The sequence below is a fragment of the Vitis vinifera genome, chromosome 18 (assembly GCF_030704535.1).
Source record: "Vitis vinifera cultivar Pinot Noir 40024 chromosome 18, ASM3070453v1".
Taxonomy (NCBI): domain Eukaryota; kingdom Viridiplantae; phylum Streptophyta; class Magnoliopsida; order Vitales; family Vitaceae; genus Vitis; species Vitis vinifera.
Genome location: NC_081822.1, coordinates 31,501,956 through 31,574,044, shown reverse-complemented (window position 1 = coordinate 31,574,044; position 72,089 = coordinate 31,501,956). Strand labels below are relative to the sequence as shown.

At 31.4% G+C, this 72,089-nt stretch overlaps 5 protein-coding genes, 1 long non-coding RNA gene and 2 pseudogenes across 6 annotated transcripts; all 8 read left to right on the top strand.

Moving 5' to 3' along the window:
• Positions 1–17,134: 17,134 nt before the first annotated feature.
• LOC100251701 (disease resistance protein RUN1) lies at positions 17,135–17,803 on the top strand. The gene has a single exon (XM_019216375.2). It carries the CDS (start codon positions 17,135–17,137, stop codon positions 17,801–17,803), a length of 669 nt encoding a protein of 222 aa, XP_019071920.2.
• A 3,306-nt stretch (positions 17,804–21,109) lies between these two features.
• On the top strand, positions 21,110–23,533 carry LOC132253186 (uncharacterized). The gene is made up of 2 exons (XR_009464947.1): positions 21,110–21,235; positions 23,351–23,533. It is a non-coding gene; the product is annotated as an uncharacterized LOC132253186 (long non-coding RNA).
• Positions 23,534–42,170: 18,637 nt separating this feature from the next.
• Positions 42,171–42,693, top strand: LOC132253192 (disease resistance protein RPV1-like). The gene has a single exon (XM_059734699.1). It carries the CDS (start codon positions 42,171–42,173, stop codon positions 42,663–42,665), a length of 495 nt encoding a protein of 164 aa, XP_059590682.1. The 3' UTR covers positions 42,666–42,693.
• Positions 42,694–44,834: 2,141 nt separating this feature from the next.
• LOC132253162 (disease resistance protein RPV1-like) lies at positions 44,835–45,544 on the top strand (annotated as a pseudogene).
• Positions 45,545–46,484: 940 nt separating this feature from the next.
• Positions 46,485–48,418, top strand: LOC100263700 (disease resistance protein RPV1). Its single transcript, XM_019216374.2, has 2 exons — positions 46,485–48,233; positions 48,392–48,418. The coding sequence occupies exons 1-2, from the start codon at positions 46,485–46,487 to the stop codon at positions 48,416–48,418; spliced, it is 1,776 nt and encodes a 591-aa protein (XP_019071919.2).
• A 12,322-nt stretch (positions 48,419–60,740) lies between these two features.
• Positions 60,741–61,331, top strand: LOC100258548 (disease resistance protein RPV1-like). Its single transcript, XM_019216258.2, has one exon. It carries the CDS (start codon positions 60,792–60,794, stop codon positions 61,284–61,286), a length of 495 nt encoding a protein of 164 aa, XP_019071803.1. The 5' UTR covers positions 60,741–60,791; the 3' UTR covers positions 61,287–61,331.
• A 321-nt stretch (positions 61,332–61,652) lies between these two features.
• On the top strand, positions 61,653–62,275 carry LOC132253191 (disease resistance protein RPV1-like; annotated as a pseudogene).
• A 175-nt stretch (positions 62,276–62,450) lies between these two features.
• LOC104877328 (disease resistance protein RPV1-like) lies at positions 62,451–63,304 on the top strand. The gene is made up of 3 exons (XM_059735046.1): positions 62,451–62,706; positions 62,838–63,146; positions 63,236–63,304. The coding sequence occupies exons 1-3, from the start codon at positions 62,584–62,586 to the stop codon at positions 63,302–63,304; spliced, it is 501 nt and encodes a 166-aa protein (XP_059591029.1). The 5' UTR covers positions 62,451–62,583.
• The last annotated feature ends 8,785 nt before the right edge of the window (positions 63,305–72,089 follow it).

Below are 72,089 nucleotides of genomic sequence, written 5' to 3'. Positions count from 1 at the left end.
AAGTCTATGCAAACCCTCCATTTACCTCATTTTTTTGGCACAACTATCACATTAGCTAGCCAGTCTGGGTAGTAGACCTCACGAATGAATCATGCATCGAGCAATAGGGATACTTCAAGCTCAATTATCTACTGCCTCTATGAATTAAGCCTTTTTACTTTTTGTCGAACAGGTTTCGATCCTGGGCGGATCCCAAGTTTATGACTCATCACTTTGGGGGATATTCTTGGCATGTCAGATAATTCCCAAGCAAAGACTCCGACGTTCAGATTCAGTTGGCTTACTAGTTGATGTTTTTCTTGCTCTATGAACATAGCATTAACGTATGTAACCTTCTCTGATCATTCTTTCTGTATTTCTACACAAACCAATAGGTCAATGATTGGGGATTCTCGGTCACCTTTGTCCTTCAATAATTATTATTTCTATTGGGACTCGCTGTCAACATGAGCATTTTCAACTTCCTCTTCCGTAGGCAAGACATTTACCTGGTAACACTACCTAACAGTTAGTTGACTCCCAAATAAGTCTACTTAGCCCGTTTTAGTAAGAAAGTTGAATTTTTGGTGATAAATTGAGAGGGGTAACCTTCATTTTTTGAATCCACACTCGTCCTAATATGGAATTGTACGATAAAGGTTCTGACATGACTTAAAAACGAACATTTAGGGTTGTAGGACGACTTCAACCAACAAAATTATTTCTCCCAAAGTCCAGGTTGTTGATCTATTAAAACCTGTTATTACTCAACTCGGGTTTCCTAAAGTGGAGATGGGGACACCCATTTGCTTATAAGCCGAGATGTGGAACGAGTTAATTGAACTACCTCGGTCAACAAGTACTTGGCAGACTTGGAACCCAACAATTTTTAGTGATAGAACAAGGGCATCTTCATGCGGAACTGTTATTCATGCAAGATCTCGAGTGTTAAATGTGATAGCCCCATTTACAGGTTCCATTGTCCCTAATACAAAGGAGTAGTGCTCCGTACCGATCTTCTCCACGTCACTAGATTCTTGAATCATTGCTCGATGACGACACTTTGATTCCCAATGTTGATCAATAGGTCCTCCTTGAATGACATGAATAACTAGCGGTGCTCCCCTTGACAGGATCATGTTGGTCGCAACTTGCTCAATACTCCCAGTAGCCGACTGTTCGCTCTTCTTGACATACTGAGAGAGCAAACTAGCTCTTACCATGTCTTTCACTAGATAATGGAGGTGTCGACACTCATCAATGGTGTTCCCATACTCTTTATGGTATTCGCAATGCTGCGTTTGGTCTTGTTATGTCGGTTCATCCCTAAAAGCGAAGGGCCACCTAAAGCCGAGTAAGTCGGTCATAATTAGAAGTAACTATCTATAGGTAAGATTGAGTGAGGTTCATTGTCGGGGTGGTCTTTGTCCCTCATTGTCGGGGTGGTCTTTGGCCCTCATCACCCCTACGCGGCTTTTTGCCCTATGAAGGGTTCCCCGAGCCCTGGCGTTTATTCCCTGTATCTTTTTTGCCTGTGCCACTTGCGTTGATACTAAGACGGGACTTGTTGCAGCCTACAAGTCCTCTTCCAACATAGCATACTTGTTAACTCTTCTAAACAATTCATCAATCATCTTTGATGGCTTCTTGGAGAGAGATTCAAAAAATGGGGTCCTTGACCCAATGCTAGGCTTGAAGGCTTATAGCAAAGCATCCATACTGCATGTTTCTACTTGGAGCATTGCTTGGTCAAACATGTGCATGAATTGGCGTAAAGTCTCACTTTCTATCTTCTTCGGATTTTGAAGGCTGTTGATATTGAACTTCTACCTTGTTGAGCACAAATATGAGCTACAAAGACTTCTGACATCTCCCTAAAGGAGTGAACGGAATTAGGGAGATATCGGTGGAACCAGGCTAGGGTAGTTCCTTAGAGACTAGCCGAGAAGACTTTGCATAGAAACTCATCATTATCGATATCAAGCATCATCATTTGTCGATAACGCATCAGATGATCGAAGAGGTCATATGTTCCGTCATACATAAAGAGCTTAGGAATGGTATATCCTCTTAGGGGTTCATACATCAAAACATGTTGGGCGAATGGTGTTATCATCATATCATTCAGGTGGCGAGTTGTGGCTCCTAGAGACAACTCATTTGATCACCCATGTGGGAGCCAAGCTACCGAAGATAGGGGCTGAGTCAGCCTTCCTACAGCCTCCACATGGGGCAACCTCATTTGTTGTTGGCTACAAGGATTTGAATACACTAGGGGCTTGGGTCCCTACCGGGAGTGTTGTTCGCCTCATCTATGCCTTCAATGACTAGACTTCTTGGAATCTTGAGGTCAAATGGGCGACATCCTCCATGAAAACTTAAAATGATGTGGGGAACTTGACCAAAATGAACTACATGATCTAAAGGTTCCACCATGTCATTATTGTCCTGATGGCATAAGTGATCAAGATTACTTGTTGACTAATACAATGTTTGAATGCGAGCACGCTGATCTTTGAGTTGTGTCTGCGACAAGGCATTCTCTTGCCTTAGAAACTTTGTCTAGGCAATGATGGATTCAATTCTTCTCTCCTGCTCTACTTGGCGCATTTCGAAACCCTCAAGAATAAACTCTAGTGTCACGGCCCTTCGAGGAGCAATTGTACTAATTGAATCCCGCAGTTGACTATCTCCCATTGTGAAGCTTCCAACTCCAAACAAAAATGGTATACTTTTCAGCTCCAAGTAAAAATGTTACATTAATGTAGAATTTTCCCATAGACAGCGCCACTTGTTGGAGCTGAGAATTTCTTGAGCAATAGTCATCTCCTTGTCGTGCGCTTCCTTATACCTACCACATAAGGCTCACTAAGTTTTACCCTAGGATCACCTCATCTGATGATTAAGTTAGTTGGGGTTTTCTAGAAAATGTAATGTTTCTCATGCTACAATTTTTATTTTTATTTTTGGACTTTCCAATTGTATTCATATACCTTTCAGCTACCAATAAGCATGGAGATCGTGGGGCCACTTTTTAGCCACTTCAAGCGGTTACCGCCCCAAGCATTAACTACCTCCACTACTCCTTGTGGACTGTTCTCCCACGTTCTATTTCCCACTTTACCTATTGGGCTATTTAAGTCAACTAGGCCATTAGGCTAGATGGGCTTTTAATCATGGCCCAAACTGGCCCAACTCAACGAATAGTTCTTTGGGTAGGCCCGTTATCCCCATTTACGGGGATGCCCACAATGCTGACAATGATTTCTGCATAATACAAAAGTAAATATATATAGATATATATGTAAAGAGTGGTTGTACATTCGTATATTTTATTTTTCTTTTAAAATAATTACTTTCATTCACTTTTTTTTCCTTTTAAAATAATTACTTTCATATTATTGAATGACGCACTATTTGAAATCTTTTTCTCTTACACTCTTGACTTCCATTTCACCTTTTGTTGTAATATTTGGTATAAATTATTAGACAAATTTTATATATTTGCAAAGAGTAGTTGTACAAGAAGTCATTCATTTTTTTTTATTTTTCTTTTAAAATAATTGCTTTCATATTATTAAGTGAAACACTATTTGAAATCCTTTTCTTTGACGTTCTTAATTAACGTGCGTTTCGCTTTTTGTTGTAGTCTTTGATCTGAACTATTGGACAAATTCTTAAGTATTAGACACTCATTCGCCACTCTGTTTTTAACTATTCCCACCACCTGTGACTTGGACGATATTAAAGTAGAAAGTTGTGAATTTTAAAATATTCATAAAATTCTTTTTCAATCCAATTTTGATTAAAAAAAATATAATTTAACTTGCAACATTTTGCAAGTTTATTTTGTGGATAAATTTAGTGGTTCATTATATAATTATTTTGCAAATTCAAAGATATTTATACTATATATTCTTTCACCAAAGTAAAATGCTTTGACTTAAACATTATTATTTAGCATTATTTTTTGTAGTTTTAGATTGGAGGAAGAGAAAGATATATATGAGTTAATATAAGTATTAGAACATAGAGAAACAAAAGCATTGAAATAAATGTTTACACAAAACCCGTATGATTGAATGAAAATGATAATGAAAAAAATAAAGAAATAGTGTTAAAAGGAGAATGTGATTGAGACCACTTTTATCATGGGTAGCTACTAACTCCTCATGTATAGATATATAAAACTTTTTTCTACCAAAATATTATTTTTTATATACAATAAAAATGAGTATGAATTAATTTTACTATACTATCTTTTTCTAGTTATTATAGATGTTTTTCTTGCATATTTAATTGAAAAAATATTAGAAAAAACTTTTTTTAAAAAATAATATCATAACTTCAATAATACATATTGAAGTAATTATATTAAAGAAAACTATTTATGTATGATAAAACTTTGTCAGATTCTTAAATAAATTCATTAACCACATTTATTATGAAAATAATATTCTTTGTAGTTTGGATGTATTTTAGGATATAAAATAACTAATGATATATGTATAATTATTTTTTAATTTATTTTTAAATTTTATGTTATATATTTAATATCTAAATACCATACTAAAAACATAAAGTGATCATTTTGAAAATATCATTATGATGGTTTTTACATTTTTCACAATAAGTAAAATGAAATTTAATGATAAGATAATTAAAATTAATTTATTTATTAAAATTTTATTTTATTTAGTCATCAAACATATGTTTGAAATGATGATCTTTATTTAAGATGTAAAAGAAATAATGATATATGTATATATTTCTATGTTTAAAAATGTTAACAATTTTATATCCCGGTTTATTTTTTATTTTTAATAAAGAAAGACTCATTGATGAAATTATTATGATATTTTTATATTTTTAATAATATATTAAACAGAATATGAAAAAAAAAATTAATTAAATTTAAGTTAAAATTTAGGAGGAAGGAATAAACTATATATTAAATTGCCCAATAGGTCAAGAAGTTTGCCTTCATATGGGATATTGGGTTGGATTCCTCAAAGGGGAAAGGAGCCATGGCAACTATATTGAAACCGGTGAAAGGAATAGCAAAAAATGGAAATTTTAATTTAAGGTTTTGATCGAACAAATGGGAAAATAGATCAAAAAGTTAAATTAAATATGACTTTGAGAGACTTCAAACTACCAATATTTATTGGAGAGTTTTGAATTTGACAATAGTAGTGAATGAGGCATAATTACAATTCCTCTTTAATGTTATTATCCTAATGGTGGTAGAAAGACAAATATTAAGGAAAAAAACTTCTTTTTTTAATAATTATCAATTTCATTTAATATTTGTAGGTCCTAATTCATAAATTTCATTTGTGGTATTTATTTTTAAATAATTCAAGAATGAAGAAGAAACTTTATAGATGGTTGTGGATCCCGCATTTTTCACGTGCGTTCCCACTCAACGACGTGACTCGCTTTTAATTTATTTGTGAAAAAATGATTTTTTTTTTTTTAGAAAAAGACTTGGAGTCACCACTTATTTTTATTTTATTTTTAAAGGGAAAACAAAATAAGAAAGAAAACCCTAAGTGTGACTCCTTATTTGGAAAAGACAGTATGTGGAAAACCAAAATCGAGTCCGAGGGTCAGGTTACCTATTGGAAAGGTACGGTGGTGAGTCATAGCATCCCTCTAAGCCCTATAATAAGGTCTCTACTAAATAAGGTGAGACAAGTGTGACAATTGATAAGGAAATCAATGGATACCAATGAAATAATCAAATAATAAAGCAAATCATGCATAAGAATAAGCAAAGTGGAAGTGAGATCGTACCTTAGCAGCAAGTAATAGTGCGCTATTACGGAAACAAGGTTAGCTCAAGTATAAAATTATCACATGCATATCAAAGATCAGGACAAAGATCAAACAATCCTCATTAAGCATGACAATTGATAATCAAAAGAGAAAACTCATATGTAGGACCCCCACCAAAGCCCAATTGATCTTGCATGAATTAGTCTCACAAATTCCATTATTTTGGAATTATGAAAAAAATCATTATTGCTCATTTAAAATCAAGAGAAACATAAAATTATTTGAGAATCGAAGAAAATTTGTACAAGTGCATACCAAAATGAGAAAGGCAGCAGGATTATTAAAATCAAGATTTTTGGCGGTCTAAAAGCTCTAATAAAGGATGAAAAGTGGTAGAATTAAGAAATATCTGAAAACTGGAGTGGAATTAAAACTGTTCGAAAGAAAACTGAATTTTTAAAATTTATTCGAAAATTGAAGTCTCGAAAATTATTTGAAAATTGGAATTTTGAAAAGTCGAATTTAATAAATTGGAGCTTTGAAAATCATTTGAAAATTGAAGTTTTGAAAATTAGATTTAAGAATTGGGATTTCGAAAATTAAATTTAAGGATCGGAACTTTGGAAAATTATTTGAGAATTGGAACTATGAAAATTAAATTATGAAAATTGGAACCTTGGAAATTGTTTGAAGATGGAATTTTTAAAAATAAATAAATAAAATAATAATAATAATAATAATAATGATAATGATAATAATAATAAATAAATGTGAAGATTGGAATTTTGGAAATTAAATTCGAAAATTGGAAAATTGGAATTTCAGAAATTGGGGATTAAATTTAGAAATTGGAATTTTGAAGAATTATTTAAAGATGAAATTTTAAAAATAAATAAATAAATAAAATAATAATGATTAAATAAATAAATGTGAAAGTTGGAATTTTGGAAATTGGAAATTAAATTTGGAAATAGGAATTTTGAATATTTATTTAAAGATGAATTTTTTAAAAATAAATAAATAGAATAATAATTATAAAGAAAATAATAATGATTAAATAAATAAAGGTGAAAATTGGAATTTTGAAAAATTATTTAAAGATGAAATTTTAAAAATAAATAAATAAATAAATAGAATAATAATAATAACAAAAATAACAATGATTAAATAGATAAATGTGAAAATTGGAATTTTAGAAATTGGGGATTAAATTTGGAAATTGGAATTTTGAAGAGTTATTTAAAGATGGAATTTTTGAAAATAAATAAATAGAATAATAATAAAAACGAAAATAATAATGATTAAATAAATAAATGTTAAAATTGGAATTTTGGAAATTGGAAATTAAATTTGGAAATCAGAATTTTGAAGAATTATTTAAAGATGAAATTTTAAAAATAAATAAAAATAATAATAATAATAACGAAAATAATAATGATTAAATAAATAAATGTAAAAATTGGAATTTTGGAAATTGGAAATTAAATTTAGAAATAGGAATTTTGATTTTTTATTTAAAGATGGAATTTTTTTAAATAAATAAATGGAATAATAATTATAATGAAAATAATAATGATTAAATAAATAAAGGTGAAAATTGGAATTTTGAAAAACTATGATGAAATTTTAAAAATAAATAAATAGAGTAATAATAATAACAAAAATAACAATGATTAAATAAATAAATGTGAAAATTGGAATTTTAGAAATTGGGGATTAAATTTGGAAATCGGAATTTTGAAGAGTTATTTAAAGATGAAAATTTTGAAAATAAATAAATAGAATAATAATAATAACAAAAATAATAATGATTAAATAAATAAATGTTAAAATTGGAATTTTGGAAATTGGAAATTAAATTTGGAAAATTTGAAGAATTATTTAAAGATGAAAATTTTAAAAAATATATAAATACAATAATAATAACGAAAATAATAATGATTAAATAAACAAATATGAAAATTAGAATTTTGGAAATTAGAAATTAAATTTGGAAATCGGAATTTTGAAGATTTATTTAAAGATGAATTTTTTTTAAATAAATAAATAGAATAATAATTATAGCGAAAATAATAATGATTAAATAAATAAATGTGAAAATTGAAATTTTGAAAAGATTAAACTTGGATATCAGAACACAAAGAAATAATAAAAGAAAATGAATAAATAAATGAGGTGTGACAGTTGGGATTGCAGACCAAAGGTGGCCAAGCAAAATGAGGCCCGGGATGCTGGTTGTAGGTAGTGGAAAGCAATGGGCTGGACACTGGTGGTGCTGAGGCCCATATAGCTGACCATCATGTCCAATGGTTGAAAATGGAGGGACGGGCTGGTGGACATGGGCCATAAGATACATGTCCCTATCCAAGGTGATGCATGAGTGATCCACTAAGTCATTCTATTGGACATGCAGCTGGCTGGTGGATACAAGTCATATCTTGCCATCTTCCAACAATTTCTTATGGGTATGGACTGTGGAACCACCATGACCGCCCATCGATTTCTGGACTGCACTATCTGGCTCTGATCTGCGTTGTTTCCCGAATGAATCCACCGACCGCCCTCTATTCTTTCGGTTCCCGTTCAGTTGCTTCGGTGTTCGCCTTCTTTCGATCAGGTTCCAGTTTTGGTTCCGGTTCTCATCTAAGATCTTCGGTGGACTGGAGGAAGGTCTCGACGACCTAGCGGACGAAGCGCTTGTAGTTAGTCCGGCACGAAGAGGTTGATTCCGAGTTTTTTTTTGGGAAACTATTTTTCGAATCTATGAACTCGGTCATCTCGTCCATGTCCGCGCTTAATTTTGAGGATCTCTAGCACTATTTTCTTGATTCTACCGTCTGGTTTCTGGTTCCATTTTCTCGCAACGGAAATTTTTATTTTTTGGAAGCAAAAGAAAACAATGAAACTTTGTGTGTTTTCTGATGCCAGTCGAGGAAAGAAAAAGAGAACAGAGAACTTAATTGTCAAGTGCACTCAATAAGGTGAATCTATGAATCTATGATGTTATTCTCCCTACAAAACTGAACACCTAAACTATTTATAAACAAAGCATCTGATGTAACAATTCTGTCCTGATTCAGTTGCGAACATTCATTCTTTCATGTCAGAAACAAAACCCTATCTTGGTACACTAAATCAATTATCCATATTAAAGAGCAAACATATAACAAAGAAACAAACAATACATAAATACCTCAATTGTCTATTGGTCGATGGGGAAGATAATGGGGTCGGTCCTGCCGTCCCACAGTCATCCTCCTGCAAGGATTGCTTGGTTTCAAGCACTCAATCCCATAGTTTCTTCCAAAATCTGCCAACATCCCTCCCTCCAGTTCCGGTCTTCACCACTCCAGCTCGTTCATCCTTTCTGAATCCCCTCTCCAGCTTTTTCGCCAACAACCGCCCCCTCCGTCCTTCTCTCCAACTAGTTTTGTTCTCCACCAAGCCTCCACCAGCTCTACTGGGAATGATTCAGCAAATATGTCACTGTAGACCCCCATTTGGGCCTCACTTTCATGCAGCTTGTTTTGCCAAGTGTCGCGACCCTAGGAGACCACATGGTGTCTTTTAGTTGGCTGCTATGGAATCAGATAGTGCTTTTTGAGGAGCTATCAAGGAGCGACACCTAGGACGAATCTTCAGGAGAGGAGCACGTTTCTGTTCTGGAGGAGCGTATGAGAGAGGGAGAGGATTCTGGCAAAAAGGCGTGGTGCTTTTGGCTACGGAGGGGTGGAGGAAAAAGTAAGGGACAAAGACGAGGAGGTGCGTAGGGTGAGGTTTTTTTATTCGTTACTGGCAGGGTGACATTTTTTTGGAGGGGGGATTTTCTTTCTTGAGAGAGGGGGGTCTAGACAGAGGAGAATGAGAAAGATAGAGAGAGTTAAAGCTGTGGAAAGAAAATGGAGGTATTCTTTGAGAGAGAGAGGAGCAGACGGTGATGAAAGGAGCGTAGGTTGCTTGAGACATAAAAGAAGTTTACAGGTTCCTGGGGTTCCAAAGAGAGTGAGAAAGGAGAAAGAGGCGTTTCTAGCTGAGCAGAGGAGGAGCTTGTGGTTTTGGTCCAAGTATGATTTCAGCACGCTTTACATTTCCCGTTTCAGACTGTTCTATCCTGTTTCTTGCTGATTTTGGGTTCATTTGGATGCTTGAATGTGGACATCAGATACTATTTATGTTTGTGGAATCTAAGACCATTTTTATGCATTTTTTTTGCCTGATTCTAGTCTGGCTCTTTTGGATATGTCTATGAACAACTTGAGCATTCCTCTGTTTTATGAATGATTTGAATATGTACTCATCACTGAATTTGATTTTAAAAAAACACTCTTGCTTCCTTTGGATTCCACCTGCATTGGCCCATGGATGTCACTTGAAATGAGGCTCTATACGTTCATGATTTACTTGATTTTCCTTGGGCTATTTCTTCAGTCCTTGCCTTGCTTCCATCTTCTTTTGTTCATTTCCCTGTTTCTGGTAAGTCCGGGGTGTGAGGATCTCATTTGGGTTGGCCATCCTATTTGGGGGTGATTCTGAGAAAGTTTCATGAGGGTCACTCTTCATACGGTTGAGAATTCTAGGTCTGAGTAACAACTCTTCTGGTAGTTCCACACTTGCACCGACAGTCCCAAGGACTCGGGATGGTGAAGATGTCGACAGCAACAAACTTTTCTGAATGCTAAGCCGGGTTTCTCTTCCCTCCTCTGTAAACCTGAGGATCCCATTTTTGTTAAGCCTCTGGGAAGATGCTTAGAATATGTGTGAAAGTGACAGCTTGTTAGTCATGCCAAATAAGGTTCAGATACACCTTTGGGTCAGCCTTCTGAAGGAAAGCTTGTGGAATTTAATATATCTTTAGCTCCTAAGAGGTCATCCTGTACCCGTGCTAGAGGAGTTGAAACTTCCAATGCAAAAGCAGAGAATGCAACAAATAAAGCATCTCCATTGTTACCATCCGTGCATGTTCCAGGTGGTAAATGTCATTCTGATGCCGAACCAATGAATTCTGATAGAGGAAGGGTTCCCCCAATTATTCCACTTAAACTGGACAGCAATGTCTGAAAATATGCATGATGCTGATATGGGAAGGAATCTAATGATAGGGCAGCCTTCTGGTAGTGAGGTTGGTGATCGTGCAACGTCATGTGAACCATGGGGCCCAAGTCCTTGTAAGTGGAGTTAGGAAATAGGTGCCAGCTCAGATGATAGGCCACACTTAAGGATACGGTAAGCTGATAGCATTGAAGAAACTGTCATTGATCGTGACGGTGATGAAGTCATAGATGGTAGACAATACTCAGCTGGACCTTCAAAACGTGCTCATGACTGATATATTTGACACATACTGTTAACCATATAATAGAGACTCATCCAGTGTAGACCAGCCAACAAGCCTTGTGCATTCACCAACTACCAAGTTACGCCATTTTGGGACAAAAGGCCTCGGGACTTGTGATGATGATAATCTTCTATATGACTCCTGTGACAATGATTCAGTTTCTTCTACAGCTGAGCATTCTCGTATGAGTCTCCAGAAGGCACCTTCCAGGTTTGATCAATATGGCACCTTTAAAAATGGGCAGATTTTATTGTTGGTAAGTCTTCTGATAGTTTGCACGCACAGAATTCAATGGAATGAGTAAATGGTGCTTTTGGTACCAGTCATGTCACTAATGTCCAACATAGTTCTTCCCTCCATTTCAATGGCAAGTGATCCTCTCTTTGCTCCTCTTTCATTGTCTCTGAATGGCACTGATAAAAGTTTGAGAGTGTTATGTTCAACTTAGAAGATGTGGGTCAGTTATTGCGATTAAACGCATTGCCAAGACAAGCTGCATGTCTGATGATGTTGAGTTTTTGAGGGGACTAAAGACACTTTCCTTAGTCGATATGCATCTGGAGCAGATATTGTAAGGTTTCCAGCAGATTGGATGCTCTAAACAGTGACTGGGATTCTGTTCATGACTTTGTACCAGAACTTTATAACGGCCCAACAGATTTTCATTTCCGAAGACACAAAACTGATGTTGTTGATGCAGATCTTGAATGCAGCAGCTATATTATTGCACCATATGGTGCTGTTGGCAGTGGCTACATGGGGGGCGCGCCTCCTAAGTTCCTAATCATTGATGATGATTGACAGCAGATTGGTAATGAGAACAAGAATAACTTGATAAACATGTCTCCCCTTCAGATTAATGCATGTTCTGCACAGGAAAGGAGCACTAGTCTGCATAGACAGTACATTTGCAACACCTCTCAACCAGAAGATCCTTTCTCTTGGGGCTGTTCTCGTGCCGCATTCTGCAATAAAATATATTGCAGGACACAATGATGTAATTGCAGGTTGCATTAGTAGTTCTGAAAAGTTGGTCTCAACAATTAGGAATTTGCCTCATGTTCTGGGTGGTATTCTCAACCCGAATGCCGCATATCTGATCATCCATGGCATGAAGACACTGTATCTTCATGTACAATAACAAAATTCAACAGCAACTGATTCGGCCAATATTTCAAAATGAGATTCATGTGGAAGGAAAACCCTACCTTCCTATTCAGCATGGAACACATGAGGCTGTTGCTGAACAAGCCCCTGCCTCGGTGAAGATCTCCCACCTAGTTGCGGGGAGCAAACCTGATTCTGCTGCAAAAATCAAGTTACATGTCTGCTGATGGGATATCCGTACCTATCGTTTTGTTGAGAACCAAATGGTGCTGCGGTTAGAGTTGGCGCCCAGCACTCCCTGAGTTATACAGCCTGGTCTGACTCTTGCTCTGGGTCGAAAATGCTGTCCCCATATTCACCGAAGAGGGAAAGCCAAGACTGAGAGAGAAAGAAGGAATGTGACTATCACAGTCTTCTCAAAAGAATGGGAGGCCTCGCACTCAAGGCTGCTGATATTCTTGCAAAGGACAGAGTCGGTGCTGAGATTATAAATCTGCATTCAATTAAACCCCCAGTACTCACTTCCAGCACTTGTCCATCCAATTCCCACGTGTCTTTCTTCATAGGTCCTGCATGGCCACCTCAAAAGCACATGCATCTCATTCCTTACTCTTCCTCATTGCCTTCAAAAACTGATTTTCAAAAATCATGTTTTCAAATAATTTTAATCCCACAACTCCTCATTCTTTCTTAAAGCTTTAGTTCACCAAAGATCTTCATTTTCATTAAAATTTTGCTGCCACTTTCTTCCCGGCAAGCAATTTTCACACCTTCCTTAATTTTTAAATGTTTTTTTAAATAAGCATAAATAAATTTCATAATTTCAAATAATGGAATTCATGAAATCAATTTGTGCTAAAATAAATCGGGCTTTGGTAGGGCTCGACATATGTGATTTTCTAATTCCTTGATTGGTTGATTGGTTGATAGCTATGCATGATTGATTTATTCCACACTATGGCATGCATGCTATTATTTTGTGTTTGATTGCTAACATTTGTTTTCCCTTGAACTAAACTGGTTCATCACTTCAGGGACATTCTTTGCCTCTTCTGTTCATTTAGTTATTTTGTTTTGAGTTATATTCATTTGGTATCCATGCTCGATTAATCAATTGTCATGATTGCTTCATTTTATTAGTAGAGACCCATTTTTAGGGACTTAGAGGGGTGCTACGGTCTTTACCGTACCTTCCCGATAAGTAACCTGACCCCCGAACCCGATTCGGTTTTTCGTAGACCACCTTTTCCAAAATAAGGAGTCACACTTAGGGTTTTCTTTCTTATTTTGTTTACCCTTTAAAAATAAAAATAAAAATAAGTGGCGACTCCAAGTCATTTTTCAAACAGTAAAAATCAATTTTTTAAAATAAAAAGCGAGTTTCGCCATCGAGTGGGAACGCATTGAGCGAAATGCGGGGTCCATAGTCACCATCTTCAACCACCACCATGGCGAGATGGTGATGTTTGCCACATGTCCATGCATGGAGCTTCATGGAAGATGTCCCCCACTTCAAATGAAATGCCCTTCAACTCCTTCCGGGTGGTAAAAAATAAAAAAAGAAGAAGAAAAAAAACTTTGGTTTTAAAAAAAAAAAAGGGTCTACAATTGTAAATATGAATAAGAGATATTTCTTTTCATTTGTTTTATTACATATGTACTTATTTTCAGTTTAATTTATTGATAGGTAGAGATGTGGAAACAACAAGGTTGGACCATTCTCATTTTTCAGATTTTATTTTTTCAACATTTTTTATGATGAGAATTGTGGTATTATTATCTTTATCTTACAACCTAAGAAATTGATTAAGCTACCATCTTATTTATATTTATATTCAAAATAATTTATGATAAAATAATATTAATAATATGATCAAGAACTTGTAACACCAACAAACAAATACCATGAAAAACTTGCTTACTAAAAACTAGTGCAACCTATCAAATGGTAACTCAATATAATATAACTCAAAATAAATAATAATTTTTCACCAAGTCACATAAAAAATGCACAAAGGAAAAAAGCCAAGGAAAAAATGCACAAAGGAATTTTTTTTATTTATTTATTTATTTTTTTTATTTTTTTATGAAGTCTTGTTTTCTACCCACTAAGGATCTCGGAATTTTCCAAGATGAGAAAAATCCAACTCAATTCTCTCTCTTTTTTTTTTTTCAAGTGAAGAAATGACTCAAGCATTACCTTCAACCTTCCCTATAACAATGGTAGATTACCAATTGTTCATCATGATGGGTTCAGATGAACCAATCTACCATTGGACAGTGAAAAGGAATGAAGAGAAAAAGATAAAATTGTTTGGTATGTAAATGATAGGAAACGAAGGTGCTTTTGAATTTTTGTGGTGGATGGGTCCTTATATTCTTTTAAATAAAACCACTTCTCACCCATTACTTTTTCACCATTGTGAACCAAATGCAAATGCTAGGAAACAATGGTGGTTTTGAATTTTGTGGTGAGTGAATTCTTTCTTATATTCTTTTGGAGGCCACTCAACTTCCCACTCATTTCTCTTTTACTATTGTAAATAAAATGCAAATGCTAGAAAACAAAAATGATTTTGAATTTTGTGGTGGGTGGGTCATTCCTCATATTCTTTTGAAAGCCACACACCTCCCTTTTATTGTTGTGAATAAATGACTCTTGGTACATCTCATAAAAGGATGAATATTTAATTTTAAATAAATATTAGTTATATAAGTAAATAATAAATATTGTTTTAGTTAAAATTTTTTTTCTGCCGATGTACCTTGAGCCACTTCAATGACCAAACCAAAGTGGTTTTGTTTCACATAAGCACCCAAAGAATCAAAGATGGATGCTCTTTAGGCATATCAAGTATTGACCTGCAAAAGTTTATCATTTATAATTAAATAATAAAATTTTGAGAATGTACTATTTTATATTAAATTGAATAACGAATTGAATAGTTATTTCTATCAATCTTGAATTTTATCTTAAAAAATAATTTCAATTAAATAATTTTAAAATAATAAATTAATTTATTCATTTTTATATTTTTGTTCTTTTTACCAAGAAATGGTTTTAAAATTTTGAATGAAACCAATATATTTTAAAATAAAAAATAGACAATTTTTAATTTTAATGTTTCTCTAATAAATTAATTAAGAACTTCAAACAAAACAGACTTTTTCATTTTAAAATGTATTTAAAAAGTGATTTAATATACTCAAATAAAATAAAACCTATAACGATTTTATTTTTAAAACTTGAATAAAATAAAATTTATAATGGCTTTAATATTTTTAAAGTTCCTGAAAGATTTCTAAGTCCATACAATATAATTTAATTTTGGAAAATTTAATATGATGTGCTTTCAAATTTATGAAATTTGCATAAGATGGAAATTTCAAATTTAAATAAAATTTAATAATAAGACAATTAAATTAATTAATTTATTAAAATTTTATTTTTTAAGTAATCAAGCATATGATTTTTATTTAAAATATAAAAGAAATAATGATATATGTATATATTTTTATGTTTAAAAATGTTAACAATTTTATATCCAAGTTTATTTATTTTTAATAAAGACTCATTGATAAGATTATTATGATATTTTTAATAATATATTAAATAGAATATGAAAAATAAATTAATTGAATTTAAATTAAAATTTAGGAGGGAGGAATAAACTATATATTAAATTGCCCATGGAAGTTTTGCTTTCATATGGTCAAAGGAAAGTGCCAATGGCCATAATACCGAAAAATGAAATTTTAATTTAAGGCTTTGACGGGTTTTGTGGTGGGTGGTCCTTTATATTTTTTTTAAAAGCCACCGATCACCTGCTTGCATGTATTGCAGAATCGATGTTTGCTTTTTTACAATCCAACCCCCATCCCACCCCCACCACCCCAAATAAAAAATAAAAATAAAGTTTTGTTTCATACAATGGCTTCATATGTGGGCATTTCAAGTATTGACTAAGCACGAGTTAATCCTCAACTCTCTCTAAACTTTCATCCAGAAACTGTCCAACAATGGCTTCCTCTACCCAAAAACCCTCCTCTTCTTCTACCTCAGTCCGTAAATATGAGTTCGAAGTGTTCTTGAGTTTTAGAGGTGAAGACACCTGCAACAATTTTACGGATCATTTATTCGTAAATTTGCATGGGATGGGGATTAAGACTTTCAGAGACGACTAACTTGAAAGAGGAGAGGAGATCAAATCAGAACTTTTGAAAACTATTGAAGAATCAAGAATTTCCATAGTTGTGTTCTCAAAAAACTATGCTCAATCGAAGTGGTGTTTGGATGAGTTAGCGAAGATCATGGAGTGCAGGGAAGAAATGGAACAAATAGTCTTTCCGGTGTTCTCCCACGTGGATCCTTCTGATGTGCGAAAGCAAACAGGGAGCTTCGGAGAGGCATTTTTCATTCATGAAAGAAACGTAGATGCGAAAAAAGTGCAAAGGTGGAGGGATTCCTTGAATGAAGCAAGCAATCTAAGTGGTTTCCATGTGAATGATGGGTAACTTCAACTTCCTTAATTTGTGCTTTTGATTTAATTAAGTTGTAAGGATTTAGTTGTCTTAAATCATGACTTAACAAGTTAATAATTTTGAATAGTAAAGCTTACTTTGTGATCTTATTAATACTTGGCTCAAAACTTGTTGCCTTCTTATTATCCGTAAAATGCTCAATATATTGGGTTCTTAGCTTCTAATACTTTTTACATCCTATTACTTTGGTTATATTGACAAAATCAAGTAAATATCACTAAATTTACTTAATATTTGTTATCTCTTGCAATTCATTATGACTCATGAAGTGTTAAATTGTACTTTATAATTGGCAGGTATGAGTCAAAGCATATTAAGGAAATTGTTCACCAGATTTTTAAAAGATCAATGAATTCTAAGCTTTTGCACAGTAATGATTATGTAGTTGAGATGGATTTTCGCCTAAAAGAACTAAAATCATTGTTAAGTAGTGACTTGAATGACATTCGTGTGGTTGGGATCTATGGACCTGGTGGAATTGGTAAAACTACCATTGCCAAGATTGTTTATAATGAGATCCAATATCAATTCATTGGTGCTAGCTTTCTTCAAGATGTTAGAGAGACATTCAACAAGGGTTGTCAACTTCAACTACAACAACAACTTCTTCATGATACAGTGGGGAATGATGTAGAGTTTAGCAATATCAATAAAGGAATCAACATAATAAAGGCCAGACTTAGCTCAAAAAAGATTCTTATTGTAATTGATGATGTGGATCAGTTGCAGCAATTAGAGTCAGTGGCTGGAAGTCCTAAATGGTTTGGTCCAAGAAGTACAATTATCATTACAACTAGAGACCAACATCTATTGGTTGAGTATAGAGTGAATATATCATATAAGGTTATAGAATTACATTATGAGGAAGCTCTTCAACTCTTCAGCCAACATGCCTTTAAACAAAATGGTCCTAAAGAAGATTATGTGGACCTCTCAAATCGCATGGGACATTATGCTCAAGGTCTCCCTTTGGCCCTTAAAGTTCTAGGTTCTTCTCTTCAAGGCATGACAATAGAAGAATGGAAAAGCGCATTGGTTAAATTGAAAAAAAAACCCTAAGAAGGAAATTAATGATGTGCTTAGAATAAGTTATGATGGGCTTGATCACTCTCAAAAGGAGGTTTTCTTGGACATTGCGTGTTTTTTCAAAGGTGACTGCAAAGATTTCTTATCAAGAACATTAGATGGTTGCGAGTTATATCCAGAAATCAACATAAAAGATCTCTGTGATAGATGTCTAGTAACTATCCTAGACAACGTCATACAAATGCATGACTTGATACAAGAAATGGGTTGGCCAATTGTTCGTGAAGAATGTCCTGGAAAACCCTGCAAATGGAGTAGATTGTGGGATGTAGATGATATTTATGAAGCATTTTCTAGACAAGAGGTATGAATTAAATGCCTAAGTATAGTTATTTAAATATTTATAATAATTTTTTAGTAGTTAATTGTCTGTATAATTGTAGTTAGGATTTTTATCTTGTGTTGTTCCCTTATTTTTCATTATTTTTTTCTAGGTGATGAATAATATTCAAACCATATCTTTAGACTTGTCTAAATTAAAAGAAATACAGTTAAGTACAAAAGTGTTTGCCAAGATGAAAAAACTTAGGTTGCTTAAAATCTATTGCAATGATCATGATGGTTTGACTAGAGAGGAGTATAAAGTGCTTCTTCCTAAAGACTTCGAATTTCCTCATAATTTGAGATATCTTCATTGGCAAAGATGCACTTTGAGGTCTTTACCTTCTAACTTTTATGGAGAGTGCCTTATTGATATCAACTTGAAGTCTAGTAACATAAAACAACTTTGGAAAGGGAATAAGGTATGATCATTATTTAATGTTTTTTCTCTTTATAATAATTTTCAAGTTGAAGAATTTTTTTTATTAAAAGAATATCTTCTGTTACAGTGTCTTGGAGAATTAAAAGGCATTGATCTAAGTAACTCAAAATAGCTTGTCAAAATGCCAAAATTCTCAAGCATGCCAAATTTGGAGAGATTGAATCTTGAAGGTTGTACAAGTTTGAGTAAACTTCATTCATCTATTGGCAATCTGAAAAGATTGACTTACTTGAATTTGGGAAGATGTGAACAGCTCCAAAGTTTCCCAACTAGCAAGAAGTTTGAATCTCTTTAAGTTCTTTATCTTAATCAATGTCAAAACTTGAAGAAGTTTTCGGTAATCCATGGAAACATGGAACTTTTGAAGGAGCTTTATTTAAACAAGATTGGGATTAAAGAACTACCAAGTAGCATTGTGTATTTAGCATCTCTTGAAGTCCTTAATCTCTCAAATTGTTCAAACTTGGAGAAATTTCCTGAGATCCATGAGAATATGAAATTTTTGAGGGAGCTTCATTTAAAAGGATGTTCAAAGATTGAGAAATTTCCAGATATATTTACCTATATGGAACATTTAAGGGAGCTTTATTTATGTGTGAGTGTTATTAAAGAACTCCCAAGTAGCATTGGGTATTTGGAATGTCTTGAAATTCTTGATCTCTCATATTGCTCAAAATTTGAGAAATTTCCAGAGATAAGAGGGAATATGAAATGTTTGAAGAAGCTTTCTTTAGATTGGACTGCTATTAAGGAACTCCCAAATAGCATTGGGTCCTTGACTTCTCTCGAAATTCTTTCTCTTAGAGAATGTTCAAAGTTTGAGAAATTTTCAGATGTATTTACCAATATGAGACTTTTAAGGGAGCTTCATTTATATAGGAGTGGTATTAAAGAACTCCCAGACAGTGTTGGTTATTTGGAATCTCTTAAAACTCTTGGACTCTCAGATTGCTCAAACTTTCAGAAATTCCCAGAGATTCAATGGAAAAAGAAATACTTGAAGAGACTTTCTTTAGACAATATAGCTATTAAGGAACTCCCTAACAGCATTTGGGTGCTTAGAGGCCCTTAATACTCTTTCTCTCAGTGGTTGCTTAAATTTTGAAAGTTTCCTGAGATCCAAAACAGTATGGGGAGTCTACGCTATCTCTTTCTAGACGGTGTTGCTATTAAAGGATTACCTTGCTCAATAAGTCATCTCACCCAACTTGATTACTTATGTTTGAAAAACTGTAGAAACTTGAGGAGTCTTCCAAACACAATAGGTCATCTCACCAGGCTTAGTACCTTAAATTTGGAAGAGTGCAGAAACTTGAGGAGTCTTCCAAACACAATTTGTGGGTTGAAATCCCTCAAAACCCTTGGTCTCGATAGTTGTTCAAGTGTAGAGGCTTTTCCGGAGATTATGGAGGATATGGAACATTTGGAAGAACTTAATTTATGTGGAACAGATATATCAGAGCTTCCATCTTCAATTGAACATTTAAGAGGACTTTGGCATTTGCAATTGAACAAATGTGAGAAGCTTGTGAGTCTTCCCAACAGCATTGGTAATTTGACATGTCTTGTTCGTCTTTGTGTTTCTAACTGTTCCAAGCTCCGCAATTTTCCCAACAATTTGAGAAGCCTGCATTGTTGCTTAAGAGATCTAGATCTAGGTGGCTGCAATCTGATGGAAGGAGAAATCCCCAGTGATTTATGGTGCCTATCCTCACTGAAATTTTTAAACCTAAGCGGAAACCATATTCGTTGCGTACCTGTTGGCATCATTCAACTTTCTCGGCTCTTTACCCTTTTCGTGAATCACTGTCCGATGCTTGAAGAAATTGGAGAGCTTCCATCAAGTCTAGGATGGATACGTGCACATGGTTGTCCATGCCTGGAAACTGAAACTTTCTCAAGTCTACTTTGGTCTTCTCTGCTCAAATGCTTCAAATCACCAATTCAGTTAGCAGTTTCATGGCATAATTATTTTTTCTTTTTTCTTTTTTCTTTTTTAAAAAAACATGAGATTTACATGACAAATTTTTGTGCGGCCGAAATTTCTTCAGGATTGGAGATTTGTCGTTCCAGGAAGGAATGGAATACCAGAGTGGGTACGCCATCAAAGAATGGGATGTGAAGTAGGAATAGAGCTCCCAATGAATTGGTATGAAGATAACAACTTCTTGGGATTTGCTCTATTCTTCCATCATGTTCCCCTTGATGATGATGAATGTGAGATAGCAGAAGGTAGTCTTCCACATTATGAATGGACGATATCCCATGGGGATCACTCTCAACAACTGGAGAAGATAAGCTTTTATTCTAAATGCTGCTACGACAGTGGTAGCACATCAGATCCAGCAATTTGGGTCACGTATTTCCCTCAGATTAACATTCCATGTGAGTATCGATCCAGAAGGTGGAACAACTTTAAGGCTCACTTCCACACTCCAATCGGTGTTGGCTCTTTTAAGTGTGGCGATAACGCATGCTTTAAAGTGAAAAGGTTGTGGGATGCATTTCTGGTACGCCCAAGATCAGATCCATTGGCCTCAGCCATCAAGAGGAAGCCTTGGTGATAGCGAAGATCACCCAGCCAAGAAATTAAAGATTCTCTAGTTTCCTAAAGATCAAAGCTTTATTTAAACCCTAGCAAGGTATGTCTTCTCTCTTTTTTATTCACCGGTGGTTAATATATTTATTAGATGGAATTAGTGAAAAAAGAAATATCTAGATAACTTTTAAAATCATATCTTAGTGACAGGTATATATATATATATTTTGTTATTTTCTTTTCATGATTTTATTTTAATCATGTGTCCTTAATTATCCCAAAATTTTAGGAAGTTTTGAGATCCCTTGGGTCGGTCTTAACGTTAAAACTCTTTTTTTTTTTTCTTTTCTTTTTTTCTCTAAAAAAATATTTTGGAACTTATTTAGGTACTATATTTGGAAGATTATTGAATTTAAAAGGAAGTCATGCAATTTAGAGGGCAAAATGGAAGGTGAATATTCTCACGTAAAATTATATATTTTTTGGTTTAGAAAAACTTCGTGAAACGCCTATAATTTAGTAATTATTTTGCTATCCCTTTGGTCTACTTAATGTGAGAAAGTGTAGGATCCATCTATAAACGACCTAAAAGGTAAGAGCATGACATAGGGCTAGTGACGGAGCACGGTGGGCTTGGGGCAAAATATCCTTTTATTTATTTAGGAATTTTAAAAAATCAAAATCAAAAGTACAAGCTTTGATCAGCTCCTAAGAGAATGATTTTATATGAGAATAAAAAAATCATTTTGTATGAGAGAAAAAAAAAATACTAGATAGATTATTTAGATTATATGCTACTTAATCGTTGATAAAATTTTATTTTATTTAAATAATTTATATTTTGTTAAATAATTTTCTTAGTGGTTGGTTGTTTTGGTTGACTCTAAGATTTTTAAAATGCCTAAGTTTGTAGGTTTATTCATGCCGTAACTAATTTCCTATTGATAATGATGGTGCTACATTATTGTTAGAAACAAATTTTAAATAAAATTTTATCAATTTAATTATTTAAAAAAGATCTTAAAATTTATTAGTAAAATTATTCAATTTTTAAAGTTTTGTTAAAAAAGGTGAAATTCTTAAAAATTTATGATCACAATTCTAGCTATTTTTAAAAAAAATTCCTTTGAAAATATTGTTTGAAATTTTGTTAATTTTTAAATAAAATTTAAAAAGTTATCATTTTTTTTTTCATTTCATAGTTTATAGTTTTTTTCTTTCATAACTAATATTAATATTCAAAACTTTTCTCTATCTATTTTTTTTTTGTTCCATTCGTTTATTTTATATTTTTTGTTTCATAACTAATATCAATAATAACTTTTTTTAAAAAATGATTATGAAATACAAAATTTTTTGTATGTTTATTATAATTCATGATTTTTATTTTTTATTTTTTGCTTTGCCCCCTACACATCTGACTCCATCACTCCTTTGAGGTCATATCTTTTGGTTTTCTCATAAAAGAGTGTTTAAAATATGTAACTTATATACTTCGTAATTTATATTTATATTTTTTTATTTTATTTAGTCATTACAATATACTAAAAATTGTGAGATTCTATATTTTTTATTTAGTCATTACAATAAAATAAAAAGGTTCTTATGCTGAGAAATCAAATCAGAAAAAAATGAAGACATCTCTAGTTTTGAACTCTACTTAACAAGGTATGTGTCTTCTTTCGTCTTTGGTTTTATTGAATGTTAAAATATTTACCAGAATTAGTGAAAAAAATGTCTTGACAATTTTTAATATGATTACATGTTTGGAAGAATATGAAGTTTGATATGCTCAAGTCATTCAAATAGGTGTTTTTTTTTTTTTTTTTTTTTTTTTTGCTTTTATTTTAATTTATTTGTTTTTAATTATCCAAAAAATTTGTGAAATTTGGAGATCCCATATTTTTAGGTCAATCTAAGGTTAAAACTCCTTTATTTTCTATAATAAATATCTTAGGACCCCATCAAAACTTTATCTTTGGAATGAATTATTGAATTTAAAAAGAAAGATCATATTACAATAGCTATTTTGGTAGGCCAAAATTTTTGTTTGAATTAATTAAAATTTTGTTGAATTGGTAGGCCAAACAATTATCACACGTCTTTCAAATTGTATTAATTATATTATAAGCATGAATTAATATTTATTTTACTCTTACTTACCTTTATTTTTAAAGATGACATTATGATATACGAACCATGACTAATCATTGGTCAGGATGCTGATGGAAACATGACTAACTATTGGTCGAATTGAAAGTGGTGGCAAAGATGCAATATTGAACCAGAATGAGAATACCATAAAGGACTCTTTGTTTGGATTGTGGAATTTAATTTGTATGTTTTTAAACATGGATAATTTGAATTGTTGATTTTAATTTGTATGTTTTTAAGCATGGATAATTTTATTTATTTGAAATTATTCACAAGTACTTTCAAGAATGACTTTGGCTCATTGATAAATTATCCTCATTTATCTATTAAGATCATATGCATGGTAACCAAAGTAGCTTAAATTTTTTTATTGTGTTTTAATTATGTTTCAAATTATTTCATAGTCTCTTATGAAAAGAGATATATTCAATTTTTAATTACAAATGTAGTCGATCATAATCCAAGTACTATTAAAAAATATTACCATAATCTCAACTAGTATCATTAAATCCTATCTTTGACAACTCTAGTTTAAAATCTCTTAAACCTAAACCGTAAAAATTATTTTGTTAAATCCAAACATTATTTTGTTTGATGGACATTTTTATACACTTGTTTTAAAGTATTTATAGGGTCATCTTTATCTTCTTCTTATTATTTTTGTCTCACCTATTTCATATCACTAAAAGAAGGGAAAATTTGTCAAAAAATAAAAGGAATTTAAATAAAATATACTAATATGACTACATTTTAATACTTGACTTGCAAGGAATGTTTATAGGGCTTAGTCATATTCAAGTTTTGTTACTCAACCTATTTAACCAATTTTTTTTAATATATTTCTTTTCTTATAATAAGTGCAAATACATCATAATTTTATTTATCCAATTCAACTTAATGGTGTTTGATAAAATTGAAAATTAAGCACTAAAAAAACCATTATTCTAAATTATAAGTAATGAAGTTATAAATGTTGAATTAGTTTAAGTGAAAAATGTTTGGTATTATTTTAGGTTATGCTTATCATACAACATCCTTTAAAAATTTATGGTAAACAATACCTCATCAAGATAAAAGTATATTATTTAGGTAAAGTGATTAAATCTTCATTAAATAATACAATTTCCCATGCTATGGTTAAAACTATTAACAAAAATTAGTGTCATATTTTATTCTTAAAAAAAAAAAAAGCAATAGGGAGAGTGGTTGTGTACATAGATGTCATGGCTCCTAATTTCTTTAATTTTTCATGAAAAATGTGGATATCATGTTTCCCTCTATTTTAATGTATATGTTTAAAAAGGAAAATAATAGTAATATCTATATGAAATATCATAACTTGCATGGAATATAAATTTTATATTCTTAAAAATTACTTTATGAGATAGTAAAAAAAAATTTAAAATACTTGATTCTGTACAAAAACTTAATTTTTGAAAATTATTATTTTTTGAAGATAAATTTATAAGAGCTCCTACATTTTATATAGGAATTACTATAATTTTCACACTTGCTTTTGTTTTATGATTAAATTATTCATATTTCTATAATAAAAAGTCAAAGAGTATTATAAACTCTATTAGAGGGAGACACTTACTTCTCTTATTAAATAAGGAACTCACCTTTAAAAATTGGGAGAATTGTGTTTTGGCCCAGTTGGGCCCAAAAATTAAGTTCTGATCCATGTAACTTACCTAATTAATGATAAGGATATCAGATGTTAACAGACGAAAATGCCCTTTACATTTCCAACTCAAATGGTTGTAAATTAATGGGTGTAAACTTGAAATGCCATGTCACCAAACTGAAAATTCTGAAATAAAGCTGTAAGGGTGACCACCTTCCTACCCCTTTCTCTCCCCCCGCAAACAGCATACGCACAAATGATGCTGACTGTGACTGTCCCCCAATCGCTTTCTTCAGCAGCCAAGGATTGTGAGTATTTCAGAAAAGCCTTCCTACCCTTTTCTCTCCCTCCGTAAATAGCATATGCACAAACGACGCCAACTGTGACTGTCCCCCAATCGCTTTTTTCAGCAGCCGAGGATTGTGAGCATTTCAAAAAAGCGTTTGTAGGTATTTTATTATCATCATTCCCAAATCCAATGTTTGTTTTATGATGTGGGTCTGAATTAATTTCTGACATTTTGATTTGATCAAGTTGGTTCCTTTGATGATGTGTTCGATGTTTGTTTCATGGGTCAGTACAAGTTCTTAGGAAAGGCAGTTGTTTTGATCTCGTGTTGGGGTGTTTAAAAAAATTTTGAACTTAATAACAGAGCGTTTTTAAATGTAGGGTGGGGGATAAATGAGGTTTTGATCATATCCATCTTGGCTCATAGGAATGTAGCACAACATAAGTAAATTCAAGAAACTTACAGTGAATCTTATGGAAAATATCTCCTCAAAAATGGGTTTATCGTCCAGAGAGAATAAATGGGTATCGTCCAGACGGTGAGCTTTAAGGAAAAAGATTGTCCAATGATGATGCAATTCATCCAGAATAGATATCCTTTAGATCAAACATATTTCGAAAGTAGAGAAGTTGGTCCACCCGACGAAACGGAGAAAATGAAGAACTCCGATGAAGATATAAAGCGGCCACAACTGTAGTCGTGATGATGGCAGTGGCCCAACAACCTCCTGTGAAGATGGAAATATGCTAAATAGGGTATATGCCCTATTGTGGGGTAAGTATATTTTCTAGAATTCGAAGCTAGGTTGATGGAGGATTCAGTGTGTTTTTATTATGTTTAGGGATGAATTGTGACATTCATATTTGTGAAAATTATTTTGCTATGATCCAAAGCACAACCCTAGTAATTATATGATTGAAACTCCTTTATGTTTGAGTAGAAGATTATTAATATGATGAGTAGTAGTTAGGGAACAATTTGATACTTAAGTTTTTCCTTATTTTGTGAACCAAAAGATTGCAAACATGATTAACCTATGCATGAGCAGACATTCAGTAGTGGTTGTATGGAATTTTTGTCTATGTACAAGACATTTACACTAAGTGTACAGGGTACATGTGCTTAATGTACAAGGGTGTACAAAGGTTCCTATGTTGAAGTATTTGCAATCGTTTTAAAATCATTTCCATTTTGAAAGGATGAGGAACATTCCCTCACACACATTCTTTGATCACACACTCATCCCATTCAATTTTATTACTTCATACATGTTCATTGGATGACCAATCACAGTAATGATGAATAGGAACCTATATTGGGTTTCACTTCCCGGCCCCTTTTCCCTTAGGCATCACATTGGAACATGGTAGCTCACCCATATGCACGCTTTTAGTTGTAGGTATGTCAAATTTTTGCCATTGTATAAGACATTTACACTAAGTGTACAATGCAAATGTGCTAACTATACAACTGTGTACAATGCTACTTATCTGGAAGGATTTCAAATGGTTTTGAATAAATTGCTTGCTCATTTATTTTTTCTAAGGGGGACATTCCTCATAGTCATTCCTCATTTCCCTTCGTACACATTCATTGGATGAGATAGCGCACTTATGATGAATATGAACCTAAATTGGGTTTCATTTTCCCCCTTTTAACTGAGCCATGACACTAGAATGTGGTTAACCCGCCCATATGCACTAGTTCTGTTCTAACTAGGTCGAATTTCTGCAACTGTACAAGGCATTTACACCAAGTGTACAAGGCCAATGTACTAAATGTACAAGGGTGTCTATCTTATGAGATTTCAAGTGATTTTGAAGAACTTTCTATCTTACTATTTCCAATCGTGGGGGACATTCCTCGCACATATTGCTTGACAACACACTCATTGCATGCATTTTATTTGATGTCTACCATGTTAATTCATTCTATTAGCTTCCCTAATAATGATGAATATGAACCGAAATTAGGGTAAATTTTTTGTTCATTTTCCCTAATCCATGAGAATGGAAACATTTACCCACCCATATGCACTTGTTCGGTTGTACCTATGTGGGATTTCGTGACTGTACAAGGAATTTACACTAAGTGTACAATGCAAATGTGCTAACTATACAACTGTGTACAATGCTACCTATGTTGAAGGATTTCAAATGCTTTTGAAAAAATTGCTTGCTCATTTATTTTTTCTAAGGGGGACATTCCTCATAGACATTCCTCATTTCTCTTTGTACACATTTATTGGATGAGATAACGCACTTATGATGAATAGGAACCTAAATTGGGTGTCATTTTCCCCTTTTTCAGTGAGCCATGACATTGGAACGTGGTTAACTCGCCCATATGCACTAGTTCTATTGTATCTAGGTCGAATTTCTGCAACTGTACAAGGCATTTACACTAAGTGTACAAGGCCAATGTACTAAATGTACAAGGGTGTCTATCTTACTTTTTCAATCGTGGGGAACATTCCTCAAACATATTGTTTGATAACACACTCATTGCATGCATTTTATTTGAAGTCTACCATGTTAATTCATTCTATTAGCTTCCCTAGTAATGATGAATATGAACCAAAATTCGGGTAAACTTTTTTCTCATTTTCCCTAATCCATGATAATGGAAACATTGGTTACCCACCCATATTCACTTGAAAATATGTACCTATGTGGGATTTGGTGATTGTACAAGGCATTTACATTAAGTGTACAATGCAAATGTGCTAACTGTACAAGTGTGTACAAGGCTACTTATCTTGAAGGATTTCAAATGCTTTTGAAAAAATTGCCTACTCATTCCTCAAATCAAATGATAATAACCTTCCTGTAGACCCTCAATTTTGTCCTCCTATCACATGTCCTATTAGATACTTGTTCGATACTGTACAGTAGTTCCTTGGTAGCCCATAGCTACTCATACTACTTACCTTTTTTGAGCCACCTCGGAGACTTTGGTTGAGGGATTTATCTAACCCCGTTGTGACTTTTGGCAGCCCTAATTTAAACTTAGGCCCACTTAGACACCCTAGACCCATTTAGATACACTTGGCCCATTAGGCATCACCTTAGGCCCATTTAGATGCACTTGACACCTTCTAGCTTGCACACATTCACCCTAGGTTACTTAGACAATATTTCAGAATAGGTCACTTGGACACTTCTTTTGGCATAGCCCACTTAGGCGTGTTCTTGATTTTGGTTACTTTCTTTTCTGAGATAGGATGAGTATTGGCTTGACTATTTATTGCATGAAATGAATTTTATTTTTTATTTTTGAGGGTTTGAGTTTGACATTAAATTATTATAATCCGTTGCATTACTTTAATTTCCTGATTTTTTCTAATTGCATACGTCTGATATTTATTTTTATACCCTTATCAATTTATTTGTTTATTTACTCACTTATTCATTTATTCTTTAATTCCATGAATTGACATTTTGGATTTTTGTGGTTATATGCTTTAATTTTCTATTTTATTTTATTCCATTTCCAATTACATGATTTCTTATTTCAACTTTATTTTTACTTTGCATGAGACTTGAAGCCATCAAGGAGAGGAGATCACGACCAAATAGGGAAACTTGGAAGGAATCCGGGTTGCATATAGAAAATGGGCAGATCACGACTTTAAGAAGGAATCTGGGCTGCATATGATTTGTTTGAAGAAAGAATTCAGGCTGCATATAGAAAGTGGGCAGATCACGGTTGAGGCACATCCGAGAGCATATGGAAAGAAGATTAAAGGGGATCTGATCACTTACCAAACAAGATACGACTGCATCCTTGGGGAAATCTCCAAGTGAGCCACACATAATGGGCTTCTCATATCCACGCGCACATAGGAAAAAATGGAAATAAGATATTCCATAAGGAGTGGGTTGCCTTATAAATAAAGGAGAGAATCCGAGCATATGGGAACCTTTTTCGGAGGGGAATAGGCGGAAATAATTTTCATGCGGAACTTTGGAGGAGAGCAAGGGACTTCAGGCAGAAAGAACACAAGAGCAATTCTTTTGAGAGGACGCGCAAAGAACTTTGAGGAGCTGACACATAACCATAAAAAAGAGAGGAACAGCCCACAAAATCTCCATAAATAACGATTTATAGGTAAGTGTACGCTTTCAAATTTATTTGGATTTCATTTTGATTCATCCTTTTTAGTCTTGAGTGTTTTAATGACTTTAGTTCTTTGATTTAATTAATCCTATATAATAAATTTCTTGTTTTAATTTCGAATGAGTTTTAATTTTTTTTTTTTTTAGTTTGGATATGTTTGTGGTTTTAATTCTTTAGTTTAATTTATCCCATTAGATAAAGTTCCTTTTTTTTTTATTCCAATTCAATTTAGTTTTAATTTATCTTTTATGTTTAGATGTGTTTGTAGTTTTCTTTAATTTAACTGTTTCTATTATAAAAGTCCTTATTTTTAATTTTGATTTAGTTCACTGTTAATCTACCTTTTATGTTTAGTGTTTGTCGTTTTAATTCGTTAGTTTAATTGTTCATATTAGAAAAGTTCTTATTTTTAATTTCAATTTAGTTCAATTTTAATATATCCCATATGCTCATGATTTTAATTTGTTAGTTTAATTGTTCATATTAGAAAAGTTCTTGTTTTTAATTTCAATTTAGTTCAATTTTAATCTATCTCATATGTTTGTGATTTTAATTTAATTATTCATATTAGAAAAGTTCTTATTTTTAATTTCAATTTAGTTCAATTTTAATCTATCCTATATGTTTAGATGTGTTTCAGATGTTAATTCATTAGTTTAAGTATTCCTGATAGGTAAAGTTCATATTTTTAAAATCCCAAATTAGTTTAAATTTTAATTTAGCTATTAATTTAAATATGTTAGTGATTTTAATTCCTTAGTTTAAACAATTTAAGAGATAAAGTTTATTTTTTTTCGGATTAATTTAGTTTTAGTTTATAATTTAATTTGAATGCGTTACTGATTTCAATTCCTTAGTTTAAATAAGTTGTGAGATAAAGTTTACTTTTTTTAATTTCAGATTAACTTAGTTTTCGTTTATGATTTAATTTGAATGTGTTAGTGATCCTAATTAGTTTGATTTTAATTCATTTTTTAGTTTAAATAATCACATTAAATAAAGTTTGTGTTTTTAATTCCAATTACTTTAATTTTAATTCATTTTTAACTTAAAGGCATTCGTGGATCTTAATTCTTTAGTTTAAATGATTGTATCAAATAAAGTTTGAGTTTTTAATATTCCAATAATTTTATTAAGTAGAATTTAATTTCAATTTAGTTTGATTTTAATTTATTTTATAATCTAAATGCATTCATGATTTTAATTCAATTGTCTGATTGACCCTCTTAGACAAATTCCATATTTTTAATTTCAATCTTAGTTTAATTTTATTTTGTTAATTTATTTATTTGCTTTAGTTTAAATATATTTGTGATTTCAATTTGATAGTTTAGGCAATCTTATTAGATGATGATGATGTCCTTAATTTAATCTAGTATTAATTATTTTTAGTATTGAATGTGTTTGTGTGTTTTTTATTTCATTAACTTTGAATTTAATCCATTTATATCCAATTTTGCAGTTGATTATAATTTTGTTTAATTAATTTAGTCAATCACGTGTAATTATTTTCATGTTTTAAGTATGGTAATTTTGGCTTTGATCTATTGAAACTTAGTATGAGCTTTAGGAATTTTAGATAATCACTCTAGTTAATTGCATGTCATTGTTTTCATACCTTCAAGATTGTTGAACTTTGGTTTTTGGTCTTTGATTTATCATATTTTGTTAAAATGCTAATTTACCTTAATTGATTCCATATTATTATCTCCATATGCTAAGTTTGTTGGCTTTAATCTTTGATTGGTTATTTTTATTTTAATTCATGTGTCTCTTGAAATCTAAATGTTAGTCTTGGGTAATATTTTGTTAGTTTGTTTGATTAGGAAGTCATAAATTTGGTGCCTTAGTGATTGTTAGTTAAATTCTTATTTTTTGAAGGCCACACTGGAAACTCATGAAGGTTGGTCTTACCCTCACCACTTTAATTGACATGATTTTCTAAATCTTTATTTTGTGTTTTTCGCTTCTATTTTGATTGGTATTTTGTTTTCTACGTTTTATTATTTTAAAAATTAATTCCTTTTATTTTAAAATTAAAACCTTTTTCTCCGAAGACCCCTTTAAGAAATTCTATTTTTTTTAAAAAAAATCATTTAGAGTTCTTAGAATCAGAATCTCATTTTCTTAAAATAATATGCAACCATTTTTTTTTATCGGTTTGCATCTTTCTCAGTTTTTAACCAAAATTTTGGTTTTAAATCAAACACGAATCCAAGCTTGTGGTCCCACATAAATGGGATAATTCCAGGTTTGATTTGTGTGTATCAATTGGGGAATTGGCGAAACCCCTACATAAAAAATTTAAAAAAATCTTTTTAAAACTTATTTTTGCTACCACATTTGTTGGTTGTTACAATCATATCTATTTTTTTAGAATTGTACATAAGATGTGTGTAATAATTGATGATTTTGTATTCTTTGTTCATGCGGAAGCACGCTATGAGTTATATATGCTATCCAGGTACGTTCCCTAATACCCACTTTCTAAACCCCGTGAACATGATTGTCATTGCGTACTATGCCCATGCTTGCTATCCTATTTGATTGCCTTGATATATATATTTGATGCTTGTTTGATTATCTTTGACAAAAACACATGTTGTGATATATTTCTATACTAACTTTTATGTTTCATGATAGCACTTGTGAAGCCGTTCAGGTACGCACTTTGGTTCTCTCTTAAGATCAGACTTTCTTATTTGGCATGCTATTTTTTGAAATCACCTAGCCTACCTAGGTATCCGTGATCAACCATTTAATTGCCACGTTTCCCTTAACTTAGTCAGTAGAGACCTCTTTAGGGCTTAGAAGGGTGCTACCTCCTAGAGGTACCTTCCCAGTAAGTAACCTGATCCCCGGACCTAGACTCAGGTTTTTCAAAGACATGCTTTTTCCAAAAATTATGGAGTCACATTTTAGGGTTTTTCTTTCTTGTTTTATTTTCCCTTTAAAATAAAAATAAAATAAGTGGCGACTCTGACTTTTTCCAAAATTAATTTTTCACAAATAGAAAAGCGAGTCTCGTCGATTGAGTGGGGACACACGTGAAAAATGCGGGTCCACACTTTCATTGATTGATATCCACGTGGGCCCTCCTCATGATTGTCTTCAACCTGATAAAGGGTATGTGTTTTTTTTCCCCTAGTGAGAAAGCAAATAAAGGCATAATATAGAGACGAGTATGTTGGCTGCCAAGCAGGTACTGGTTGGTGTTTGATGATGTTAAAAGCCTTTGTAAAGTAGCCTCCAATAAGCACTAATTTTGAGATTTAAGTCTTTTTGAATTTGATCATTTTTTCCTTTCTTTTCCAAGCTTTTTCTTTCCACCTTGGTTTTCTGAAGAAAGCTTGCATTATTGGAATGATTGTTATTTAATGTTGTTGCAGTTGTAAAGGACACAACTATTCACCAAAGCCCAACCTCTGTTCTGAATCTGATCCAAGGTTAACACTTTGTACAGTTCAAGTCCTTGAAGGCCTTCTAGAGAGTGAGCGTGCAGCACGTGCATAAGCAAACAACAGGATAGAAGCTCTTTCTATTCAACTACAATCCACACAAGGAAAACTTGATTTACTTCAGCAACAATTAACATCAGTTTGTTTGAATAAAATAGCAATGGACAGTAAGCTCAACACTATTTCCCATGGGAAACGTTTGAGAGTAGATGACTTTGACTTGGCTATTGAATCTGTTCAAGATATGGATGTTAATGAAAGAATAACAAGAGAAAATAAGATGTCAAGGATCACAACTGGTCCTCTGAAGTTCACGCAGTCAAAAAATGGTGTTTAAATATTCAAGGCCAACAAAGACAACAACAGCCAACATACGAACCCAAAGGACTATACAAAATTCATTGTGCTAAAACTTATGGAAGAACTCACAAAACATAATTATGGGGTTGAGCTGCTTCAGTTCAGGAATCCCAACAAGAGAGACATCATTGCTTTGTATGAGAAACATGTGCTTCAAAAATTGTAACAATTGTAAGTCAGGAATTATAGAGGTAGTCTGTCTGTAATCTAATGAGAATTGACTTGATAGATTAGTTTCTTAACCAAGTACTTAGTGCTTAAGAAGGTGTTTTGTGCCTGAACGGTGTCATTCCCATTAGTACAAAGCTTGGAATATCTTTTACTGCAAATTGTCATGTTGTTTGCCACTGACATCATTACCAACCCTTTAAGTGAGGTATATCATTTGTCTATTTTTACATTTGTGTTTTAATGTATTTCCTACTTGTGTGAGAATGTTTCTTGGTAGACCTTCCAGAGGCTATATATATTTAATGGTGTGATCACTGTACTTAGGAGTTTCTAGAACACCATTTGCATTTATGCCTACTGTATCTTCTGCTCAATTGGGTGGCAATAGGAAAACACTAGGTGAATTTTAGAAAGTAATGTATTGAGTTTAGAGTTTTATTTTATTATCATCTGTTTTCTCTTGTATGTATAGGAACTAAGTGGATGTGCAAGCAAACTTAGTACTTAATGTTGAATTATGCTTTTAAAGTTATGAACTTCTAAAACTTACTATTTAATTCTTTTAAGTATTAAGATTATTTATAAAAAATGAACTTGTTCTTTTTAATACTATTAAATTGACACGTCTGTTTCATTAATGAAATAATTAGATATATAAAAAGAAAAAAAAAAGAGGAAAACCTACATGGATTATTAAGGTCAATGATATTTGGGATTTAAAAAGAGTTAATTATTTGAACTTATCACTTATTTTATTTCTAAAGTTGTTATATTATGTTGTTTTGCCAAATATCTTAATGATTTAAGATATGTTATTGAGTTTTCTATCTTAAGTGCTCGAGTGAAAAAAGAAAAACAAATGTTGAATTTTTTTATCAGTATTATACTTGTTTGGGCCATATATGTATGTTGGATATGAGTTGTAATAATTTTTTGGAATTCGCAAATGTGAAAATTGATGTATTCTTAATTTTGTATTCCTACAGTCTAGTATGGGTAGAGAAACTCCAAGCTTAAAATGTAACTAAAGTTTCTGAGCTCCCAGTTGTGAGGACTAAAGTTTTTCTATTGTCTTAAGAATGTCAAGCAAACACTAATTTCCAAGGCTACAATCATCACATGAAAATTCCCATACTCAAAGGCTTCAAGGTTATCCATAAAATTGATGTTTAAAAATCAATTTAAAAAACTCAATTACGAAGTTGCTGTCTAAATTGTTTATTGTTGGTCTTTGTATAAAATTGCTTCTCTACATTCCAAATTATCCTACAAATACAAGCATCATGCACCCTCTAAGAGTGACAAAGAGTAGGGTCTTTCATTCTGTTGTATAATTCCAATTACATTAGGTTCATGTAACAATGAACATACATTTACAATCACAAATGAAGGCTTTAATTCTCCCTGTTCACTTATAATGCAATGACAATCAACTTAAGTCAAAATACAATCAAACTCCTACTAATCCCATACTCCCAGTGTTCATTTCTACATGTGGCACCATAAAAAAACATTTAAAGAACTACGTTTGTCCACCATAAATTACATGCAAATGTGCTAACTTTATACAGTCCATCACAAATTACAATCCCCATTAATCCCTCCGGACACGTTGTCGGTGTGCATTCTATGGTGAAAATAACAAACTCCCCATAATCTTCAACCTATAATGTTTCAATTTCCCTTACATTCATTCAAGTTTATAGCAACAAATCAACAAATTAATTAATTAGGCTTTTCTAACTATTTTAAGATTAATGAGAGGATAATACATAATTCCTCCTACGTAACACATAGATTGATTTGGAGAACCCACCCATTGATCGCAACTCCATGAATTTCATTACAAACACTCTGCAATCGTGCCTACATCAATATCATGACCAAAACGTTATTCAGTGTGGAATTATAAATAATAGAGGAACTTAAAATAAGTTGCAATCCATTTTAACATCATCCCGGACTGCAAGGTCAACACTCACTCATTAGGTTGGAGGGGTACATCAGGTGTTAGGAAATTGAATGTCCTTAATTCATAAGGTGATACCTCTTTCTTGTGTGCAGCCAACCATAGGACAACCATAGCCTGAAACATTTATTCATGCAACAGTTGAGATTTTTATAGGAAGACATACCTAACAAATTGTTAGTTGTTACTTGTTACTTTACCAAATTTTGTTGTATTCCACTCAAAGTTGTCTTCTTCCTACTAGGACGAGAATTTAGTAGTTGGATTCTCTTGTTTGATAGGTCATATACGTAGAGTGTCCAACGGTTCTTTATAAGAACCGGTAAGAATACCTGCACCAATAGACCGTCGTTAAACATAAATCTAAATATTGAACCTTCATGCAATAAAAAAAATTCCAAGCATAAAACACTGCACTCCACCTCGTTAACATTCACATATGGAGATGTTGACTTGATATTTTTAGATACTCGACCCACTCTCTCTGCTATCACCACCCAACCTACCTTCTTTGCTTACACCATTCTCTCCTACTGCCAACCACTCACCACCCGCTTCCATTAAGAAATATATATATATTTCAAAATTTCAAATCTTAAATTTTAAATTAAAAATTTTCATCACAAGGATTAATTTTTTTATATTTTCAACTATTTAATTTTTTAATAAAAAATTTAAATATATGACATCAATACTCGAAAAAACTAATCCCAACCCTGAATTTAAATTAACAAAATTTATAATTAAATATATTCCTAAGCTACTAAAAACTAATGAGCCGAAAATATCAAATACCCATTATTTGCCCTTAAATTGAGGGACAAATGGGAATAAATAAAACTTATTTTTATAATTTAAAATTGATTGAAAAGAGATTGTGAACCTATGGTTAGGGCAATTGACATATGGGCAGTTGATTGATTAGGTCACCATATGAGGACACCAGGGTTGCACCAACAAGCTATTAATAGCTGGTCTTCTTTTAATCCATTTCCATTTGAAAATGAACAATTTTTAAATCTATTCAAAGGGGTAATGATTTTCTTTTTCCCAAATATTATATCTATGCAGAGTAAAGTAAATTTTAGCATTATCAATTTTTAAATTCATGTTTTGACAAATCCAAATTCAAGATTTCTTTAATAAGTGCCTTAAAATTATTTTCAAAATGAATTTTATGGCCATGGTCTAAGCAATTTTAGTGGAGACATTTTCTATAGAATTATTTTACGACATGTTTCTTTTCAAACTATTCTTAATGGAAATAGAACTACTTTTGGGAGAAAAACACTATAAATAAAATCTTACTTTTTTAAAAATGTTTTTCAAATTTTATCAAATACTTAATTTAAAAAATAGAAAAAAAGGAAAAAAACTTGTTAGGATAAAATTACTTTTTAAAAACATTACCAATCAAAATCTAAAAATATAAATAACAAAGGGAAGAATTCAAAAAAAAGGGTTAGGATTGGTTGTGCTTGTTCTTTTTCTCTTATAAATTCCAGTAACAGATGACCCTTGGTCAATATGATCCAGATCAAACCAACAACTTGTTTGGCTTATTTGAAAATTTGATAACAGTTTTTTAATTAGTTTTAGAGATAAAATCTTTTCTATAAAGTATTTTTCTTAGCTTATTTTCTATGAAGATATTATAAACTATACTAACCCAAAAATTCAAAAATAGTTTTTATATTTTCAATTATTATTAAGAATATTTCATAAAAACTTGATAATAACCCATTTTCAAAAGAAATTCTAAATAAAGGAAAAAACATTGTGCAAATGGGCTTTAACTATTACCAACTATTTAAATTTTATTTGATCCTCAAGGTGATCTACAAAGCAAGTAAACAGAATTCAAAACTAGAAGGTCAAGTGTTCAGCAAAGTCACACATTTTATTAATCCTCCATGTTTTATTAAGCTCTGACCTGTACTTACACTAGGTAGAAAACAAATTCTCATTCTCACTCAAACCCTTAGACAATTTCTATTGGTACTACTATATCAGACATGCCTACAAACTTATTCAAAGAGAATGGAGATATTTAAATATTAATTATAAAGCGTTGCTTTGCAAAATAATATGAAGAGATAATAGCCTAAAAAATGCAACAAATGCAAAATTCTCTTCTAAACTATCATGTCTTACTTTAGATGATTCATACAAAACCATAAACAATAGTTTAACACATTTAAGGTTTAAGGGTCAAAAAAACTAATAAATAAAAAGAGATAAATCTGTTACTTGTGCCTACATCTCAAGCCAAGGCACCATAAGAAAAATTTAGGTTGAATCAGATTCCTTGACCATGCAGTATAAAGTGACTTGGCTGATTTCAAAAGTTTCAACTTTATAACTCTTTCTCTTGATAGCTCTAGCATAAGCTACAAACAAAGGCATACTTCCTCCTACTGGTATACAACTTGTAGATGGACTAGCACAACTTAGAATAACTCAAACTGTCTGACTACCAACTTTGGGCATTTGAGATGAGATCTATCAAAATCAAAGAGTTAATTCCAATTTTGTGCTGCTATTCCACCAAGATTTTGAAGTCTTTCCAACCAAAATATTTTTCAAAATAACAATGCTCCAAAAGCAAAAATTTTCTCTTTTAAAACATTACCACAAATCTACAATGTCTTATTTAGAATTACGGAGTATGGAAATCCCTTTCCAAGATATTTCTGCAGCAAGGAATTCCAAGTCACCTACTTTGCCTCAACTGTTCATTTAATGTCCTTAAAATAACACTCAACATTCACTTCGTAAATTAAAGGTTAGCAGAAAACAAGAATCCCTCTCCTCATACCAATGAGGATTAAACAAAATATAGGACTAAGAAAATCTAGGCTGAGATTTAGGCAATCTACTAACCTCAAATATGCAACAAGAGTCTGCACCGAGACGAACACGCCGAACTGCAATCGAGAGAGAGATTACATCAATGTATTTTGGGATGAAATCAAATTCTTGGCAAAGACGAAATTGAGAGAAAACAAATTTGAAGAACCTACTAACCTCAAATAGCCAACGACGCTCGGCACGAACAGCAACACCGATGCGGATTGATGATGGAACAAGAGACACCCAATTGAAATCGAGAGCTTGATTAAAATAATATATTTCGCCTTAATTCAAATTTTCGAGAGAGACGAATGCGAGCAAAAATGAAAGAGGCACAAAGATGAGATGCAAGCGATGGAGGAAATCTGGAGGAAGAGAAGAAAACGATTGTCTAGGGTTGAAATGCTGAAGAGAGAGCAAAATTAGGGCAAAATTCGAACCTAGATATTTTGGTTTATTATTATTATTTTTTTCACAATCAGCAAAGGTTATTTTAGGAATTAATAAGTGCATATCCTTCTACTCAATTTTGACACTTTCTATAGGTTTTCAACTTAAATGGTTTAGTTACATGGACCAAAACTTAATTTTTGAGCCCAGTTTGGCCCAAAAATTAACATTTGGTTCATATATCATACATATTTAAGCCCAAGACCCAAACAAAGTATGAAAATTAAGATGAAAGATATTGTCCTTCATTAATCCCTAAAATACCCTTAACCCTTACACAAGGACAAGTGAGTATGAATTTAAATTTTTTTTGTGTTTTTTTCCCTTTTCTATTCCCTATTAAGTATTACTCATTTCTAACCTTTTTTTTTTCTTCCAATCTATATTTCTATTTTATGTCAAATAAAAAGCAATAATGTTTTTTTGTTTTTCATTTTTAAAGATATTGAGTCTTTTTGCTCTTATTATAAGCAATGATAAAAATTTTGGGATTTTTCATCCAAATATTTTTTATCTTTTAGTTTAATTTTCATTTTTTATTTTAAATTTATATTACCCTTTCATTTATATTTTTCTCTTATTTTTAATTATTTTTTATATTTTCTACATTAACCATATTTTAAAAAATTTTAAAATTGACTATCACTTCACTTTATTTTATATATATATCCTTTTAGTTTTTTAATTTTTAATGTTTTTATTTTAAAATTTTTAAAAAGATAAATTTATTGAAAAAAATAACTAAGATATGAAGTTTTAATATTATATTAATAATTTTTCTTATCTAGATAGACTAATGCAAAGTATTTTGATTCACAACAAGAAAATTGTCAATACAATTTTTTAGTGAAACTTTAGAAATTTAATTTCAAATAAAATTTATTATATAAAATTTTATCTAAAAATTATTGAAAGTGATATTTAATTTTTTTTATTGACTTTCAAACTTATCTAATTTTTTACTTGAAATGTAATAGAATATGTTTACAAAAAAAAAAAAGCATTGCTAAAACTACAAAAATAAAATCTGCAATTACAAAATTTTGATGATGAAATTTAAAAATAAAATTCATAACAATTCTTGAGTGAGAGAATTTGAGTGGGGAAAAAAACTCTTTGAGTGGAAATAAATGGGAAAGTTTTTCAAAATCACTTGAAATCCTTAACAAAAAGTAGTCTTGTACACTCTTGTACAATTAGTAAATTTGTCTTGTACAATTAGTGTAATACCCTTGTACAATAACTCAAATTTCATACATCATCTCATGAATATCTAACAATAGGTCGATTAACCATGTTTACATTGGTTTGGTTTTAAAAAATAAGAAAAATTGTTGTATAATTTTGTTTTACAATCATCATAAGTGAGATACCTATTCAAATAACCATATACAAGTTAGATAAAGTGCATGAGATGAATGTATGCTTAACCAATGTGTGTAAGGAATGTCATTTATCCTCGATTAGAGGAAATAAACAAACAAGTTTTTCAGAATCACTTAAAATTCTTCATAATTAATAGTCTTATATACCCTTATACAATTAGTGTATTTGTCATGTACACTTAGTGTAAATACCTTGTACAATGACTCAAATAAAACGTTATTTTATTTTATTTTCAATGTAAAATGTAATTAAAACCAAGAAATTATTTAAAAACTATTATTTAAGCCAAGTTTATTTATTTATTTCCTTTTATTTTTTGAAATAAAGAAAAAAGAATAAAAAAAATTTTATTTAACCATAAGAAATATGAATATAAGACCAGTTAGAAAATACCAAATTTATTTATTTATTTATTTCATTTTATTTTTGGAATTAAAGAAATAAAAAATAAAAAAATTATTTAACCATAAAAAATATTGATATAAGATATGTTAAAAAATAGAAATAACCTCAAATTTATTTACTTATTTCATTTTATTTATTTAAATTAGAAAGTAATTTATTTTAATAGATTAAAATGTGCATAATTGATTTATTACTTTGTTAATTATGGATATATTAAAATTTTCTATAAGACAAAAAATAAATAAAGAAAATACAATTAAAAAGAGTAATAAATATATTTAATTTAGTTATTTAATTATTTTTCATGTAAAAGACAGTCCCACAAAAAACGTAATTGATCAATTTATTTGTTTAATTGTAAATATACTATTTTTTTTATTATTAAAATAACGAATGGAAAAAAATAAAAATGGATAATCAATATATGAAATTTAATTATTTTTATTATTTTCATATAAAAAATATTGCTAAACAAGGTTTTCAAATTTTATTTTTAAAAATAGTTTTCATTTTTTAATTAAATGTTTTTTCAAAAAAAATATAAAAAATATAAATCATATTACCATTTTTTAGAAAGTATTTTTTTAAACTAGTTTTTGAACATAATTTTTCTTTATTTATAATTTAAAATAGAAAATAATGTTGATTTTCAGTTATTTATAAAAAAAAATTAAAAACAATGAAAAATCCAAATTGTTAAAATAGAATTATTATGGTTGCATGAATAGTGGTGTAATAAAGACAAAAAAACTTATGTGAAAGGTCATTGAGTATTTTAATCCATTAGTATTTTATCTTTAAAAGCTAATATATATATAAATTTGAAGGATATATTGATCTTTTAATATCTTATATTATTTCCATCAATTATGAAAGTGAAAGTTATATAGATCAAATGTTAATTTTAGGTTCGTACCAAAACACAATTCTCCCATTTTAATTTAAGGCTTTTTACGTGTCGCACGGGACAGGACACATGGCGATAATATCAATCACCTATCGTGATAATCTTAATATCGAAAAGCTTTGACTGGTCAAAGTAATACCGAAAAATCAAAATTTTAATTTAAGGCTTTGACGTGTCACAGGAGAAAGGACACATGGCGATAATAACAATGACCCCTCGTATCATATCGAAAGGCTTTGACTGGTCAAAGGAATATAGAAAAATCAAAATTTTAATTTAAGGCTTGGACGTGCGACAATATCAATGACCCATCGTGATAATACCGAAAAATCAAAATTTTAATTCAACGCTTTGACGTGTCACAGGGGAAAGGACACATGGCGATAACATCAATGACCCATCGTGATAATATCGAAAGGCTTTGATTGGTCAAAGGAAAAAGGCCCATGGCGATAGTATCGGAAAATCGGAAAAAGAATGTCAGATGAGAAAAAAAGCCCTGAAAATAGACCAAGGGAAATCTCTCCACGTTATGTCCTGTTCAAGCCCACCAAAGCTACATATAGCGTGGAAATATTGCCCAATATTCCTGAACACTTGAGAAGCTCGATATATCATGGAAATGTTGTTATACTTGAACGACATTTTCGATATCCAAATGCTAGGAAACAAAGTTGCTTTTGAATTTTGTGGAGGGTGGGTCCTTCATTATATTTTTTCAAAAGCCACCCACCTTTCCACTCATTCGCACAATTGTGAATAAAACTCCCAAAGAATGGAAAAAGAATCACATGCTTGCATGCATTGGCAGAACCGATGTTTGCTTTTTACATGTGAGCACAAGTTAATCCTCAACTCTCTTTAAGCTTTCATCCAGAAACTGTCCAACCATGGCTTCCTCCACCCAAGAACCCTCTTCTTCTTCGACCTCAATCCATAGATATAACTTCGAAGTGTTCTTGAGTTTTAGAGGTGAAGACACCCGCACCATTTTTACGGATCATCTATTCGTAAATTTGGGTGGGAGGGGGATTAATACTTTTAGGGATGATCAACTTGAAAGAGGAGAGGAGATCAAATCAGAACTTTTGAAAACTATTGAAGAATCAAGAATTTCCGTAGTTGTGTTCTCAAGAAACTATGCGCATTCCAAGTGGTGTTTGGATGAGTTAGCGAAGATCATGGAGTGCAGGGAAGAAATGGAACAAATAGTCTTGCCGGTGTTCTACCACGTGGATCCTTCTGATGTGCGAAAGCAAACAGGGAGCTTCGGAGAGGCATTTTCCATTCATGAAAGAAATGTGGATGAGAAAAAGGTGCAGAGGTGGAGGGTTTTCTTAACTGAAGCAAGCAATCTAAGTGGTTTCCATGTGAATGATGGGTAACTTCAACTTCCTTAATTTGTGCTTTTGATTTAATTGAGTTATAAGGATTTAGTTGTCTTAAATCATGAATTAACAAGTTATTAATTTAGATCCGTCTTAAATCAACAACTTATAGTAGCTTCTAATTTTGTTTTATAATCATTTTTTCACCAAAGGTGACATTTGGTTTTTATATGAATTTCTTAAGTCTGAATATATCTGAATATCATTAAGTATTAGTTATTTATTTTTATATATGTTTGAATGCTAAATATTGGTTTTATACATATTTAAAACATCTATGAAATTAATTATTAATTTTTTCTTATTTTAATTTCAAAAATAGTAATTGTACATATTTCCAAATATCTCAACACATTATAATTTATTACCTTACTAAAAACATTAAAATAATTTATTATGTAACATGTTTAAATTTTGATAAGTGGATAAATTATTGTCCAATTAGAAAATTTTCTAAGTTAATACTTTTCATATGGATTTATAATTAAAATATGTGTTTCATTATTGAGATTAATTGATTAGTTTTTAAGTTTTTAATTTAGGAAAGAGTATCAAATTCTAATTTTTTATTTTTTTAAAATCAATTGAAATTATTGATTTTTATGAAAATTTAGATGAGTGTAAATTATCTTTTGAGGTTCTAAAATTTTCATTGGAATTGATGCAACTTATTTTGGATTTGTTATAAGATATAAGAGGTTGAATTCTAAAAACTTATATTAAATTAATTTCTAATCAAATTTTATGATTTTAGTGTTATCATTTTCATTCCTAAATGAAGGATCTATAGAAATTTATGAAAATTAATTTTACAAAGAATTGGATAAATTATGAGGTAAAAATATTGGCCAATATGGTAGAATTTCAGTTTGGATTTTGGAATTTTGGATATTGTGTACTTGTTTTTTATTAATTTTATATCCAAATTAAGTGATTTTTATGTTGGCATGTCAGTTTGATTTTGGAATTTTGTGTATTTATTTGCTATTAATTTCTTATCTAGATTAAGTGATTTTTTATATTAGTTTCATTTTTACACAACAATTTATAAGATAATTTTAGATCTAATTTTCTTGAGAACACAGAAAGAATAGATAAACGTAAAATTTATTTCAATCATGTTGATTTTTTCTTGATGACAGCTTTACTAATTTATTACCCATTAAAGTTCAATAAAGTTACAATAGCTTAATTTGTTTCTAAAACATAGAGCTATCCAAAATTTTAAAAAATAAATTTGGCATTATTTATATAAGAAATTAGATGTGAGCATAGTTTAAAAAAAATAAAGATTTAAGTATTATAACAAAATTATTTTTTTGAAAAAAAAAAAATAAAAGAAGGGAGGAAAAACAACTTTTTATTGTAAAGACAAAAGTTAAAAAAATTAATTTTTTCATTAAGACCAAATTGTCTTAAAAAATAAGTAACTAAAAAAATATCATAAGTCTTAAAGCAACTTACTTTAAAACTTAATTGAAAAAACAAACAACCTATTATTAGCAATCTTTGTCAACAAAGAATTAGAACTCTAAAATTTTTCTACTAATATTATCTCTTTTGGCAAAAAGGGGACACAACCATTTTAACTTACCCAGTGATTGAAAGTGGATAGAATCTCTAGATCAATAGAACTGTGATTGGATCAAGAGCAACTTATTTTTTAAAATAAAAAAGCTATTTCTTCCTCTCTCTTTTTTTCTTTTCTTTTTTTTTTAAAAAAAACTTTATTAGATTGGTAAGCTTGATGACAAAATGGCAGCTTGACACGGTGGAAAATAGTAGTTGTCCCCACTAATGCCCCAACACTAGAATTTCTTACAAACAAGGGTTAAATATAATAATATCCTAGATAGATTAACTTCCTAATAAACCTTCCAAGCCATTGAGTAGCGTAAGCCAATACAAGTAGTATCTCATATTTTTCCTCTACTTTATTCTCTGGCACGTACACTTGTTATAACATTAGTGGAATTGTACTTAGATATATAATTTAACAAATATGTTTTGGTCCATTACAGTACTTTACATCCTACATGCCCTTACTTTTGTTGTAGACAAAATCAAGTAAACATCACTACATTTACTTCATATTTGTTATCTTTTGCAATTCATTAAAGCTCATGAGGTGTTAAATTGTACTTTTTAATGGGCAGGTATGAGTCAATGCATATTGAGGAAATTACTAACGAGATTTTGAAAAGATTGAATCCTAAGCTTTTGCACATTGATGATGATATAGTTGGGATTGATTTTCGCCTAAAAAAACTTAAATTATTGTTAAGTGGTCACTTGAATGATGTTCGTGTGGTTGGGATCTATGGAACTGGTGGAATTGGTAAAACTACCATTGCGAAGATTGTTTATAATGAGATCCAATGTCAATTTTCTGGTGCTAGCTTTCTTCAAGATGTCAAAGAGAGATCTAAAAATGGTTGTCAACTTGAACTACAAAAACAACTTCTTCGTGGTATACTAGGGAAAGATATAGCATTTAGTGATATCAATGAAGGAATCAATATAATACAAGGCAGACTTGGCTCAAAAAAAATTCTTATTGTAATTGATGATGTGGATCATTTGAAGCAATTAGAGTCATTGGCAAAAAGTCCTAAATGGTTTGGTCCAGGAAGTAGAATTATCATAACAACCAGAGACCAACATTTGTTGGGTGAGTATGGAGTGAATATACCATATAGGGTTACAGAGTTACATTATAAGGAAGCTCTTCAACTCTTCAGCCGATATGCCTTTAAACAAAATGTTCCTAAAGAAGATTATGTAGACTTCTCAAATTGCATGGTAGATTATGCTCAAGGTCTTCCTTTAGCCCTCAAAGTTCTAGGTTCTTCTCTTCATGGCATGACAATAGATGAATGGAGAAGTGCATTAGATAGATTGAAAAAAAACCCTGTGAAGGAAATTAATGATGTGCTTAGAATAAGTTTTGATGGGCTTGATAATTTGGAAAAGGATGTTTTCTTGGACATTGCGTGGTTTTTCAAAAAGGAATGCAAAGATTTTGTGTCAAGAATATTAGATGGTTGCAATTTATTTGCAACACATGGTATAACAATTCTCCATGATAAATGTCTAATAACTATTTCAGACAACATCATACAAATGCATGACTTGATACGACAAATGGGTTGGGCAATTGTTCGTGATGAATATCCTGGAGATCCAAGCAAATGGAGTAGATTGTGGGATGTAGATGATATTTATGATGCGTTTTCTAGACAAGAGGTACGAATTAAATGCCTAAACATAGTTATTTAAATTTAATGGTTAATTGTCTATATAATTAATAGTTAGGATTTTTATCTTGTGTTGTTCCCTTATTTTTTTATTATTGATTTCTAGGGGATGGAAAATATTCAAACCATATCTCTAGACATGTCTACATCAAAAGAAATGCAGTTCACTACAGAAGTGTTTGCCAAGATGAATAAACTTAGGTTGCTTAAAGTCTATTGCAATGATCATGATGGTTTGACAAGAGAGGAGTATAAAGTGTTTCTTCCTAAAGACATTGAATTTCCTCATAAATTGAGATATCTTCATTGGCAAGGCTGCACTTTGAGGTCTTTGCCTTCAAAGTTTTATGGAGAGAACCTTGTTGAAATCAACTTAAAGTCTAGCAACATAAAACAACTTTGGAAAGGGGATAAGGTATGATCATTATTTAATGCTTTTTTTCTTTATATTAATTTTTAAGTTGAAGCAAAAAAAATTTATTAAAAAGAATGTCTTCTGTTACAGTTTCTTGGAAAATTAAAGGTCATTGATCTAAGTGACTCAAAACAACTTGTCAAAATGCCAAAATTCTCAAGCATGCCAAATTTGGAGAGACTAAATCTTGAAGGTTGTATAAGTTTGCGTGAACTTCATTTATCTATTGGCGATCTCAAAAGGTTGACTTACTTGAATTTGGGAGGATGTGAACAGCTCCAAAGTTTCCCACCTGGCATGAAGTTTGAATCTCTTGAAGTTCTTTATCTTGATCGATGTCAAAACTTGAAGAAATTTCCTAAGATCCATGGGAATATGGGACATTTGAAGGAGCTTTATTTAAACAAGAGTGAGATTAAAGAACTACCGAGTAGCATTGTGTACTTAGCATCTCTTGAAGTCCTTAATCTCTCAAATTGTTCAAATTTGGAGAAATTTCCTGAGATCCATGGGAATATGAAATTTTTGAGGGAGCTTCATTTAGAAGGATGTTCAAAGTTTGAGAAATTTTCGGATACATTTACATATATGGAACATTTAAGGGGGCTTCATTTAGGTGAGAGTGGTATTAAAGAACTCCCAAGCAGCATTGGGTATTTGGAATCTCTTGAAATTCTTGACCTCTCATATTGCTCAAAATTTGAGAAATTTCCAGAGATTAAAGGGAATATGAAATGTTTAAAGGAGCTTTATTTAGATAACACTGCTATTAAGGAACTCCCAAATAGCATGGGGTCTTTGACATCTCTCGAAATTCTCTCTCTTAAAGAATGTTTGAAGTTTGAGAAATTTTCGGATATATTTACCAATATGGGACTTTTAAGGGAGCTATATTTACGTGAGAGTGGTATTAAGGAACTCCCAAACAGCATTGGGTATTTGGAATCTCTTGAAATTCTTAATCTCTCATATTGCTCAAACTTTCAGAAATTCCCAGAGATCCAAGGGAATCTGAAATGCTTGAAGGAGCTTTGTTTAGAGAATACTGCTATTAAGGAACTCCCAAATGGCATTGGGTGCTTGCAGGCCCTTGAAAGTCTTGCTCTCAGTGGTTGCTCAAATTTTGAGAGGTTTCCTGAGATCCAGATGGGGAAGCTATGGGCTCTTTTTCTAGATGAGACTCCTATTAAAGAATTACCTTGCTCTATAGGTCATCTCACTAGACTTAAATGGTTAGATTTGGAAAATTGTAGAAACTTGAGAAGTCTTCCAAATAGTATATGTGGGTTGAAATCCCTCGAACGCCTCTCTCTCAATGGTTGTTCAAATCTAGAGGCTTTTTCAGAGATCACAGAGGATATGGAACGATTAGAACACCTTTTTTTACGTGAAACGGGTATAACAGAGCTGCCATCATTAATTGGACACCTGAGAGGTCTTGAATCTTTGGAATTAATCAATTGTGAGAACCTTGTGGCTCTTCCCAATAGCATTGGTAGTTTGACATGTCTTACTACTCTTCGTGTTCGTAACTGTACAAAGCTCCGCAACTTGCCTGACAATTTGAGAAGCCTGCAATGTTGCTTACTGTGGCTAGATCTAGGTGGTTGCAATCTGATGGAAGGAGAAATCCCCAGTGATTTGTGGTGCTTATCCTTACTGGTATCTTTAGATGTAAGTGAAAACCATATTCGTTGCATACCTGCTGGCATCACTCAACTTTCTAAGCTCAAAGCCCTTTTCATGAATCACTGCCCGATGCTTGAAGAAATTGGAGAGGTTCCATCAAGTTTAACAGTGATGGAGGCACATGGTTGTCCATCCCTGGAAACTGAAACTTTCTCAAGTCTACTCTGGTCTTCTTTGCTCAAACGCTTCAAATCACCAATTCAGGTATCAGTTTCATGGCATAATTATTTTTTCTTTTTTCTTTTTTCTTTTTTTTAAAACAAAAACTTACATGACATTTTTTCTGCAGCCAGAATTTTTTGAGCCGAATTTTTTTCTGGACCTGGATTTTTATCCGCAAAGATTTAGTATTCTACTTCCAGGAAGTAATGGAATACCAGAGTGGGTAAGCCATCAGAGAATGGGATGTGAAGTAAGTATAGAGCTCCCAATGAATTGGTATGAAGATGACAACTTCTTGGGATTTGTTCTATTCTTCCATCATGTTCCCCTTGATGATGATGAATGTGAGACAACAGAAGGTAGTATTCCACATTGTGAATTGACAATATCCCATGGTGATCAATCTGAACGACTGGAGGAGATATCATTTTATTTTAAATGTAAAACCTACTTGGCTAGTCATTTATTATCTGGCAAACACTGCTACGACAGTGATAGCACACCAGATCCAGCAATTTGGGTGACGTATTTCCCTCAGATTGACATTCCAAGTGAGTATCGATCCAGAAGGAGGAACAACTTTAAGGATCACTTCCACACTCCAATCGGTGTTGGCTCTTTTAAGTGTGGCGATAACGCATGCTTTAAAGTGAAAAGTTGTGGGATACATCTCTTGTACGCCCAAGATCAGATCCATTGGCCTCAGCCGTCAAGAGGAAGCCTTGGTGATAGAGAAGATCACCCACCCAAGAAAGGATTCTCTAGTTTCCAAAGGATCAAAGCTTTATTTAAACCCTAGCAAGGTATGTCTTCTCTCTTTTTTATTCACGAGTGGTTAATATATTTATTAGATGGAATTACTGAAAAAAGAAATATCTAAATAAATTTTAAAATCGTATACTAGCGACTCACACACACACACATATATATATATATATCCCGCAACTTGGGACTGTCTTAAAGGTAAAACTTTTTTTTTTCTTTTTTTTCTAAAAAAAATATTTTAGGACTTATTTAGGTATTATATTTGGAAGATTATTGATTTTAAAAGAAAGTCATGCACTTTAAAAGGCAAAATGGAAGGTGAGTATTCTCATGTAAAATTATATATTTAGATCTTAACAATTATGATACTTTTCTTAAATGATTGATTTATGGTTTAGAATCTTGGGAGAATTGTGTTTTGAGGTGAGATGACCTCAAAATTGACCAAAGATCTATATATCATGCACATTTAAGGTCAAAACCTAAATAAAGTATAAAAATTAAGTTGAAGGATATTATCCTTCATTAATCCCTAAAATACCCTTTACCCCTACATAGGCATATAGTGAGCGTATATTTCAATTTTATTTTTATTTTTTTGTGTTTTTTTTCCCTTTTCTATTTCCTATTAAGTATTACTCATTTCTAACTTTTTTTTTTAAAGATATTAAATCTTTTTACTCTTATTATAAATCAGGATAAAATTTTTTCATATAAAATTTAATGGATAATCAATGAATGAAATTTAATTCTTTTTATTATTTTCATATAAAAAAATAGTACAAGGTTTTCAATTTTTATTTTTAATTTCATTTTTTAATTAAATGTTTTTTCAAAAAGAAAATATAAAAAATATAAATTATATTACCATTTTTTTAGAAAGTATTTTTTAAAATAGTTTTTCAACTTAATTTTTCTTTATTTATTATTTAAAATAGAAAATAATGTTGATTTTTAATTATTTATAAAAAAATTTTTAAAAACAATGAAAAATTCATATGGTTAAAATAGAATTATTATAACTGCATGAATAGTGGTGCAATAAAGACCAAAAAAACTTATGTGAAAGGTCAATGGGTATTTTGGTCTTTTCATACCTTATATTATTTCTATCAATTATGTAAGTCATATGAACCAAACCTTAATTTTTATCTCAAATGAGCCCAAAACACAATTTTCCCAACTTTGTTTACATGAAACGGCTATAATTTAGTAATTATTTTGTCCTCCCTTTGGTCTACTTCTTCATGTGAGAAAGTGTAGGATCCATCAATAAACAACCTAAAAGGTGAGAGCATGACTTAAGGCTAGTGGCGGAGCACGGTGGGCTTGGAGCAAAATATTCTTTCATTTGTTTAGGAATTTTAAAAAATAAAAATCAAAAGTACAAACTTTGATCAACTCCTAAGAAAATCATTTTGTATGTGAGAAAAAAAAATACTAGATGGATTATTTAGATTATATTCTACTTAATTGTTGATAAAATTTAATTTATTTAAATAATTTATATTTTATTAAATAAATTTCTTAGTGGTAGGTTGTTTTGCTTGACCCTATGATTTTCAAAATACCTAAGTTTTTAGGTCTATTCATGCATGATGGTACTACATTTATATTATATTGTTAGAAACAAATTTTAAATAAAATTTTATCAATTTAATTATTTACAAAAGATCTTAAAATTTATTAGTGAAATTATTGAATTTTTAAAGTTTTGCTAAAAAATGTAAAATTCTTAAAAATTCATATTCACATTTCTAGCTTCTTTTTTTAAAAAAAAATTCCTTTGAAAATATTGTTTGCATTTTAGTTAATTTTTAAATAAAATTGAAACAATTATCTTTTTTTTTTTTTCATTTCATAGTTCAGAGTTTTTTCCTTTCATAACTAATATTAATAATCAAAGCTTTTCTCTATCTAATTTTTTTTTGTTCCATTTTTTATTTTATATTTTTTGTTTCATAACTAATATCAATAATCACTTATTTCGTTAAATGATCATGAAATATAAATTTTTTTGCATGTTTATTATAATTCATGATTTTTTTTTCTTTTCTTTTTTACTTTGCCCCCTTGAGGCCATATCAAGATAGTTTGACTTCTCATTTTAAATTTACATTTTTTTAATTTTATTTAGTCATTAAAATATATTAAAAATTATGAGATTCTATTTTTCTTAATTAGTCATTACAATAAAATAAAAAGGTTGTTATGCAAAGAAATCAAATCAAAAAAACTGAAGACATCTCTAGTTTCCAACTCTTCTCAGCAAGGTATGTCTTCTTTGTCTTTGGTTTTATTATTGAAGGTTAAAATATTTACCAAAATTAGTGGAAAAAATGTCTAGACAATTTTTAATAAGATTACATGCTTGGAAGAATATTAAGTTTGATACGAGATTAGATATGCTCAAGTCATTCAAATAGGTTTTTTTCTTCTTCTTTTTTTTCTTTCAACTTTTATTTTAATTTATTTGTTTTTTATTACCCCAAAATCTTATCAAATTTGGAGATCCCGTATTCTTAGGTCTATCTAAGGTTAAAACTCCTTTATTTTTTGTAATAAATATCTTAGAACCTTATCAAAGCTTTATCTTTGGAATGAACTATTGAATTTAAAAAGAAAGATCATATTACAATAGCTATTTTGGCATGGCAAAATTTTTGTTTCAATTAACTAGAATTTTTATTTAGAGCTTCATTTATGAATTGGTAGGCCAAACGATTATCATGTCTTTCAAATTGCATTAATTATCTTATAAGCATGAATTAATATTTATTTTGCTCTTACTTTGCTTTATTTTTAAATATGATATTATGATATACTCATGGAACATTGGTCAGGATGCTAATGGAAACTAGCTATTGGTCCTGGAATTGGAAGTGGTGGCAGAGATGCAGTATTGAACCAGAATAAGAATACCATTAAAAAGACTCGTGGTTTGGATTGTGGATTTTAATTTGTATGTTTTTAAGCATGGATGATTTGAATTGTTGATTTTAATTTGTATGTTTTTAAGTGTGGATAATTTTATTTATTAGAAATTATCCACAAGTACTTTCAAGAATGACTTTGACACATTGATAAATTATTCTCATTTATTTATTAAGATCATATGCATAGTGACCAAAGTAGCTTAAATTTTTTTATTGTGTTTTAATTATGTTACAAATTATTTCATAGTGTCTTATAAAAAGAGATATATTCAATTTTTAATTACAAATGTAGTCTATCATAATCCAAATACTATAAAAAAATGTTACCATAATTTCAACTAGTATCATTAAATCCTATCTTTGAGAGCTCTAGTTTAAACTCTCTTAAACCTAAACTGAAAAAATTATTTTGTTAATTACAAACATTATTTTGCTTGATGACCATTTTTATATGATTGTTTCAATGTATTTATAGGGTCATCGTCATCTTCTTATTATTTTTGTCTCATTAAACATTTAATGCATATTTTTCATATCACTAAAAGAAGGGAAAATTTGTGGAATAATAAAAGGAATTTAAATAAAATATATCAATTTAAATAAAAATTACTTTATGATATAGTTAAAAAAAAATTAAAACTTGATTTTGTACAAAAACTTAATTTTTGAAAATCATTATTTTTTCAAGATAAATTTCTAACAACCGTTACATTTTATATAGGAATTACTATAATTTTCCATACTTGTTTTTGTTTTAAGATTAAATTATTCATCTTTCTATAATAAAAAGTCAAGGAGTATTATTAAACTCTAACAGAGAGACACACTTACTTCTCTTATTAAATAAGGAACTCACCTTTAAAAATTTTAATACATGAAAGAAAAAAAAAAGAAGATAAATTTTATATAAATATTAAAAGAAAAGAAAAGAAAAACACAAAATATGAGCAAGCATTTGGTTTCTTAACCACCTTTACTAGTCACCTCATGGGATTAAAAGAAATTAAAATAAAACTTTTTATTTTTCAAAAAATGAAAAAGAAATGTTTTTATTTATTCATTAATTATTGGACTACATTTATTAGCCAACTCATCATCCAATATTGTAAATTATTTTGCAACAATTAATGGCACCATTTATTTTTTTAATAGAAAGATAATTAGTTATCCTTCTTAATTTTTTGAAGAATCTATAATTTAGCATTGTGTATAATATAATATACACTTAATCAATTTAAAAGTAATAAAATATTTAATAGTTTATTATAATTTTATATGATATCCTTGATTTTATTTCAATCCAAACAACAAATACTAAATAAAAAAAAATTATTACTAGCACATGAAGCTTGCCTGCTCTCTTTTTGCCATTTGAGGATTATAATCAGAGAAGACTAACAAAGTCTTTATCATCTCTCAATAAACTGTATGAGATCCTCCACTTGGTCACATGGAGGATGTTAAGGACAATATTTCGGACTAATCAATCATGTAATGTAAAAGGATGTTTAGAATTTAAACTTCATTAACTTCTTACCATTACCAGTTTTTGAAGGAAATTTCGTGAAAAATTTGTGAAATTTTCATGTTTCCTTCCCTCTATTCAACTTAAAATTTTATGTACAAAACTTGCATTGCCCTCTTTCATGCTTCTAAACCATTATATAGGATGGTTGATGGAAGGTATATCTTTTTACATATTTATAATATATTATTAGAATTTAATAATCGACATAATTTATTATTTGTAGTGATCTAGCTATTCCCTTGAATTTATGTCATGGTTCTCATTTTTTCCACTCCAATTAGTAATGACGGTTCTTTCACCAAGCAATTAGTTAAATATTACTTATTAAATTTTTTTAGACTTTAACATATCAAGAAAAGAGATTTGGAATTTCATAATAATAGTAAACAAGGTAGGATGAGATTCTCTCTTTAGTTTTAATTTTGTAATTATATCGAAAGAAATGTGGTTAAACTTATAGGAATGACATCTATAAACTTCTAAAAACTATTAAAAATTTAAGATTTTTATAATTGTTTCCATAAAAACTACTAGGAATTCGTTAATGAAAACCTCAACTCATCTTTTCAAAAATAAATATTGATCTCTTAAAAAATATTCATTTACTGACATGAATGATCTTAATTTTCAGTTCTCTAATTTCTAGCCTAATTCACATATTCTCTTTTAAGAAATGTCCAACCAATGTCTGATGTATCCCAAACCACATCCTTTTTTAATGGTACAAGTATCACCAGGTCAATCCTTCTTATAAAATTGGATTTCCCCCTTTATTTATCTATTTATTTATTTATTATTTTTCATTCTTGTTCCACTTCCACCCATTGATTTGTTTGCCATCTTCCAAACCTTTTCTAGTGGTATAAGTTATCATTTTATTTATATTTGAAGTAAGCTAATTTATGGTAATTTCTCTCTTATTAATTCGGATCCAAACAGAAATTATTGAAAATAAAAATTATTTAGGGCAATTCTCATAAAGTCCTATATAAAAAAAATTAAAAATGGAAAAGCAACATAACTAAGGAAAAGGTTACCAATGTTGGAACCAAATGTAAAAATATTTACTGCAATTATTGCAATGATATGTATTGAAAATAATATTTCAACAAAGCGGAAGTACAAGAACTAATGCTTAACCATTACTTTAAAAATCTAGCAGAAGGTTTTGTTAAATAATAATTAAAATTAGAGCTCGTTTGACAGTGATTTTAGGAAATGCTTCTAATATTTTTAATACTTGAAATTTTTTATAATTCAAGTGTTAGAAAGATTAAAAACGTTTTCTAGAATCACTGCCAAACATACTCTTTATTTAATTTTAATTAAAGTTTAGGAAGAAAGAATAACTATATATTGAATTGTATCCAATTATATGTACAGAGGTTAAGTAACTCAATTGGTGAGGAAGACTACTTCCATATGGGATATGGGATATTGGAAGTAACTATCTATAGGTCAGATTGAGCGAGGTTCATCGTTGGGGTGGTCTTTGGCCCTCACCACCCCTAAATGGCTTTTTGCCCTGTGAAGGGTTCCCCGAGCCTTGGCGTTTATTCCCTGTATCTTTTTTTGTCTGTGCCACTTGTGTTGACACTAAGACGGGACTTGCTGCAGCCTGCAAGTCCTCTTCCAACATAGCATACTTTTTAGCTCTTCTAAACAATTCATCAATCATTTTTGGTGGATTCTTAGAGAGAGATTCAAAAAATGGGATCCCTGATCCAATGCTATGCTTGAAGGCTTATAACAGAGCATCCATACTGCGTGTTTCTACTTAGAGCATTTCTTGGTCGAACTTGTGCATGAACTAGTGTAAAGTCTCACTTTCTGTCTTCTTCATATTAAAAAGGCTGTTGATATTGAACTTCTACCTTGCTGAGCACAAATAATGAGCTACAGAGACTTCTGACATCTCCCTAAAGGAGAGAACGAAATTAGGGGGAAGTTGGTGGAACCAGGCTAAGGTAGTGCCTTAGAGACTAGCCGGGAAGACTTTGCATAGAAGCTCATCATTGTCGATATCAAGTGTCATCATTTGTCGATAATGCATCAGATGATCAAAGGGGTCATACGTTCCATCATACATAACGAACTTAGGAATGGTATATCCTCTCAGGGGTTTATACATCAAAATATGTTGGGCGAATGGTGTTGTCATCATATCATTTAGGTGGCGAGTTGTGGCTCCTAAAGGCAACTCATTCAATCACCCATGTGGGAGCCAAGCTACCAAAGACAAGGGTCGAGTCAACCCTCCTACAACCTCCACATGGGGGAACCTCATTTGTTGTTGGCTGTAAGGATTTGAATACATTGGGGATTGGGGTCCATGCCGGGAGTGTTGTCTACCTCATCTACGCCTTCAGTGACTAGCATTCTCGGAATCCTGAGGTCAAATAGGCGGCATCCTTCATGCGAACTTAAAATGATGTGGGGAACTTGACCAAAAGGAACTACACGATCTAAAGGTTCCACCACGTCATTATTGTCTTGATAGCATAAGTGATCAAGATTACTTACTAACTAATACAGTGCTTAAATGCGACCATGCTGATCTTCAAGTTGTGTCCGCAACAAGGCATTCTCTTGCCTTAGCAACTTTGTTTAGACAATGATGGATTCAATTCTTCTCTCTTACTCTGCTTAACGCCTTTCGAAACCCTCAAGAATAAACTCTAGTGTGGTGGCCCTCCAAGGAGCTATTATACTAATTGAATCCCGCAGTTGACTATCTCTCATTGCGAAGCTTCCAACTCCAAACAAAAATGGGGGTCTACTTTTCAGCTCTAAGTAAAAACGTTACATTAATGTAGAATTTTCCCATAGACGGCACCACTTGTTGGAGCTGAGAATTTCTTGAGCAATAGTCATTTCCTTGTCACGCACTTCCTTATACCTACCACATAAGGCTCACTCGGTTTTACCTCGGGATCACTTCCTCCGATGATTAAATTAGTTGGGGTTTTCAAGAAAAGGTAATGTTTCTCATGCTACAATCTTTTTTTTTTTTTTTTAGACTTGCCAATTGTATTCATATACCTTTCAGCTACCAATAAGCATGGAGATCGTGGGGCCACTTTTTAGCCACTTCAAGCGGTTACCGTCCCAAGCATTAACTGCCTCTAGTACTCCCCATGGGTTGTCCTCCCACATTCTATTTCCAACTTTACTTGTTGGGCTATTTAAGTCAACTAGGCCATTAGGCTAGATGGGCTTTTAATCATGGCCCAAACTGGCCCAACTCAATGGATATTTCTTTGGGTAGGCCCGTTTTCCCCATTTACGGGGGTGCCCACAATGCCAACAATGATTTTGGCATAATACAAAAGTATGTATATATAAAGAGTGGTTGTACAAGAAATCATTCATCTGTTTTATTTTTCTTTTAAAATAATTACTTTCATATTATTGAATGGCGCACTATTTGAAATCATTTTCTCTTACACTCTTGACCTGTATTTTGCCTTTTGTTGTAATATTTGGTCTAAATTATTAGGCAAATTTTATATATTTGAAAAGAGTGGTTGTACAAGAAGTCATTCATCTTTTTTATTTTTCTTTTAAAATAATTACTTTCATATTATTAAGTGAAACACTATTTGAAATCCTTTTCTTTGACACTTTTAATTTGCGTTTCGCTTTTCGTTGTAGTATTTTATCTGAACTATTGGACAAATTCTTAAGTATTAGACACTTATTCGCCACTCTATTTTTAACTATTCCCACCACCTGTGACTTGGACGATATTAAAGTAGAAAGATGTAAATTTTAAAATATTCATAAGATTCTTTTTCAATCCAATTTTGATTAAAAAAAATATAATTTAACTTGCAACATTTTGCAAGTTTATTTTGTGGATAAATTTAGTGGTTCATTATATAATTATTTTTCAAATTCAAAGATATTTATACTATATATTCTTTAACCAAAGTAAAATGCTTTGACTTAAACATAATTATTTAGCATTATTTTTTATAGTTTTAGATTGGAGGAAGAGAAAGATATACATGAGTTAATATAAGTATTAGAACATAGAGAAACAAAAGCATTGAAATAAATGTTTACACAAAACCCGTATGATTGAATGAAAATGATAATGAAAAAAATAAAGAAATATTGTGTTAAAAGGAGAATGTGATTGACACCACTTTTATCATGGGTAGCCACTAGCTCCTCATGTATAGATATATAAAACTTTTTTTCTACCAAAATATTTTTTTTTTATACAATAAAAATGAGTAGGAACTAATTTTACTATATATATTAGACTATCTTTTTCTAGTTATTATACATGTTTTTCTTGTATATTTAATTGGAAAATATTGGAAAAAACTTTTTTAAAAAATAATATCATAACTTCAATAATACATATTGAAGTCATTTTATTAAAGAAAACTATTTATGTATGATAAATCTTTGTCAGATTCTTAAATAAGTTTATTAACCACATTTATTATTAAAATAATATTCTTTGTAGTTTGAATGTATTTTAGGATATAAAATAACTAATGATATATGTATAATTATTGTTTAATTTATTTTTAAATTTTATGTTATACATCTATATATATATAATATCTAAATACCATACTAAAAAATAAAAAGATCATTTTGAAAATATCATTATGATGGTTTTTACATTTTCACAATAAGTTAAATGAAATTTAATGATAAGATAATTAAAATTAATTAATTTATTAAAATTTTATTTTTTTTAGTAATCAAACGTGTGTTTGAAATGATGATCGTTATTTAAGATATAAAAGAAATAATGATATATGTATATATTTCTATGTCTAAAAATGTTAAATACAATTTTATATCCTAGTTTATTTTTTTAATAAAGAAAATCTCATTGATGAAATTATTATGATATTTTTATATTTTTAATAATATATTAAACAGAATATTAAAAAAAAATTAATTAAATTTAAGTTAAAATTTAGGAGGAAAGAATAAACTATATATTAAATTGCCCAATTGGTCAGGAAGTTTGCCTTCATATGGGATATTGGGTTGGACCCCTCAAAAGGGAAAGGAGCCATGGCAACTATATTGAAACCGGTGAAAGTAGCAAAAAATGGAAATTTTAATTTAAGGTTGATTGGTCAAAGGGAAAAATAGATCAAAAAAGTTAAATTAAATATGACTTTGAGACACTTCAAACTACCAATATTTTTTGGAGAGTTTTGAATTTGACAATAGTAGTGAATGAGGCATAATTACAATTCCTCTTTAATGTTATTATCCTAATGGTGGTAGAAAGACAAATATTAAGGAAAAAAAGCTTCTTTTTCAATAATTATCAATTTCATTTAATATTTGTAGGTCCTAATTCATAAATTTCATTTGTGGTATTTATTTTTAAATAATTCAAGAATAAAGAAGAAACTTTATAGATAATAAATATGAATAAGAGGTTTTTCTTTTCATTTGTTTTATTGTACTTTAATTTATTGATAGGTAGAGATGCGGAAACAACAAGGTTAGACCATTCTCATTTTCAGATTTTATTTTTTTCAATATTTTTTATGATGAGAATTGTGGTATTATTATCTTTATCTTACCACCTAAGAATTGATTAAGCTATCATCTTATTTATATTTATATTCAAAATAATTTATGATAAAATAATAATAATAATATGATCAAGAATTTGTAACACCAACAAACAAATACCATGAAAAACTTTTTTACTAAAAACCAACGCAACCTATCAAATGGTAACTCAAAATAATATAACTCAAAATAAATAATAATTTTTCACCAAGTCACATAAAAAATACACAAAGGAAAAAGCCAAGGAAGGAGCCTTGTGTTGAATAACAAATGAATCTTTTCATTTTATGAAGTCTTGTTTTCTACCCGCTAAGGATGTTGGAATTTTCCAAGATGAGAAAGTTTTTATTTTTATTTTAGAGAAGAAATAGCTCAAACATTACCTTCAACCTTTCCTATAACAATGGTAGATTACCAATTGTTCAACATGGTGGGTTCAAATGAACCCATCTACCATTGGACAGTGAAAATGAATGAAGAGAAAAAAAATGAAGTTGTTTGGAATGCAAATGCTAGGAAACAAAGGTGCTTTTGAATTTTTGTGGTGGATGGGTCCTTGTATTGTTTTAAATAAAGCCACTTCTCACCCATTACTTTTTTACCATTGTGAACCAAATGCAAATGGTAAGAAACAATGGTGGTTTTGAATTTTGGGGTGGGCGGATCCTTTCTTATATTCTTTTGAAGGCCACTCAACATCCCACTCATTTCTCTTTTACCATTGTAAATAAAATGCAAATGTTAGAAAATAAAGATGCTTTTGAATTTTGTGGTGGGTGGGTCATTCCTCATATTCTTTTAAAAGCCACACACCTCCCTTTTATCATTGTGAATAAATGACTCTTGGTACATCTCACAATTTTTAATTTTAATGTTTCTCTAATAAATTAATTAAGAACTTCAAACAAAACAAACTTTTTCATTTTAAAATGTATTTAAAGTGATTTAATATACTCAAATAAAATAAAATCCATAACTATTTTATTTTTAAAACTTGAATAAAATAAAATTTATAATGGCTTTAATATTTTTAAAGTTCCTGAAAGATTTCTAAGTCCATAAAATATAATTTAATTTTGGAAAATTTAATATGATATGCTTTCAAATTTATGAAATTTGCATAAGATGGAAATTTAAATTTAAATGAAATTTAATAATAATATAATTAAAATTAATTAATTTATTAAAATTTTATTTTTTAAGTAATCAAGCATGCGTTTAAAATGATGATTTTTATTTAAAATATAAAAGAAATAATGATATATGTATATATTTTTATGTTTAAAAATGTTAACAATTTTATATTCAAGTTTATTTATTTTTAATAAAGAAAGACTCATTGATAAGATTATTATGATATTTTTATATTTTTAATAATATATTAAATAGAATATGAAAAATAAAATAATTAAAATTAATTGAATTTAAATTAAAATTTAGGAGGGAGGAATAAACTATATATTAAATTGCCCATGGAAGTTTTGCTTTCATATGGTCAAAGGAAAGGGCCAATGGCCATAATACCGAAATATGAAATTTTAATTTAAGGCTTTGACGGGTTTTGTGGTGGGTGGTCCTTCTTTATATTTTTTTAAAAGCCACCGATCACCTGCTTGCATGTATTGGGAGAATCGATGTTTGCTTTTTACAATCCAACCCCCCATCCCACCCCTACCAAAAAAAAAAAAAGAACAGTTTTGCTTCATACGAGGACCCAACAATGGCTTCATATGTGGGCATATCAAGTATTGACTAAGCACAAGTTAATCCTCAACTCTCTCTAAGCTTTCATCCAGAAACTGTCCAACAATGGCTTCCTCTACCCAAAAACCCTCTTCTTCTTCTACCTCAGTCCGTAAATATGAGTTCGAAGTGTTCTTGAGTTTTAGAGGTGAAGATACCCGCAACAATTTTACGGATCATTTATTCATAAATTTGGATGGGATGGGGATTAAGACTTTTAGAGACGATCAACTTGAAAGAGGAGAGGAGATCGAATCAGAACTTTTGAAAACTATTGAAGAATCAAGAATTTCCATAGTTGTGTTCTCAAAAAACTATGCTCATTCCAAGTGGTGTTTGGATGAGTTAGCGAAGATCATGGATTGCAGGGAAGAAATGGAACAAATAGTCTTGCCGGTGTTCTACCACGTGGATCCTTTTGATGTGCGAAAGCAAACAGGGAGCTTCGGAGAAGCATTTTCCATTCATGAAAGAAATGTAGATGCGAAAAAGGTGCAAAGGTGGAGGGATTCCTTGACTGAAGCAAGCAATCTAAGTGGCTTCCATGTGAATGATGGGTAACTTCAACTTCCTTAATTTGTGCTTTTGATTTAATTAAGTTGTAAGGATTTAGTTGTCTTAAATCATGAATTAACAAGTTAATAATTTTGTATAGTAAAGCTTGTTTTGTGATCTTATTAACACTAGGCTCAAAACTTGTTGCCTTCTCATTGTCTATAAAATGCCCAATATATTGGGTTCTTTTAATACTTTTTACATCCTAAATGCCCTAACTTTTGTTTTATTGACAAAATCAAGTAAATATCACTAAATTTACTTTATATTTGTTATCTTTTTGCAATTCATTATAACTCATGAAGTGTTAAATTGTACTTTATAATTGGCAGGTATGAGTCAAAGCACATTAAGGAAATTGTTATCCAGATTTTTAAAAGATCAATGAATTCTAAGCTTTTGCACATTAACGATGATATAGTTGGGATGGGTTTTCGCCTAAAAGAATTAAAATCATTATTAAGTAGTGACTTGAATGACATTCGTGTGGTTGGGATCTATGGACCTGGTGGAATTGATAAAACTACCATTGCCAAGATTGTTTATAATGAGATCCAATATCAATTCACTAGTGCAAGCTTTCTTCAAGATGTGAGAGAGACATTCAATAAGGGTTCTCAACTTCAACTACAGCAAGAACTTCTACATGATACAGTGGGGAATGATCTAGAGTTTAGCAATATCAATAAAGGAATCAATATAATAAAGGCCAGACTTGGCTCAAAAAAGGTTCTTATTGTAATTGATGATGTGGATCAATTGTAGCAATTTGAGTTGGTGGCAGGAAGTCCTAAATGGTTTGGTCCAGGAAGTACAATTATCATTACAACCAGAGACCAACATTTGTTGGTTAAGTATGGAGTGACTAAAACATATAACGCTACAAAATTACATTATGAGGAAGCTCTTCAACTCTTCAGCCAACATGCCTTTAAACAAAATATTCCTAAATAAGATTATGTAAACCTCTCAAATTGCATGGTACAATATGCTAAAGGTCTCCCTTTGGCCCTTAAAGTTCTAGGTTCTTCTCTTAAGGGCATGACAATAGATGAATGGAAAAGCGCATTGGATAAATTGAAAAAAAAACCCTATGAAGGAAATTAATGATGTGCTTAGAATAAGTTTTGATGGGCTTGATCCTTCTCAAAAGGAGGTTTTCCTGGACATTGTGTGTTTTTTCAAAGGTGAATGCAAAGATTTCTTGTCAAGAATATTAGATGGTTGCAATTTATTTGCAATATGCAACATAAGAGTTCTCCATGATAGATGTCTAGTAACTATCTTAGACAACATCATACAAATGCATGACTTGATACAAGAAATGGGTTGGGCAATTATTCGTGAAGAACGTCCTAGAGACCCCTGCAAATGGAGTAGATTGTGGGATGTAGATGATATTTATGATGCATTTTCTAAACAAGAGGTACGAATTAAATGACTAGATATAGTTATTTAAATGTTTATAATCGATTTTTTAGTGGTTTATTGTCTATATAATTGTAGTTAGGATTTTTATCTTGTGTTGTTCCCTTATTTTTCCTTATTGTTTTCCAGGAGATGCAAAATATTCAAACCATATCTCTGGACTTGTCTAGATCAAGAGAAATACAGTTCAGTACAAAAGTGTTTGTCAAAATGAAGAAACTTAGGTTGCTTAAAATCTATTGCAATGATCATGATGGTTTGATGAGAGAGGAGTATAAAGTGCTTCTTCCTAAAGACTTTCAATTTCCTCATGATTTGAGATATCTTCATTGGCAAAGATGCACTTTGACGTCTTTACCTTGGAACTTTTATGGAAAGCACCTTATTGAAATCAACTTGAAGTCTAGTAACATAAAACAACTTTGGAAAGGGAATAAGGTATGATCATTATTTAATGTTTTTTTTTCTTTATAATAATTTTCAAGTTGAAGAAATTTTTGTTATTAACAGAATGTCTTCTGTTACAGTGTCTTGAAGAATTAAAGGGCATTGATCTAAGTAACTCAAAACAGCTAGTCAAAATGCCAAAATTCTAATGCATGCCAAATTTGGACAGACTGAATCTTGAAGGTTGTACAAGCTTGCATGAACTTCATTCATCTATTGGTGATCTCAAATGATTGAATTACTTGAATTTAGGAGGATGTGAACAGCTCCGAAGTTTCCCAAGTAGCATGAGGTTTGAATCTCTTAAAGTTATTTATCTCAATCGATGTCAAAACTTGAAGAAGTTTCCTAAGATCCATGGGAATATGGAACATTTGAAGGAACTTTATTTAAATGAGAGTGGGATTAAAGAACTACCGAGTAGCATTGTGCATTTAGCATCTCCTGAAGTCCTTAGTCTCTCAAATTGTTCAAACTTTGAGAAATTTCCTGAGATCCATGAGAATATGAAATTTTTTAGGGACCTTCATTTAGAAGGATGTTCGAAGTTTGAGAAATTTCTAGATACATTTACCTATATGGGACATTTAAGGAGGCTTTATTTAAGTAAGAGTGGTATTAAAGAACTCCCAAGTAGCATTGGGTGTTTGGAATCTCTTGTATTTCTTAACCTCTCACGTTGCTCAAAATTTGAGAAATTTCCGGAGATTAGAGGGAATATGAAATGTTTGTTGAAACTTTTTTTAGATAAAACTGCTATTAAGGAACTCCCAAATAGCATTGGGTCCTTAACCTCTCTTGAAATTCTTTCTCTTGCATATTGTTCAAAGTTTGAGAAATTTTCAGATGTATTTTACCAATATGGGACGTTTAAGAGAGCTATATCTATATAGGAGTGGTATTAAGGAACTCCCAGGCAGCATTGGGTATTTGGAATCTCTTGAAAATCTTAACCTCTCATATTGCTCAAACTTTGAGAAATTTCCAGGGATCCAAGGGAATATGAAATGCTTGAAGAAGCTTTCTTTAGAGCATACTGCTATTAAGGAACTTCCAAATAGCATTGGGTGCTGGCAAGCCCTGCCATCCCTTGAAATTCTTACTCTCAGTGGTTGCTCAAATTTTGAGAGGTTTCCTGAGATCCAAAAAAATATAGGGAATCTACAGGCTCTTCTTCTAGACGGGACTGCTATTAAAGGATTACCCTGCTCAATAGGTCATCTCACCGAGCTTTATAGCTTAGATTTGGAAAATTGTAGAAACTTGAGAAGTTTTCCGGATAGTGTATGTGGGTTGAAATCCCTTAAAGGCCTCTCTCTCAATGGTTGTTCAAATCTCGAGGGTTTTTCAGAGATCATGGAGGATATGGAACAATTAAAACACCTTTTTTTTTTTACATGAAACGTGTATAACAGAGCTGCCATCATCAATGGAACACCTGAGAGGTCTTGAATCCTTGAAATTGATCAATTGTGAGAACCTTGTGGCTCTTCCCAGTAGCATTGGTAGTTTGACATGCCTTACTAGTCTTAGCGTTCGTAACTGTACAAAGCTCCACAACTTGCCTGACAATTTGTGAAGCCTGCAATGTTGCTTAACGTCGCTAGATCTAGGTGGTTGCAATCTGATGGAAGGAGAAATCTCCAGTGATTTATGGTGCCTATCCTCACTGCAATTTTTAGACGTAAGTAATAACCGTATTCGTTGCATACCTGCTGGCATCACTCAACTTTCTAAGCTTCAAGCCCTTTTGATGAATTACTGCCTGATGCTTGAAGAAATTGGAGAGCTTTCATCAAGTCTAAGAGAGAGAGGTACTTGGTTGTCCACGCCTGGAAATTGAAACTTTCTCAAGACTACTCTGGTCTTCTCTGCTCAAACTCTTCAAATCACCAACTCAGGTATCAATTTCATGGCATACTTATTTTTTATTTTTTATTTTTTATTTAAAAAAAAATACAGGAGATTTACATGACATTTTTCTGCAGGCGGAGTCGAAAATTTTTCGGACATTTAATAGTGTCATTCAAGGAAGTAGTGGAATACTAGACTGGGTAAGCCATCAGAGAATGGGATGTGAAGTAAGAATAGAGCTCCCAATGAATTGGTACGAAGATAACAACTTCTTGGGATTTGTTCTATTCCTCCACCATGTTCCCCTAGATAATGATAAATTTGAGACAAGAAAAGGTAGTTTTCTAACTGGTGAATTGACGATATCCCATGGTGATCAATCTGAACGACTGGATGAGTTATGGTTTCATTCTCGATGTAAATCCTACTGGACTAGTGGTTTATCATATGAGTCCACCTGCTACGACAGTGGTAACACATCAGATCCAGTAACTTGGGTGTCATATTTCCGTCAGATTGACATTCCAGCTAAGTATCGATCCGGATGGTGGAACAGCTTGAAGGCTCACTTCGACACTCCAATCGGTTCTGGCTCTTTTACGTATGGCGATACCACATGCTTTAAAGTGAAAAGTTGTGGGATACGTCTCATGTACGCCCAAGATCAGATCCATTGGCCTCAGCCGTCAAGAGGAAGCCTTGGTGATAGAGAAGATCACCCAGTCAAGAAAGGATTCTCTAATTTCAAAAGTTTAAAGCTTTATTTAAACCCTAGCAGGGTATGTTTTCTCTCTTTTTTTATTCACTGGTGGTTAATAATATATTTATTAAATGGAATTAGTGAAAAAAGAAATATCTAGATAACTTTTAAAATCATAACCTAGTGACTGATATATATATATTTTTTCTGTTCTTTTCTTTTCATGATTTTATTTTAATCATGTGTTCTTAATTATTCCAAAATTTTAGGAAATTTTATTTAGATTATTTAGATTATGTTCTACTTAATTGTTGGTAAAATTTAATTTTATGTAAATAATTTATATTTTATTAAATAATTTTCTTAGTGGAAGGTTGTTTTGGTTGACTTTAAGTTTTTAAAATACTTAAGTTTTTAGGCTTATTCATGCCGCAGCTAATTTCCTATTGATAATGATGGTGCTACATTTAAATAAAATTTTATCAATTTAATTGTTTAAAAAAGATCTTAAAATTTATTAGTAAAATTATTGAATTTTTAAAGTTTTTCTAAAAAATATAAAATTCTTAAAAATTTAGGATTGTTATAACTGTGGTAATGAATGCCACCACATTAATGTTAATTAAGTATTATTTATGACTTCCATTAATACTCATTAATGGAAACCATTAATGTTATTTATGAGTTTCATTAATATTCATTAATGGGGATATTAATGGAAGCCATTTGGAAAGCCTATAAAAGGGTTTCCCATCTCCTATAATAGACATCCCGAAAAAAGAAAGAAATTCTCTTCCTCTCATACTCTCTCTCTCTTTCTTTCATTCTCTCAACTCTCTTCTCTAATTTCTAATTCTTCCATATTATATATATTGTCAAAGTAAAATATATTTCATCTTTACTACTTTGATTTGTATTATATTTGTCCTTATTTTACAATAAGTTATCAGCACGAATTGCTCTGAAGGTAATTCTCGTATCTTAAACTTGAAGTTATTTATATAGAATAAAATTTTACATATTTATATTATTGTTGATTTATTTTGTTACATATTGTTAAAAGTTATAAACAAATTATTTGATTTTGTTTATAATCAAAGTTATACCAATGCTATCAATTTATTATAACTGATTCTAATAATATTGTTTTGTCATATATTTGAAATTATTTAACAATGTCGAATCTCACAAAATTCGAATTATTGACACTTGACATTTCGGGAAAGAACTCTCTCTCTCTCTTGGATCCTTGATGTTGAAATACATCTTGATGCAATGAATCTTGGAGCTATGATCAAATAAGGAAATCAAGCATCCCTACAAGATTGCACAAAAACACTGATTTTCCTTTGTCATCATTTCCATGGAGGTTTAAAAAAAAAAGTTTTTGATGAGAAATCACCAGTCTCGTCCAATTAGATCTGAACCATTCCCTGAAGTGAATACAATATCGTCCCAAACTTGTGGACGTGGTCATGGTCGTGGAAGAAATCCCCAATACCATGGTTCTTATAGTAATAATTCTCAGAAAATGAAAGTCTCATTGTACCACAAGAAGTGGAATAATACTGAGGCAAAACAAGAAAATGGGAAGCATTTACAAGATAAACCTCCTAAAAACCATGAGAATAATTGTTATAGATGTGGTATGAAGGGGCATTGGTCGTGTACCTGTCGTACGCCCAAACATTTGATCAATCTTTACCAAGCATCAATAAAAACAAAAGGAAAAGAGATAGAGATGAACTTTACCGATGGTGATGGATTGGACCTAACCTACTATGACATTGATTTCTTTGGAGGTCCCAATGAAAAAACAGACCATTTGATAAATAATGAGAAAATTAACATTGATTGATGTTACTTTATATATGAAATAATATATTATTATGTCTTATATTTACATTTGATTTACTTTATTATTTACATTATGCCTTTTTTTTTGTTATATCTGAAATCCATGTGTTATTTGGTCTCAAGATGAATAAGGATGATATATGTCTCGCAGACTGTGCGACCACGCACACAATTCTTCGAGATAAAATATATTTCCTCGAATTGACATTAATAAAAGCTAATGTAAGTACCATATCTAGTACTACAAACTTAGTTGAAGGCTCTAGAAGAGCAAACATAACGTTGCCAAATGGAACTAGATTCCATATAAATGACGCTTTATATTCTAGCAAATCCAGAAGAAATTTGCTCAGTTTTAAAGATATCCGCAGAAATGGATATCATATTGAAACTATGAATGAAGATAATGTAGAATATCTTTACATTACTTCCATTATATCTGGCCAGAAGCTTATATTGGAAAAACTCTCAGCTCTCTCCTCAAGGTTGTATCATACAACTATAAAGCCTATTGAATCATATGTTGTCGTGAACCAGAAGTTCAATGACCCAAAAGTTTTTGTCCTTTGGCATGACAGGCTAGGTCACCTAGGGTCTTCAATGATGCATCGAATAATCGAACACTCACATGGGCATCCACTAAAGAACTAAAAGATTCTTTCACCCAATGAATACTCATGTGCTGCCTACTCACAAGGTAAATTGATAATCAGACCATCTTTTACTAAAGTCATATCTGAGTCACCAGTATTTTTAGAAAGAATACATGGGGACATATACGGGCATATCCATCCACCATGTTGACCATTCCGTTATTTTATGATCTTAATAGATGCTTCTACTAGGTGGTCATATGTTTGTCTCCTTTTTACACATAATGTTGCATTTGCTAGACTCCTTACACAAATAATCATATTACAAGCACAATTTTCAGATTATCCAATTAAGACAATATGTCTTGATAATGTTGGCGAATTTACTTCTCAAACATTCATTGACTATTGCATGTCAGTAGGGATAAATATTGAGCATCCTATTACTCATACTCATACCCAAAATGGTTTAGCAGAATCCTTCATCAAACGTCTCCAATTAATAGCTTGACCATTACTAAACCTACTTCCGCCTAGGGACATGTTATTATGCATGCTGCAACTTTAGTCCGTATTCGACCTACAACTTACCATGAATACTGCCCTTCACAACTTGTGCTTGGAAAACAACCAAATATCTCTCACTTACAAATCTTTGGTTGTGCAGTATATGTACCAATTACACCTACACAACACACTAAAATGGGTCCCCAATGAAGACTTAGGATTTATGTAGGTTTTGATTCTCCATCTATCATAAGATATCTTAAACCTTTGATAGGCGATGTTTTTACAGCCCGCTTTGCGGATTGTCATTTTAATGAGAGTGTTTTCCCGTCTTTAGGGGGAGAAAAGTCGATTCCTGAAGAATGACAAGAAATTAGTTGGAAGGCATCTACTATGACCCATCTTGATCATCATACAAATCAATGTGAACTAGAAGTTCAAATGATCATTCATTTGCAAAATCTTGCAAATCAATTACCAGATGCATTCATTGATACAAAGAAAGTGACAAAGTCACATATCCCGACTGCAAACACTCCAACATGGATTGATGTCCCTGTAAGACAATTAACAAATTAATCTAAGATACGCCTGAAGCGTGGTAGACCTGTCGGCTCAAAAAATGTAACTCCCTAGAAGAGGAGAACCTAAGAAAAACTTGGTACTCTAAAAGAGACCATCAAAATGACTGATCAGTTTAAAATTGATAAATCTATAGCCCTAGAAGAGGCACAAATAATGCAGAAAGCCCATGAAGAAGCACATATTGAACAAGAAGCCCTTGAAGAGGCACAGGTACCTGAAAATTGTGAGATCTCTGTAAGTTATGTACACACGAGAGAAAAATGGGATCGAAATAATATTGTTATTAACAATATTTTTGCTTTCTAAGTGACCTCTGAAATCATAAGAAATGATGAAGATCCCGAACCACGAAATGTGGAAGAATGTCCACATAGAAATGATTGGCCAAAATGGAAAGAAGTTATACAGGCAGAGTTAAACTCATTCACAAAACGAGAAGTTTTTGAACCTGTAGTCCAAACACCTGAAGATGTAAATCCTGTTGGGTACAAATGGGTATTTGTACGAAAGCGCAATGAGAATAATGAGATCATAAGATATAAAGCATGATTAGTAGCACAAGGTTTCTTGCATAGACCTAATATTGACTACGAGGAAACATATTATCCCGTCATGGACGCAATCACATTTCGTTTCTTAATTAGTTTGGAAGTCTCAGAAAGATTGGATATGCGTCTCATAGATGTTATTACAGCTTATTTATACAGATCCATGGATAATGATATATACATAAAAATCCCTAAAGGATTTAAATTGCCTGGAGCAAATAGTATAAAGCCTCGTAGCATGTACTCAATCAAGTTACAACGATTCTTGTAGGGATTAAAGCAATCCGGATGCATGTGGTACAATCGCCTTAGCAAATACTTGCTAAAAGAAGGGTATGTGAATAACCCTATATGCCCATGCATCTTCATTAAGAAATCAGAAACCGGATTTACAATTATTGTAGTATATGTTGATGACTTAAATCTTGTTGGAACTCCTGAAGAGCTCACAAGAACAACAAATTACTTGGAAAAGGAATTTGAGATGGAAGATCTTGGAAAAACAAATTTTGTCTCGGCCTACAGATCGAGCATTTTCCAAATGGAGTTTTAATACATCAATCAACATACATTAAGAAAGTTTTGAAGCTTTTTTATATGGATAAAGCGCATCTTTTAAGTTCTCCAATGGTTGTCCGATCACTTGATGTGAAAAAATACTCATTTCGTCCTTGTGAAAAAAATGAAGAGTTACTTGGTCCTGAAGTACCATATCTTAGTGTTATTGGTGCACTTATGTATCTTGTCAATTTTACACGTCCAGACATTGCTTTTTCTGTCAATTTATTAGTAAGATACAGTTTCGTTCCAACTCGAAGACATTGGAATGGTATTAAACATATATTGCGTTATCTTCGCAGAACTACTGATATGGGTTTATTTTACTCAAGGGAATCAAAGCAACAATTGCTTGGATATGCAAATGCAGGATATCTTTCAGATCCACATAAAGGTAGGTCACAAATAGGGTATGTGTTTAACTGCAATGGTACTGCTATTTCATGGAGATCTGTCAAACAAACACTGGTGGCCACATCATCAAATCATTCAGAAATACTAGCAATTCATGAAGCAAGTCGTGAATGTATATGATTAAGATCTATGATCCAGCATATTTGAGAATCATGTGGACTCTCCTCTATCAAAGGTGACTCGACAATATTATTTGAAGATAATGTTGCATGCATTGCACAAATAACAGGGGGTTATATTAAAGGAGATATAACTAAACACATTTCACCAAGATTCTTTTATACACATGAACTCCAGAAGAGTGGTGAAATTGATGTGCAACAAATACGCTTAAGTGATAATCTAACAGATTTATTCACAAAATCATTGCCAACCTCAACATTCAAGAAGTTAATACACAGGATTGGAATGCTTCAACTCAAAGATATCGACATGAGGTGGAGTATGCTTGTAAAAGGGTGTTAGTGTACTGTACTCTTTTTTCCTTCGTCTAGGTTTTGTCCTACTGGGTTTTATTGGTAAGGTTTTTAACGAGGCAGTCCTAATATACCAGGAAAAAAATATTGTACTCTTTTTCCTTCGCTAGGTTTTTCCTATAGGGTTTTTTTACTAGCCAGGTTTTAATGAGGCATATTCTTTCAATGTGGTGGACATCCAAGGGGGAGTGTTATAATTGTAGTAATGAATGCCACCACATTAATGTTTGTTAGGAAATTGAGGTTAATCCAACCTATGGTAATCACCCTAGAGGGGGGTGAATAGGGTGATGGTCTTTTTTCGCAAATTTAAACAAGTGAATGCAAGAGACAATTATATGCAAGTATATAATAATTAATATATAGATAATTGCATATAAATTAAGGAGTAGGGAAGAGAGAATGCAAACACAGGAGTTTATAGTGGTTCGGCGCAACCCGACCTACATCCACTCTCCTCTAGCTTCAATCCCAAGCTTGAGGTTCCACTAATCCAAGGCTTCCAAACCAAGCCTTCAAGCAATACAATTGGATTATGGTTCCAATTCACCCTCTTGGACTTTTGGCTCCAAGCACCCTTTACACTTCTCAAGAGATATCCCACTCTTGAACAACCCCTCAAGTGATACCCCACACTTGAAAAACTTCCTCTCAAATATTTACAAATGAATGATCTCTCAAAAATCCTAGCACAAGAACTTTAAGCTCAAATGATACAAGAAAAACTAGGATTGAATGGTGCACTAAAGATATGCAAGTTTTGAAATAATGGTGCACTCAAAACTACTCTTCAAAGGCTCAAATATAATCAAGAAATATTTGGGAAGGTTAAGCATATGAAA

What these genes read in the sequence shown, in the direction of transcription:
- LOC100258548 (XM_019216258.2), top strand. Translation starts at nt 60,792, where the DNA reads ATGGCTTCCTCTACCCAAAAACCCTCTTCTTCTTCTACCTCAGTCCGT.
- LOC132253192 (XM_059734699.1), top strand. Translation starts at nt 42,171, where the DNA reads ATGGCTTCCTCCACCCAAGAACCCTCTTCTTCTTCGACCTCAATCCAT.
- LOC100263700 (XM_019216374.2), top strand. Translation starts at nt 46,485, where the DNA reads ATGCCAAAATTCTCAAGCATGCCAAATTTGGAGAGACTAAATCTTGAA. An exon ending in GCTTCAAATCACCAATTCAG is followed by an intron (nt 48,234 to 48,391) that starts GTATCAGTTTCA and finishes TTCTACTTCCAG; the next exon opens with GAAGTAATGGAATACCAGAG.
- LOC104877328 (XM_059735046.1), top strand. Translation starts at nt 62,584, where the DNA reads ATGCATGACTTGATACAAGAAATGGGTTGGGCAATTATTCGTGAAGAA. An exon ending in ATGCATTTTCTAAACAAGAG is followed by an intron (nt 62,707 to 62,837) that starts GTACGAATTAAA and finishes ATTGTTTTCCAG; the next exon opens with GAGATGCAAAATATTCAAAC. An exon ending in AACTTTGGAAAGGGAATAAG is followed by an intron (nt 63,147 to 63,235) that starts GTATGATCATTA and finishes CTTCTGTTACAG; the next exon opens with TGTCTTGAAGAATTAAAGGG.
- LOC100251701 (XM_019216375.2), top strand. Translation starts at nt 17,135, where the DNA reads ATGGATTTTCGCCTAAAAGAACTAAAATCATTGTTAAGTAGTGACTTG.